The sequence below is a fragment of the Centroberyx affinis genome, unplaced genomic scaffold, assembly GCF_046629955.1.
Source record: "Centroberyx affinis isolate AG114_WGS23_722 - 3 ecotype Tasmania unplaced genomic scaffold, CSIRO-AGI_Caff_v1 ptg001095l_1, whole genome shotgun sequence".
NCBI lineage: Eukaryota > Metazoa > Chordata > Actinopteri > Beryciformes > Berycidae > Centroberyx > Centroberyx affinis.
Window position 1 is genome coordinate 747,300 of NW_027279640.1, and position 72,089 is coordinate 819,388.

Consider the following 72,089-nt stretch of genomic DNA (forward strand, 5'->3'; position numbering starts at 1 on the left):
GAGTTATAGAAAATATTGTGGAATGGTCGGCGTCTGTTCACCTTTATCCTGCGTAGTTAGGTTATACTGCCACCTACTGTCTAAATCTGATGCAGTGGACCCAAGAAATCTACTAAGTCATGTATAATAAGCTTGCAGACTCAAATTCAGTAAATCTTTTTTATTCACAGATTTGGCTTTTTTTTTTTTTTGCAGAGTACATTGTTGGAAGTTTGCTTTAACCATAACAACGGGTTTTTCTTATGACTTGAAAAGAAGTGTACTACTGGTATTCATTCTCATTCAGATTGTTTCATAATGTCCTAACATCAATGGGATATGGATGAATATATTACAGCATTAACATTCTCCAAATGCTTCCACATAGCACTGACATTCCCAGTTGTCTTTCACAAAACAATCGAGAGGATTTGATCGCCATTTTGTCAAACTGTATAATAGACAGTTACATTAGTCAGATATTTTCTATCAAGGTTAGGAGAGAGAGACACAGCCTCGAGGAAGCAAACGCATCCCCTACAGCAATATAATGACCTGCTTTCCTTGTGCTTTTTTGGCTTACTCCCTTCCAGTCACACAGTTAATTGCCATCACCAGATCCCAATCTTTTTGTGCCTGAAAGCCCTTTTAGGAAAGAATGTCAGTGGGGTGGGGAAGTTACATTTCTTTTAAAATACATATATACAATTCTCAACTCAGCTGTGGTATGACTAAAACTTGCCTTAATTGAATTGCATCCAACAAGACACCGACAATAGAAATGGTTTCAAAACTGACAGGTGTAAATCGAACGATAGAAGACCAGAATAACTGATTTAGGACGCATATTAACACACATGCAGGTTACAGCAGCTGACGGAGGGAAAAACACATTCGTATCTATGAGTAGTCGGAGTCTGGTGGACATTATTTCTGTGAGTAATACATGAACCAATACATGAAGTGGTCGGAGGACGTACATACAGTAAACAACTAAATTTCATCTTAGTCATTATTTTGTTTGATCTCATCGTTGCAAAAAAAAGTAGTCCAACAGAAGTAATGACCTAATGTCTATGAACAAGTATTATTGGATTTTACTGGAAGCACGTTTCTGTTGTTTACCATCATTTAACTGTTTTTTGTATTCAGTGTGAGGGAGAAAAATCCATGTTACTCAACAACTAATTAATCCAGTGAGATAATTGCCCCTGTCTAATAGAGATGTGTGTCAGTGAGCTGCCAATAATACTGGCAAGAGATCCATCCTCGCTCATTCTTACATTAAGGATGAAGTTTTTAATACTGTGCTCATTGGGCGTTACACCTAATTGCACTTAATCCACGTGTGCCAAGGCAAGGCTTCAAAACATGCACCTACTATCAACTACATAGCACTGACATTCATCTGTACCACCGCCGAGTAAAATCCACACTCTCACAAACACCTAAGAAAACCACTGTTCCACTAATCCTCCTTTCTGTCAGAACAGATATCAGTTAAGTGAGCTGCACCATCAACAGCCATACGTTAGACTCTCTTCACGAGGCAGGGCTATGGACAGACACAACCAGTGCTTACGGTACAGATAATGCTTATGGTACAATATAGCAGCATGTCTTGACAGTTTCTTAAGTGCTCTTTAACAGTTTGTGTAAGGTTTATACACCAGCACCAGAACCTCAGAACCTCAAGTACCACAGCACAGACTCAGCAGAAACGTGACTATCACTGTTAATATTGTTGTTTTTGAATGAGTTATTGTTGGCTGAAATTTACTTTACAAAACAAGCATGTGTGTGTTTAACTCTGTATGATCTAGTAATATGCACTGAACAAATCATATTATCAAACCAGAACGATTAACATTTTAAAAAGCTAAAGGTTTCACCGTTTTGCATTTCAACTGGCAGCTTTACACTTTCCATTAAACTTAGGTGAAGTGCCTCATGTAGCAGGTTGGGGCTCCTGCAGTATACAATATTCGCCACTAGAGGGCTCCAGTGTACTGCAATGGACCAGTGTTTGCTGTAAAGAAATAAGGCCTAAAACGTTTGGTGGCATCTTGAAAAAAACCCTGTATTATTATTATTTTTTTGCCTCAGCATGCTCTTAGAGTATATTCAGGTCAGCAGCACATAGCTGATCCACAACCTCGCCTGTCCCTTACTCAGATTAACTTATTCTGTCACCAAAATGAAAGCACTATGAATTTCCAACTCACTGCAGTGGTTACAGGGAAGTGTGCGGTCTGTCAACGTCCAAGTCATTTGACTGAACCCAGTGTTGGTTCTCAAGCCTTCTTTCCATTTTCCTCTCCCTCTTCTGCCCCACCACTCTTCCCTGGAGCGGTGGACGGCGCTGTGGCCTCATGTAGGCAGCTAGAAAGGGGAAGTGGGGGAGCGGACGGTCGAGCCCGGGGAATAGTCCTCAGACTCGGAGGTGAACTCAGCAGGGGAGAGGCCGGGGTTGGCGCTGTGGGCGGCGCTGGCACCGAGGCTCTGTGGGGCGCGGGGCGAGGACCTCACATCCTGGTGGCGTCTTCGTCGGAAAACCTGCTTCTCTTTATCAAGTGGGGTGTTCTGAGGGAGGGTGACACAGTAGCAACCGTTAGGTTCTCCACAAGGCCACAAAGATGAGGAGGGCTTTCAACTCACCGCTGAGGCACTTTGGTGAATATAATGTTAGATGAACATGCAGTTGAGGCGTCAGTCAGAAAAGCTGCATTTGCCCCACTACTCCTCTCCAGAATGGTTAACTTCTGCCTATGACACGGCAAACTAGTGCAGCGTACACAACAAAACCAGGAAAAGCAAAAACAAGAGGCAATAAAGGCTACACTAACTCAGGTGCATGACATCCAATGTCGGTAACGGCACAGATTATAAAGAAACAAAACACACCCAGCTGGTGGAGCTGTAAACAAAATCCTGTTTACTCAATACGCATCATGCATCCTAGAATGCAGTTAGCATCACAGATGCATTGCTTGTCTATGCACAATGAGTATACAGTACAGTGAACTGCACAACCAGATGAGAGAAGAGATGGCCACAGCGTTGGTGAGATGAACAAAGCGGGCAACGTGATTAAATGGTGGTTCTGCTAATGAGGTAGAGAAGGGTGAAGCATGAATGGACAGGGGTTCACTCAGGGGCGATGGGTCAGCCCTTTGCGGGATGGGGGATGGAGACTGCCAGCACGTTGCCATGGAAGCACCGCATGTTAGCACTACACTGTGTCATACCTTATCCAGTACAATCCTGGATGCTGGTAGTGGTCCAAAGACCCTGACCTCTGGATGGAAAAGTCCCGGTCCAGCTGAGCGGGGAGAGACGAGTGCAACTCAGTGGATCACCTTGAACTTAAAGCATCACTGACCTCATTTGCACCAAGGCATACAGCTCTAAACTTGAACTGTTAAACTGTTCTGATGGGAAGAAAAAAAAACTGGCAGATAAAAGAAGTCATTTCACTGTCAACTGAAGTTCTGTGAAATGTCAGAGAAATACTTCCGTTTGGCAAGTGACACTTTAATGCCTGCTTTTACCTGCAACGTAAATCAAGAAGCTAGCGATGAGCAATGTACAGGAATGTAACAGATTCTTCCCACGAATGGCAACCAGTAAAAGATAAATTATAGGGGGTGTGACCCTGAGTAGAAGTTAGTTGTCTTTCTGCAAAACTGTAAAAAGCTAGCCCAGTTCTGAAATGACCAAGAAATCATATTTACCTAAATCTATTAATTGTAGAACAACAATATATCATATGATCGATAAAGTGGGGCTCCTGACAACGGTGCTGACAGTCCTAAAGGAGAGGAGGATGAGGAGAGGCCAGAGCACACAGAGGAAGACCTGGCAGCAAGAAGCGGATGGGTGGACTGACAATGAGGGAGAGCTGACATGATAAAAGTCAATGGAAGACACAGAAATTTGAATCGGCTGCTAAGTGAGACCGCAGAAGATTAAAGAAAGAAAAGCGATGGATTCAAGATATTAATTTGCTGTAAAGCTGACCAAGCTAGCTTCAGCTTAAATCAAATGATTTTTAATGAAATTCAAAAGCATCATAACTGAATAGTCACAAGTAAGCACAGAATTTGTGATAAGCTGCGACAAGCTTGGTGCTTGGGAAAGCCAGCATGCATGAAAAAACAAAAAACAAAAAAAAAGGTACTGCTAAATCAACACATTCGAGAACCTGGGATCTCTGGCATGGCAAACCTATGATTTACCAACCGAGCTAAAATCACAGTGACACACTGATCAGGCTCAGAGACTCAGCTGAGTCCCACAATGGCACATGCACAGCAGAGTTTTACATTTTTTCAGGCCGACCGACAGAGTGACTCACACTAGCTGTTGGTCGCAGCTTAAAAGAGCCCAAATGTAATCCACTGACACAGAGTTACACGCAGCGCTAGTGTGTGGCGGGGTGCAGGTCAGTCCTTACTGTGATAACTGATACTCCTGCTGTGGTGTTGTTCAGCTTGGGCCTAGTGTTGAAGTGCTTCTTGATCTTCCCAGCCACAGGCAGCTGGTGCTCGTTCTCCGACACACCTTCATCCTGGAGAACACGCAGAACGAGGTCACAGCAACTCAACCCACTATGATCACACTGCATATCCTTTCATTCCGTTACTAGTATGCGCACAGGTAACTCTGGAAAGGACTGGCTTTGTAATGTTGAACTTACATTGACCCAGGGATGATCCAGCACCTGCAGAGCTGTGTACCTCTGATCCACCTCTACCTGCAGCATTCCAGTGATGAGTGCCTAGAGAGCAGACATAACATGTCAGCTGTGAGTAGACATTCAAATACTGCAGCAGGAGACAGATAACCAGCACATCAATGACAGATTCCCGACACGGCAGATAAAGACAGCGTTTCCAGCCACTGACCTTGGCAGTGTCAGACACATTGTCCCAGTACGGTAAGGGGAAATCAAGCTGGCCCAATAAAATCTGGTCGAAGAGCACCTCTTGATCTTCACCACTGCTGGAGAAATAAAGAACCAAAAAGGTATTTTATTATGGAGAATTATAATCATTATTCAAATAACCTTAACCCTTCTGCAAACCAACACAGCACAAGCTAAAAAAGTCTGGATATTGGATTTTAATGGTATACCATAAGCAGCCACAAGATTAAGCAAGGACTCCTTCATGATATAAAGGTACAACTATTCCAATGGAACATTTGGAGAAGAAATTAGACCCACACTGCAAAAAATTACAAGCTGTCCCAGTGATTTTATCTTGTTTCCAGACCTGTCAAGCTTATTTTGCGATATTTTAGTCAAATTATCTCACTGCAATGGCAGATAATCTTACTGGTTTCAATAAATTTCACTTGATACATGCCAATATGACTTCTTTCAAGAAATCACCATAAAACAGTGAAGAAAATCTTGAAACAAGAAACTTTCTCCAAGACAGTTTCACTTTTACCAAGTAAATGTCCTGAAACAAGTTACATTATCCTGAAAAAAAGTCAAATTTGTTGAAACCGGTACAATTATCTGCCAGTGCAGTAAGATGATTTCACAAAAAAAAAAATCCTAAAATAAGCTTGATAAGTCTGGATGCAAGATAAAATAACTTAACAAGTCTGTCAGTTTTTGCAGTGCAATACCTTAAAATAGACGCTACCTATGAAGCTCCCTATACTCATAACAACGGGCTGTCATTCCAAAATATAGCCTCGAATACAGGAACACGTACCCACGGAAAGGAGGGAAGCCACACAGCAGTATGTAAGTGATGACACCAGCTGCCCAAATGTCAACCTTGAGGCCATATCTGTAATTAAAGGGAAAACACATCAGGCAGGCAGAAGAAAGACATCAGCTAATAGCGCTCAATCACTGCAGCAGGCAATGTTTTATTTTGTTTTGGATTATGATAATGTTGACTCACCCTGTCTCAGCAATGATCTCTGGAGCCACATAGGTTGGGGTGCCACACACAGTGTAGAGGGGCCCGTTGACCACAGTAGCCAAGCCAAAGTCCCCCAGCTTCAGGGATTTACTGCCATCCTGGTGTTCATACACCTGTGTTACAGACACAATAAGGAGTTATGCGAAAGTAGGGCAAAGCAGTCGGCATTTCATATTCACATGTGGTAACGCTCCCATTAGTGGCCTGTTTACTCGACTGCAAAAGATGAGCTCTATGTGATGATAAATTTAGGATTACAGTGTCAGTCGGGAGACTTTGCAGAGTTCAAAAATAGCAGCACTTTAGAGACTGGGGGAAGGATTGTGCAACATCTGCATTATAGTGAAAGCAGACTATTATTCATTCGGTAACCTTCATATTTTGGAATGGACGCTTTAGGAAAAATCCAGGCCTCATACAGTTCTAACTCTCCTGTGTGGGAAAATACAGCAATTGCAAATACAGATGCTCTCTCCTGCTGTCTGTTACATAAGAGAGACAGGTAGTGATTTAAAGAAAGGTCTCAATAAACAATGTTATTATATATCTTACACTATATTTCAAAGAGTCAATCTTGTATGAAAAGACAATAGAACAAAAAGCTACAATTGTGTGTGAATGATTCATCCTTAGTTGCTCTGAATGAATGACTTCTTTCCACCCGCTGAATTCAGAAATCTTCACCATTCCCTTTCAAATGTTATATTACTAGATCCAAAGTATGCAAGATTTTGGTTAGAGCCTAAAGGCTTTTGTATGAGAAATATGTGAGTGCCAATGGACAATAATACCATACTGATAAATATCCATTTCATAAGCTAGACCTATCAATAACTTCCTGGTGTCCTTATATTCCTCTTTCATTTTGACATACGAAGACTGCAACAAGAAGCGAGCAGATTCACACGTACCAACAGGTTTTCTGGCTTGATGTCTCTGTGGACAATATTGAGGCTGTGCAGGTACTTGATGGCACTCGCCAGATTGAAGAGCATAGAGCTGCCGTCCCTCTCTGTGTATTTGTTGGAGGAGGTGATGGCGTCGAAGAGATCGCCACCCTGGGGACAGATGGGATGTGAAAGAACATCACTTTACACGCTAGCTTATAACTGCTGTGAAAGAGCCGCTGCCTGCTGAAAAGTTTTGGGGGCAATTTGGAATGTAAATTTTATCCCAGTTTTTAACAGGCATTCAGTAAAATCCTTTTAAGATTAAAAAAAAAGTAAGATAAAAAAAAGTTTAGGAGAGACTTGTGAACAGAACAAAGCTCATCGCTCAGAAATCCAAAATGTTTCAATGACCTATGAAATACCACTGTGAAATTTAACTGAGCCTAGAATGATGTCTAGAGTACCTTAACCAACTCCATGACTAGATACAGCTCACTGTAGGTGTCCATTTCCTCGATCAATAGCACGACGTTGGGATGTTTCACGCGCCGAAGGATCGACACTTCACTCTGGATCATGTGCTCCTGGGTGAAAAAGAAAAAACATCAACAAATATTCCAAAAAGAAGGATAAGTTATACACATATTTATCGGTGGAATGTGAGATTACAGGGCTTTCATTTCAATCAATTCAGGAAGATAACAAATACTGGAAACAAGTGAAAACTAACTTTGTGCTAGTTTCAAGCTGACCAATATAAACAGCTTAAAGTATCAAACCCAAGTTTATCAATTTTATATTTACAATTTACAATAATTTCCGGCATTTAGGCTTTAGCTCATGACAACATCACACAAACCCATCAAGACCCAAAATTTTTGTCACAGAGGAGATAGCGCCATCTCCTGACCAGTACAGGTAACTGCCACAGATTTAAGTGAATGAAACTGAATAAGCATCCAAAATGAATTCAAGTCTGAACATTCTCCCCCAAAAATGACAAACTAACATACAGAAGCTCTCCAGCTAGTGGCAAACCTAAAAAAAAAAAATAAAAAAATACATTTCCCCTGCAACTGCCGAATGCTCTATCATTAGTAAATTACTTGCAGTCCAAATGTATCTTTTGATCTTTAGATTGAAAAGAAAATGAATTGTCCCAAACTGGGTGGTGTGATAAGTAAAGTCGGCCTATGCACAAGCAGCCCTCACCTTTCCCCTGCATTTGCCTTTGTTGATGATCTTCAGAGCGTACTCTCTCCCAGTAGATCTCTCCACACACTCTCGGACCACAGCGAAGTTTCCGTCCCCTAATGTCCTCCCCACTTTGTACCTCTCTGCAATGGAGGCAGGAACTGACGGGTATTCATCCATGAGCTCCGCTGTAAAGCCAAACCAAAAGCCGATTCATGTTTTGTAGCAAAAAACAGTAACTTTCAAATACAAGGTCTTTCCAATACCTAGGTCTTGTGCTCGGTCTTACCTTCACTGCCGGCCCCATCTCCTTCATCCATTGAGCTGCATACCTTGGTAGAAGCTAGAGAGAGGGATGAGCCGCTGTGTTGAGATCCCTGGAAAGACGAGATAGTCATAGTGAGAGAGTGAATGACTATGTAGGGAAGAGGATTAGGGCCACGTGAAAAAATTATTTGCATTCTGAGATTAATCTTAGAATTCTGACTTTTATGACGGGTTTATTTCCTTACCCGACGTCTTCGGAGGCTCGCAGGACTGGTTGGAGACGGGCTAGGTGACTTTCCAGATCGAGGGGTGGAGAGTTGACTGCCTGCCGTCCCATTAGCTGCAAGTGCAGGAGAAATGGAGCCAAACAATCAGCAAATTGATGATGCAGGATGCACCAAATTGTATGTTTTACGTGTAGTGTATAATGTACAGATACAACAATCTTACAAGGACATTATGTGAAATTTTAGAGCAACAAATTCACGTTTTGTTCAATTAAGTGTCAAGATATCTCTCTCAGATATACAAACTAGTGTCTCCACACACACACACACCTGAACCAGTGGATGAGGGAGACTTGCTCCTGCGGGAAACCCCCCCACCTCTTGGGGAACAGCGGCCCTGCATGGAGGAGATCCGGCCGTAGGAAGTGGACTTCACCACCCTGCACTCTGTAGACAAAGTAAAAGCAAAACACAATCTGCTGCAGCAACTCTTCACCCGCATAATATACTATGCTATCTGTAATCCTGCCTTTATCAGTCAGCAACAGTAGTGTTAACTGTCTAATATGTCAACAATGTGAATGGATTACATGAAAACCCCACTCTATTCAACTGAGCTAACCAGGCCTGTATAACATGTAACACAGTGTAGTGTAAGTATTTAACATGTCTAGCCTATGGAGAGCTTGATGTTGTCTGACACGTATTATTATTGATTATTGACATAGCTCATAGCCAAAGAATCAGTTTGCAACTCTGTCAAAAGAACTGACCACTGTAAGTGAGGCAGCACTGGTATTAATCACAGCTGAATCTCAAAATGTTTGACATTCATAGTAACAGTTACTCTTTCTTTCTCACGTTTTTTGTTTTTCATCACATCCTGTCCAAAGAAACCATCCAATGAGAAGGAGTAATGAAGTCAAAACTGAGCCTAGTTATTGTCTGTAACCTGCCAGAAAACAAATACCAGTGGCAACTAAGGATGAATTCTAAAGAAGTTACATATTGCTGTCCACCAGTGGTGGAAGAAGTACTGAGATCTTTTACTTAAGTAAAAGTAGCAATTCAACAATGTAAAGATACTCAAGTACATAAGTATTGGCAGCAAAATGTACTTAGAGTATCAAAGTAAACGTACTAACGTACTTATGCAAACTGTCCCCATTTCAAGAGTTATATTTTTCATAAATTATTGGAATATTAATACTGATTCATTGACATACATGCACATGGAAGCAGCATTTTAAAGTTGTCAACATGAAGCTAATCTTAACAATTTAGCTATAATTTTGGGTAGTCTAATCTATAAAAATGCTATTTTATAGTTATTTTATAAAGATGATCAAATGTTTTAAATATAAAATATTGATCTGAAAAGTAACTAGTAACTATAGCTGTGAAATAAATGTAATGGAGTAAAAAGTACAATATTTCCCTCTAAAATGTAGTGGAGTATAAGTACAAACTAGCATAAAATGGAAATACTCAAGTAAAGTACAAGTACCTCAAAACTGTACTTAAGTACAGTACTTGAGTAAATGTATTTAGTTACTTTTCACCACTGCTGTGCACTAAACTATCCACCAGTGCCAAGAGTTGCATGTTATGTTTTAGAGTATTACTGGTAACATTATGCGTTTTTGAATTCTTTTTATCAGTTAGCTACTTACTTTTTAGATAATTAAGTCATCAGTTTTACAATTTTATTTCCCTTTTTATATTTCTTTTCAGTCATTTAACTTCATACTTTTCATTTGCATTGCATGTCTGCATGGACAAGAAGGAACATGTATCTGCACATGCATCTGCCAAAAGCTCTTTTGTTCTTGGCAACACATTTTGTTCTTGGCAACAAATTAGTGGAAGAAGGACGTTATAGTGTTACTTTAAAATGAAAAATTTGTTTTTATCTGCCTCACACACAATCATATATTTTGCTTGTGCTGAATTTTTAGCATGAATTTAGTTTTAGGAGCATTTAGTTTTAGTAAAAATGCAGCAGTGAACAGCGCTGCTCTGAGTTCCAAATACATGTTTACCTGAACGAGAAGAAGACCAAAAAAAAACCCCCAACAGGCCCACCACAAACTGTGAGTGATAATAGCATCGCTCTCCTGAGGGAGTCGTGTCACGGCAAATTTTTAGAGTGGGCTGACACTGAGGATTTACTGAGAGATGAAAGGAGACTTTACCGTGTGATGATGAGAGAGCAGGATGACACTGCACCTAAATTCTACTGTAACAATATTACATTTCCTGGAAAGAATGTGTGGGCTAGCTGTAAGTGAGATGTAGTAGTGCTAGTTGTAGTAGTAGTAGTAGTGCTAGTAGTAGTGCTAGTTGTAATAGTGCTAGTTGTAGTAGTGGCAGTAATAGCAGTAGTAGAAGTAGTAATATGGCACATAGGCCTGTGCCGATATGAAGATTTCTTAGTACGATTATCTTGGCCAAAATTATCTCGATATACAATGTAATCCCAATAATTGAAGATGAAAACCTTCAAATCTGTACTGTAATATGCTTCAATTACTTACAAACTAATTTATCATCATGTCAATAGCAAGACATTTCACTTTTTTAAACACGTTTTGATGTAAGACTGTAGAACATATGTAAAATATTTATGTAAAATAGTAACTTTTTGCGCTTGCTATTCAGCCTCCCAAGAAGTTGCTGGTTATTGTGGAGGTCACGGTAATAAAAATAAGGGGCGGTGTAATAACCATTATTGTTTTTTAACCACGATATATAGTAACACCAGTTATTGTCTCATCCCTATTGGCACACAGAGTACACACAGTAGTAGTTCCAGTACAATTGAGCTTTTAGTATGAGTGACCCAAGTGGGAAACCACCTCTAACCCTGACAGTGTTAGTGCTTTGCTGTACCCACTGAGCCACAAAGGCTCACATACAGTACAGCTGTGAACACACTCACCACTTTCATCCAGCAAGAAGTCGTCCTGGTAACGGAACTTCTCCGGGCCGCACGCAATGAATATATCATCTTCCCCAAAAAAGTCCATGAGGGATGACACCTGGTGACAGATGGAGATGTTTCTGTCAGTCATAGTACAAAAAAACATCCTGAAGATTTCGAATAGTATCTGGTGTCTCTGGACGATTCAGCCTGTTGTGTCTGACAGGGACAAGGAAATCTCTCTCTCTCTCTCTCTCTAAATCAAACTGCAGCAAACAGCTTTTTCCATTTGTTAGTTGGTCAAATATTACATAATTCTGTTGTCAGTTTATTGTATGAAATATACATGTGGCCCCCAATAACTGGCGAATTTTGATAGCTGTATTGACTTGAAATATCTGACACATACTGAGAAAGATTGAGAGAATATGGAAAGAGTAGGGATTATTTTTTTATAGTGAGCGCACAGACACGCTGCACTCAGTCATTGCTCTCAGTCTGCAGTCAGCTTTTATTGGGGCGTCTCGGAAGAGAAAGCATTCCTGTGAGACGGTGGGCAACACCCACAGTAACACAGAAACATCTCAGAGTCATGTCATTTCCAGACATTACATGACATTACCATGGCAACAACGACATCAATAGAAAATATATTGCATGAAATGTGCTGGTTCACACTGACGTGTTAAAATCATCAGGCAAGTGGTTCCTCCAACACACATCAGAGAGAGAGAGAGAGAGAGAGAGAGAGAGAGAGAGAGAGAGAGAGAGAGAGAGAGAGAGAGAGAGAGAGAGATTTCAATGTATTAATTAATTATAGAGCAACCCCAAACAACATTTTTGCTATGACCAATGAACTAGCATTTCTATAAATGGATGACTTACTGACCGCATGGTTTCCATGATCTGTCACATGCAGGAAGACACTTCAACTATCTAATTATCTAAATATCAACTAGTGTATGATGCTCTTTATAGATCAACAGTCAAAAACAGCCTGAATAACTGACCTCTGAAAGTCTGAAACACCAACAGGAAGAGAGAAAGCCATCAAAGGAATGCTGCTGCATTAAACATAGGGGGCTGCAGTTGAGCAGACACGCTGTATTTGCATATTCCAAGTGGCCAAAGTACAAAGGGAAAATTAATGCTACTGTGGGTACAGCATATGAATAATGGAATTAACATTTCTTTCTACTGGTGTATCAGCCTGGCTGCAAAGGGAAATGTCTCTAAGGTAACTACTAAGAAAAGGAAAGCCAATTTAAAACCTGTTGGATATTATTCAGTACTGTCTATGATAATAGTGTTGGGTAACGCGTTACTGTAATCACATTACTGAAATTGGAACAGTAATGCCTTACTTCACTTTTTTAAGTAATCACATTACAGTTACTGATCTAACTGATAGAGGTTAAAGGGGCAAGTATGTAACACAAGTAATAACCTATCTATATCTATATCTATATAACCTTTATTGGCATAATATCTATGAAGGTTCCCCTCCTCTTATCCTGCCTTCAAGTCATGTTGGAAATATCGAAATTACAAGTAGAATGCACATGAACGAGCCAACAAAGTGGTAAACACATCTCAGAACGTCAGAATTTAATGCTGTAGGCTCTATCTTTATTCTTTATTAAAAACCTTAAAAGAAAGATTTTGTGTCTCATTATTTAGATACTTCTGCTGGTAATGTGGTGACGCAAGTAAGCCTAGCACAATCATTCTAGGGTGTAAAGTAATGTAACAAGCAGTGTAACAAATTACTTTTTAGTAATAAGTGAAGTAATTCATTACTTTTAAGAAAAGCAAATGTGTAATTTATTACTTTTTCCAGCAACGACCCCAACACTGATGATAATACCATCTGCCTGTCATTGAATTGTTTTCACCCCCTGGTGGAGATTAAATAAATCACAAACCTGTCCTGCACCATTTCACATAAACTCATGTAAAGCATGTTTTGAAGCCCAGTTATCCATTCAGGGAACCAATCACAACAACAGTCTGTTGTTCCCATCTGGTAGTTTTGAAAAACTACCAGATCCTCAATCCATGATAACTGTTATGTAACCCAAAAATCAAAAGAGTGAATGCTGAGTGATAGCATAAATAACATTCATGTGATGTCCCATGAATGGTTATTAAAAACTGAACCCGTTAATAAAAACTGAAATTGTTTTACATGATTGTTGAATGGTAGGAGGGAGGATGTTACCATTATCAGCCAGAGGATGGCAGTTGTGGGCTGCTACAAATTAACTACAGCTACTACAAATTAAAGTTTTCTTAACATTACATGGTCATTACATATGCCTTTATCATTATAACAGAAAAGACACAGAAATGACAAAGGTTGCCCCTCACATCTTTCCTACAAAGAGAGACAAGAGGGCTGAGCTGCTGCATCGGCAGCTATCACTAATGAGGAAGCCCATCTCCATGGATGCAGTGTCATAAATAAATGAAGATGCTGATGGAGTCCTGACCTTCTCCTCAAAAGGCTTATTGATGAGCTTAACTACAGCAGCGTGCCAGGAGAGATGATGTAGAGCTCCTATGTCTCTACTGTGGGAACGGCTCAGACACTCTCAGGAAGAGCGACACTGTCAATCAAGCAGTGATGTTATATTGACATTAGTTATTGATGAGACATTTTGTTTTGTCGTGAACAAATTGTTGCATTAGATATGACTGATTATGAATTATAGATTATCACCTTTAATGCTTTAACAGTAAAAGGTACTGCTCACCAGGTTACTGTCAGAAGGAATATTATTCCCCACACAGTTGCAGATAAACAATGTGTAGACACCTCATGAACATCATATCTGATGAGAAATGTAAAGACAGTCAATTGAAAACATTCAACATCTACATTCATTTCTAATTGTCTCATCATTCAGAACCATGAAAAGTTCAGCACAGGAGTTTAACAAGACGGCTTAAGTGCTGCTGAGGCATGGAGCAAAGTAGAGCAGGAGATCTAGAGCAGGCCAGAAAAGCAAACAACCACAGGCCAGAAAAGCAAACAACCACAGTCTGTCTGCCAACCACACTCCCCACTAACTATATATTAAGTGAAATATTATCATCTCCCTCCTTTAGTTATGATATACAAATATCCTTTTTTTTCTCTGTATAAATCTTATAATTTTTAGAAGAAATGAACACAGTGAATTTGAGAAATTTGTCATCTGCCTGGATATATTTAGATAGTCAATAATGTAATTATGTCTAAGGAAATAAGAAAATATTGAGCTTCATCTAAAGCCTTTTCCAAATATGTGAAATGTTGGACTATCTACTGAACAAAAAGGGATTGTTTTATGGGGAGCCAGCAGCATATGCACCTCACAACAACCAGAGGTCATTGTGATTTCAGCCATAAAATTTAAAAACAATGAGCACCAAGGGAGGCTTAAAATATCCCTTTCCCCCTGCAGACCCCCCACCCCCAACTGCCCCTGCCCCCACTGCCCCTCCCAAAGACTGTGATCCCAAAGGGAACAGAGCTGCACAGCCGTCGCCAAGGAGACCAGATAGAATCACAGCTGAGTTTGAGACAATAACTCATCATTATTGTCTCTCAGAGACAGGGCTGCCTTAAATCCACTGTCAGATCCTATTCAAAGTACTGGACAAACTGCAGAGGATAGAAAGATTTCACCATCAGTCTCGGTAAGAATTTGCACACAAACATGACACAAACCATACCACTAAATATGTGATGTCCTGGGTTCAAATCCAGCCTTGAAGCCCTCTCTCTCTGCTGTTTAATAAAAGGCAAAAATGACCCCAAAATAATACTTTAAAAAAAGTACTCCACAAAAAGGCAGACAATGGATACTGAGGGGAAAAAGCCATTAACAGGGACAGGCTGCATTGGACCGAGACTCTAATCAAAGATAGAGTTCTTCATTTAACAACAACAGGGTCTGCTCAAAACATATTACATCTGCTAAAATATTGTTCCAGCAAGAGCTCATTTATTTCAGAGCCACTCCCCATTAATTCTGAATTGCAACAACCATCATTTAATGTTCAAAGTAAGCGTCACACATGCTATCCATCTTGGAGATAAGACACCAAATTCATGCAAGAACAGCATAACTAGCAGCATCATGAATGTGCTGTGGAGCGACTGCATCTGGCCTGCTCTATATTGATCACTTATGCCTGCTGGCTCAGTGACACAGCAGCTCCATCAGGCCCACCCTCCCCCTAACGCACGCACACACACACACACACACACACACACACAAACACACTCCCTCCCAGGAGCATCCCATGCAAATATTGATCGTCGGGGTTTTATCTGTGATTTCTGCAAGCACAAGCATGGCTGTTGAAACTCAGTAAAAGGGAAACACAGGAGGAGGTATACACACTATAGAGACTAATCAATCTGAGCCATACACGAAACACACAAGCTGGTGTTATTGAGTTCAGAAAAAAAATAACACCACCGGTAGACAGGTGGAGCTGTCCGGGGTGCTGAATCTTCCCCTTCAAGAGCAAGACAGTCACTCAGCATGTCAGGGACAAACAATGACTCATCTTCACATGTCATTTCCAAATGGTTCTAATTCATTTTATATATGAGCTGCCATTGTCTAGTTTCAGGACATGCCTCACTGTGTGTACATTGCAGTCATTCATTATTAAGACAGAGATCATTTTCAGCAGTCCATTATTTGTGGAAATTACCTTTTTTTTTTAACCATATTTCTATGTGAGCATGCTCAGAAGAATGTCCAGTAGAAAGAGGAAGGGCTCGTCTCTCAATGTGACTAATGCTATGGTATATATTTCTTTGGTAAGGCAGACATAAACAAACACATTCATCAAAATATCAGCGTACATGGAGTATTAGCCAAATATGAAAGATGTCTGATACAGGAAGCCACAACATAACTGCAGCTGCTGCAACGCCATGAGTAATGGTCGGCTTCACAAGTGCAAGTCAGCACTGAACTGATGTACAGCTCCATAAAGACACACCTACAGCTCAAGCCCTCATTAAAACACATTCTAGTCTGTATAGCCCACACATTTCCAGCGCTCATAATTACACTGCTCGTCTGTGAGGTGTTATATTTAGCCTACAGCGATTCCAACAACAACTGACCTTACACAATGTTTGACTTTCCAAAACAAAGGAAACACCAGCTTCCAACCACTTTCCAATATGGTTGGGTGATATGACCAAAATTAATATCACAATAATCCTAAAAATCATTTTGATAGATATAACATCTGCCAACATATCATTGATGTCAAATTGATCATTGTCAAATTGATGTTTATAAAGTATGATAAAACTATTCATCTTCAAATAATATCCCCTTATTTGTCTCAGATCTCGTTTCATGAGAGATTTTACTTACTTGTTTTTTTTTTAATCATTAACAGCAGAATTCTGTAAACAGCAAAATTGCGTATCACGATAATTCAATATCATCATTTTAATCACAATATGGTTCCACTGAAAGACAATAAACGATTATATTCAATTATTGCCCAGCCCTTTCCAACAAACATACTGTAGCTCAAACTACTCAGTTGACATTGACAATACCGTAAAATTTCTGTAACAATGCAAAGAAAATTAAACCAGTATTCAGTATTAACAGCAACTTCCCCTTAAGCTCTAACATAACGATTCGTCTTTCAGAGAGGAGAATTTCTTCTCTAAACCAAGTGCAGCAGAACACTGAGCAAGTCACTGCTCAATATTTAACAGCCATGCAGCAGCAGGTGAGAGGGAAGCCAGACATCCTCCCCGTCTCCTTCATCCTTCTCCATTCCTTTCCTTACAGTGAGGGGTTTCAAAACAAGCTTTTACCATGATATATCAACAGCAAATACAGCACATAATCAACTTCGCTCCATTAAATAGCATTCTTTTTAGTAAGGATAAAGAAAGGCTGCATTACATGTAATACAAGATGTGCCATAGGTACAAATAGGTAGTTAAAGCCTTTCCATTGTGAAAGAAAAAGCTTTGAATGCAGTATCAGTTACAGTATGTCATTACAGGCTTTGTGTTACAGTTTTACAGAGTTAGAGGTTAAGAGGTTTCTTAAAACAGGGCGCCTACCTTTGTGTTAATAAGGTTAGGGTTAGGGTTACTGGATTACAGGAGAAATAAAAAAAAAATGAAGTGTTATACCTTTTTATGGAAGGTAAGTGATTTTCTAAGCAGCCAAACAGCCAGCATGCATCAATGACATCTGTGGTATGAGTGTAAACCGATAGAGATTCATTGTGGGCACGCTCAGGCCAAAGCAGCAAATGGCACAGTCAAGGTCAACAAGAAGGATTTGATTGGAAACCATAAGTTAGGCGCTGCCGTCTGACACACGGGGCAACATCAATCTCATAACCGCTTCCCCTCTGCATCTCATTTCTAAAGCATGAATGGGGGTATTTATCACATCTAGTGATGCATAATTGTACCGTGGAGAATGAAGCCCCCGCTCCCGTGCATTGATGTCAAGCCAGAGCCTGTCCTCGGGTGAATGCTGACATCTATTTCAACAAGAAGCATTGACTCTCATACACAGGGAAGTTAGCGGTGTGCATAATACAATTACAGCACCGAGCCATATCCATTACAGTGGGGATTGGAATGCCATGGGCTAAGTCTCCTCAGACCTACTCAGTCATGTAAATACTCTCAGCTCCATCCCACACACAACAGGAGGATCACACCAGGCCATGGCATGTTTCCTCGCCTCAAAGGGCTTTTCCTGCAGGGTGTCTGTTTCGCTCTGTCTCTCTCCAAGCTTATGTTTCTTTCTTTAATGTAGATAACAGACAATGGAGCAATACAGTCTTAATAATACAACAAATTTGAGGTTTAACATAGTGCAGACTGAATTTTGTCTCCTGAACCAGCACAACAGACTGTATCCTCTCCATTAGGCCAGGCTGATCCTATCCCTCTGACTCTCTCTCTCTCTCTTATGGCTGAGCACCATTACAGAGTGACTCGGCAGTATGGAGGAGCCCCAGCCATCCAGCAGGGCTACTGAACAGCCGTCCTCTAACATGGCACAGAATCATGGCACAGTACAGCCCAAAATACATATAAATGAGCAAACGTCACAGATATGACATAGTAGCTATTGTTATTGTAGCACAATCAGAGAAAAAAGTGTGACTGAATAAGAATATAATCAGGAATCATGGTAAATTAATGCAGCCAGTTGACGAAATAGGATAATGAGTAACATGCAACAACAAAGCATTTATACTTTTTTCAGTAAAACATTTATGCTAATCAGATGGTTCCGTTTTGAAATGTTAATAAGAGATTAAATCATAGTTATAAACCAAAGTTGCTAGAATTAATTAGTTTCCAAACAGACAGTACATTTCTTTGTCTCTGGACCAAAAGTGCAGGCAGGTTGCAAAGGGTAAAGACCCATGAAAGCAGGACCTCTTGATGCCAAAGGATCGTTTTTATTTGGCCATCTGGAGTCACAGCATGACCACAAAAAGCATGAAAAGTAGAGCACAGAACTGCACTGCCAGGCACCCAGTTCAACAGCTTATTAGGAAAGCACACAACATTAAAAGCATCTAATTGAAGAAGCAATGATATTGTACAGTTACTGCATGACAGACAAATGCTGTGCAATACCTATAGATACTATGAGTATTTTAATATTCCACTTTCACACAGTAGCCCTACTGTATCGAGATCCACGTTTGATCTATTTCAACTTAATATCTGTTTATGCTTTATTGAACAATCTGTATTCCTAAAAAATGTGTATTAGATGATATGTAAAAACAGATTTTGAAGTGTTGGGTGTGAAAAGCACCAACTGTTCCCCCTACACAGCAAAAATTATTGGCGTTATGGGCGAGTACCATCCTGGGATTATAGCTCGGCCATGTGCTCCATCTTGCCGCCATGTGTATAATAAAGCTGACAGACCGAGCGCTGCATCTATGAGCCCTCTCACAGTACACCTACAGTCCTGACATCACTACTGCACCGCTCTGCCGCAGAGGCTGTTCCTTAGCAACCGGCTCAGGAAACCATGTCACCATAGAAACCATCAGAGGAAAAAAAAAAACTCATTATATTTTGCGATAAGGATACCAATATAGAGGGGAGGTGAGACTTAGGTGTAGTTAAAGAGCTGAATACTTTTTTTTTACTAATACAAATTTTTTGTAACTTAATTGCTCTGACAATTGGCAGCGTTGTCACTCAGTTATTACACAACCTTATCAGTCCCTGCATAAAGGAAAGACCTCATAAACCCTATCCCATATACAGTAACGGCAATAATATCCAAAAAGGATGTTAATTAATGTAATTATGACACAAGAATGTGGTGGGAAATGCGGTGGTGATCATTGACGTCACCACAGTATTGAAAGTATAGAACACTGATTCCACAATGGTTACTGTCTGAAAAGTTCTCTTCAATGCCAAGTAGATAAATGTATATATAAAGAAAAAGAGAAAGAGAGATAGTTGTTAGGTACCTAGGTAATACTAGTTAGGTAAGCAGATAAACACAGATCATAGGTAACTGTGCTTAGGATAGGCTCATAAAACACCTTTGGAATATGTGTGTCAGGCCGGTCTGACTGCTTGCCTGGTACTAACTCACTTATGTGTGAAACCATGGGAGTGAACATCCATTTAATACTGTGCTGCTGTTTGGGAGGAATATGAGATGGAGTCCTAGAAACCCATTTCTCTTAACACATTTAGCAAACATTCCCAATTGACTTTAAGCCGATTGGGCTGAGTCTCCCTGGGCAAGGAAGCGATCCACAGAGACGTGAGGCGAAAAATAGAACAGATTCCTTCATATTTCAGAGAGAAAGTTGTATTTTTTCTAAAAATCAAAGCATCATTCAGTCACTTTGCTAAATCCATGTGGTTCCTTATTCTGTGTTGACTGCAAATGCTGTATATTTAGGCTCTCTCCTGTGCCTTGTGCTGTGCTTCCTATTGTAGAAACAATACAACAATGGGAAGACAGGTGTGAAGGGAACATCAAAACCAAAATAGCAGAATACCCCTGTCTTCACAACCAACAACATCTAGAAAACTGCACCCAGCCAAGCCACGAATAGATGCACACAAATGTCATGCAGCTTTTTCACTTTCATCCTACGACAGCATTCCTCCCTCTTCTACTTCTCTGAGCCATAAAAATAAGAGCAGTGGAGAATGGGTAATAACGGCACACTCTCACAAGTAAAGCACTTTGAAGTTCTCCTGGACCCTTTCTCCTTTGACTTTCAAGTCCAAAAATCCAGTCTCAGTGCTTTAGTTTGGAATATGCACACTGTAAATGAGCAAATTAAAGCAGAAATGGGTTGTATAAGTGGATTAATGTCTCTTAAATTTATGGCAAAGAGGAGAAGACTCTTGAAGGTTACTTTTTGAAATTTAAAGTGGAACTTATTTCAGTTTAACACACTGTTCCCAACCAATTGAACAGGGAGAAGATTACCAAGCATGTAAAATATAACTTCAATCTATGTCCTGTGTTTTCCACATTGCCTTGCTCTGAATGCCACGGTTGAGTGCAGTGTGCAGCTGGCAGGAAGCATGTTTAATGTTTCCTCTCCGAGAGCGAGGGGAGGAGAAAGATCTGTGGAAAGTTATGAGCAGCCAGAGGAAGGACACACATCAATGGGACTATTTCAGGCTAAAGTATATCTGAGTCATCAATTCACCTGCATATAAAAAACATGGGGAAACACCTATTATGGACACAGTAGCTATAGATCTGTAAGACTTAAATGTATATGGGTTGTGTACTTAATAATGCATAATACCATAGTATATGCAACACCTAGTTATCTGTCAGAATGCCAAATTGCCATAATGTATTACACACTTATTTTCAGAAGAGTAACACTAGAAAGGCCAAGTGTGGTCAATTGACGTCTGTTTTGCATTTTTAAACTGAAATATCCATGATTTTTCCTTTTGATCCACCTTCTGCACAAACCAGTGTTGTTGGACTTTAAAAATCACACAGGAAACAGTACTTATAATTGTATTTATCCCATTCAATTGAGAGCTTTTTGGTTTTATCTTAGACTCATGGCCTTTCCAGTGTCAAAGAAGAATGTTTCCAGTGTAGAGAATGTATAGGAGAAAATTCATAAGTCTAAATAATGGGAATGACAGGAGTGGAGTTCCTAGAATCCACCATCAAGAATAATCACTTAACACTTACCATCTTGCCATCCAGAGTATACAGCCTTTTCACCACTCCAGAGTCCAGCTTGATGGCGTCTGTGATGTCAGTCATGACTTGCTCAAAGGAGTGGGCTGTCTTCTTGTTGAGCAAGATCCGTACGGCCTTGCGAGGCTTTACCCCGCTGCGGACAATGGTCACCAGTTTGGGTCTAATGAAGTCCTTGCTCTCCCTAGTTTCTGGGGCTCCGGCCTTGCCACTGCCAAGGGACGTAGGGGCGCGGGCCGTCGCAGCCGCATTCCTCGCGCCAACCGCCCAGTTGGGATTTACATTCTTTGTGTAGTCCAGCTTCTTGTACGGCTCTATGGATCCACAAACATAGCTCTCTCCTGCAGACAAGCAAGACACATTAACAGGGTTCATACTGACCCACAAATATGAGTTATGTCACTCTTGCTTGGAGATAAAAGGACAGATTACAGAATAGTATGACAGACTAAATCTATCCTACAGCAGTGGTTCTAAATGTGGAGTCTGGGGACCACCAGGGGTCCTTGAGGGGGTTCCAGGGGGTCCCCAACAAACTGATGAATTGTTAAACTTCAGCATTAATTCATTTACAAGAAGTTAACAATTAAAGAATGTAGAAGAATGACTATTTTGACCATAGTTTCACTGTTATCTCTCTACCTACAATACAGATAGTCATGGAATTCTGGGCAAAATTATATCCAACACTAAAAATATTCTCAGATTTGGGTCCGAGAGACAAATTCTCATCAAGTTAGGGGTCTGTGGCTCTAATGTGTACTAAATAAGGGGTCCTTGATATGAAAAAGGTTGAGATTCACTGTCCTATAGCATACATACAGGCTTGGGGAAGTCCTGCACTGTTTAGATCTGAAGGGGTTGGATAGGTTTGGTGGAGTTTGTGACTTATTTGACCTTACATTACTCGATATAAACAAAATCCAAGGCAACCCTACACCCACTCAGGAGCATTGCTTACCTTCCACCAACTGATCCATGTCGGTGATCTTCGTCATCCCATCAACAGAATATATGGTCCGCACCCCCTGGGGCAAGTTGACATTGTCTGACAGACATCTTGTGAGGTCGGCCAGGAGGGCATCTATGGACCTAAACCTCTCCTGAGAAATGGCATACACAATCCCTTTGAAGTAGCGGTCCCCGTTGCGGTAGAAGCGAACCTTCTTGGCCTTTTTCTCTGAGCTCAGTGCTTGCAGCGTCTTGGTTCTGTACAGGCTACAGTGAGCGCTGTGAGTGGGACTGGGGAGCCCGTTCCCTCTGGAGCCCCTCCGGGTGTATCTCTGAGCCTTGTCCCGCTCATCAAAGTGCTCCAGCTCCATGACTGTGCAATGCTATTACACCCTAAATAATAAAAGGAGAGAGATTGCTATTTGAATAAGCTCTTTAACTGGAACTTGCAGAGTACATTTAGCACAATTAGGCTCTCTGTCAGTCTAGTTGCTTACATGTCTTATACAGACTGATGCACACTTTGATGCTGCTGCTGCTGGTATAGCTACTGGCACACAGATTATGAAGTAACATGTCACACCCATTTCATGCTCCCTAGTGTGACACAATTCAATCCTTACAGCCTATACATTTCACATGCATTTACAAGGGATTATACAACATTATAATTGCACAAGCCATGCGAGGCTCTTGGCTAAAGGTTGGTTATAATAGGTAAATAACAGGACTAATAAAATATGGCATAGAACATGGTGTGGAGCCTATGAATTTTCTTATTATGGTGCAGTTTTTCTTACCTTTGAGGTGAAGACAGATGCAATCAAACGTGTAACTGAACGCGCAACTTATGCCAATGTATCATTTATTCATTTGATGCCTTAGATGAACCATGCGTCCCTTTGTTGCCCCTGTGATGCTGCGCCTGCCTGGCCGTGTGCTTTACTCTGTGTGTTCAGGCAGAGAGGAGGCTGGGCTGGTGCTGCTCTCTCTCTCCCCCTCCTCTCCACTCGCTTTGCAGTGATTTACATTGGACCGTTCTGGGTGTCAGCCCTCCTCGAGCACGTTTCTACCGGTGCGCGCACCCGCCGTTTTCCTCGGTGCGCGCAAGGTAGAAGTGTTCCTCGGATGCGCGTTCGTGTTGAGGTGCATCTCCTTGAATATCCGCCAGGTTTGATTCAGTAGACGACGTTCCAGTTTTAAAAGCGACAGTTCAATCCGGTCTTCGGTTCTGACTGGCGGAGTCATTTTAGAAGCTTAACGCACACCTGCGACCGCTTGACAGTTAATTTACATATTAATGTAGCCTACTAACCGAAAATCACTCACCGGTACGCAAACACTTTAGCCTATGTTTGCTGGAAGAATATAGCGTTTAACTACTATTACTGTACCTTTGATCAATTTCAATTAAAAGATACAGGCCTATTCAATATTTGTCTTCCTGTCTTTTTAACTACAATGGGCCTCATTCACAGATTTGATGAACGTTCCACGAACACTTCACATTCATCATCAGATACACCTGGGATACGCAAAAATCGTGAATCCCACGTTGGTTTTTCGTAGGGATGCAAGAAGAAAAGTAAGAAATGTTTCATGAAATAGGCCTAAATGGCAGATGCTTCCCATAACGTACCTACCTACTGGGCCTGTCTGGCGACTACCTGCACAGGTGTTCAGGATGTAACTGATTGGTCCAATCACAAAGGGAGAGTTTGGATGAGTGTGGGTGAACTCCAGAGCGGCGCATTCCCCACGGGAGCTAATAAACACTACTTAAATATGACCAGAAGACCACGTAATGGGTAATTTGCACGTGTTTTGATACTCAGATGTTCATAGTAGAATTGCATCCTTCCATACAGCTCATAAGTCTCTAACACACACGAATAGAGTTACGACGACACATCCTAACCGATGTGGCTATCACAGTCTTTACACCTGAATCTATTAAACTCTAGGAAAACAATCACTATAAGTTATTATAGGGCTTTTGTCCAGCTGGCCGGCTGAAGGCACAATCCATTTACCTTCAAGGTTGAGGAGGTTACTTTCAAAATGATGACTAAACCTGACTACAGTTGGAGCCACTTACCTAATGCAGCTGATTTCGAAAAATCAGAAACTTTCTCTGACTTAAATTTGAATTGCTTTGCTTGCAAAGTAAAGTATGAAAGTAGCCTACAGAAGAATATGAAAGGCTCAGGGGAAAAATGTAGTCTACTTTGCAGAATTTGAAATTAGGCTAAATGCAAAATATACCGACTGTAATTTGAATAGTATTGTTATGGCATTCATAATTTCACAGTCGACGACTTTTACCTATACCTTCAAGCATATTTATGATAAATTTAATATCTGTATTCCTATTTTTCATAAAGATTCTTAATTGTTTTTTCTCAAACTAATGAATTGCAGCTACCATTTGTTTTAATTAGATTCGTGTAATCCCATTAGCCTACATGTAACTTTTCTTACCATTGTTCAACCTGTAAGCTTACAGTCTGCATGTCAGGATGCATGGAGAATGACAGTAGGAGGAAGTAGCCTAATGTATTATGTAACATATTAGGAGTCAGCAGATTCAGCTACTGAGCTACAATATCAAATACAACGAGTTTAGTAGATCACATGACTGGCATCTACTGTGCATTCAAATGTGCAGATAAACTAGATTTAAAATCCACCCAAGAGAGGAAATTAATCTTTGATCTTATCCATCAATTTTTTGAACTTGTGATGTCAAAAGAAAAAAACTGCTTTGTTGAAAATGAATTGGAGACTGACTTTATGGGCTCATAGTGTCATTAGTTGAAATTATTTTTTACATCTAAATGTGCTTACTTTACTTTTAACAGTTTCAAAGCAGAAAATGAGCTGTATCCTCACGCAATCTCTCTGTCAACGTGACTGAAAAATCAATCTCACACTCACTGACAGTAAAGTAGGTCCAAGAGTCCATCAGCTCCATCAATTTGTCTGTTAATGGCATCATTACAAGAGCTTTGGCTCTCATTTCTAGTTTTGGCAGAGATTTATTCATCTTCACACATCCAGAATAAACAATCCAATATCACAGTGAAATTCTCTTTTAAACTAAATTTTTCCTTTTAATGGTTTGTGAACACATGGTCACAGAGCTAAGCCAGTCTCCACCATGCAAAGACCAATCCTCCAAGCTTTCAGTGAATATTTGGGCCGTGTAGCAATATCTGAAAGGCTCAGGAGCTATGGAGAATGATATGGAGTTTAACCACATTTCTTTTTAGACAAACCTGGGAGCAAGATACATCTAAATCATCCTACAATCAAATCATTTGAGGCATCAGCACCTGAACAGTAAGAGAAGATCTACATTGATTGATTTAACCCTAGATAAGGAAATCAACTGTCTAGATTATAAAGGAGATATTCCAGTGTGCTATAGGCTTATTCAGGTCTCTGTTTCCCTTCAGGTCTGGGCTAGAGCATGAAGATGGACCTAGTGAACCTTCACATGAAACAGCCGGTGGGCTCCAGGCTGCTCTTCATTCTCGCAAGGAACAGAAACGGAGGTCGGCACTGCCTGAATTCAATCAATTCAAATCATTAACTTATTTGTTAGTTAGTTTGAAAAAAGGAAGCACATTGATGGTATCTGAAGTAATGTGAAAAGTGACTTGGCCTTAAAGCCTCTGGAAACTTGGCCTCAAATATTAAAAATATAAAACATTTATATATAATATCACAATAATATTAAGTATCCTCCCAAATGTGAGTTTCAAACAAAATGTTAATAACTATTATATTATTATATTATGGCTTTGTTGCTCATTCTATCCTCACTGTACATATTATTCACCAGCTTTAGTAGACTTGCATTCAGATATTGAACCTGTGTTTTAGAAGAGTCTGTGGTTTGTTTTCCCAGGCTTCAAATTCGAACATCTTGTCGGCGCTTGTGTGACCTCCTGCCCTTCGTCAGCGGTCAGTTAGACACAGCGACCACACTGGAGCTCACTGCCAAGTACATGAGCTACCTGAAGCAGACTCTGCCTCCGGACACTCTGTCTAAAGTAGGTCTCCTGCATGGTTTTCGTTTTAATTGCATGCAGAGCCAAACTTTTGCTGTGACAGTTTTCATCACTTTGAATTTTGTTCACTGTTGTTGTTTTTGCTGCAGGTTCATAAAGCAGTAGAGGAGAATATGAAGGGCTCATGGAAAAAAACAAGCAAACCATCAAAGAAACGGTATCGTATCTATAGAATTAGACTCACTGATGGAGTCAATTCTTAGGTTTTTATATGAAGTGCAGAGTATAATATTTCTTGCCTCAGATACAGTGCTAATGAATTACATTTATGTTTTTCATTCATCTATAGGCCTAGGCGGACAGTGAGGCTAAAGAGGAACATCTCACAGAGAGCAAAGCCAGCTGCTAAGAAGTCAACTAAGGGTATTATTATTTTCTACTCTAGATACTGTATTTCCTATGATAACTATTTCCAAAGTATGTGAGTATTTTAACAAATTTAATTCCAGCTCATGTTTCGAGGAGATGTACTCGGCACAAGGGCTCTGAACAAGTAAATCAGCCGTCCGTCACAGTAAGCAATCCTCTGATGATGGACCAAGCTCCTCCTCCAGTTGAAGGCCTGACCGCAGTCCATGCCCTGCCGATACTTTTGGACAAATCGTCCGTTCCCCGGGGACAGATGCTGCCAGTGTGCCAGGATCAATCCCTAGCTGCCTCATTTCAGTCAGTGGAAAATAACTGGATGAACCCGTCCTCAGCGTTTCCGTGCCTCTCCTCCACGGCCTTTATATCGGCAGTGATCAGCCAGACTGTCCTACCAGAGGCGGGACTGGACCCATCCTCAAGCCGTGTTGCAACACTAGAGATATGGGATGCCGCTCCAGGCCTGGAAAACCCTGTTGCTCTCCCACCAGTGAATTTTCCTGACCAGACTGCTGTAATGAATGTCATCATAGCCCCAGTAGAGCAAAGCCAGGTTCATTCTCCTCTAGCTGGCCTAAATGAAAATATCCCACCAGTAGATGTTATAAATCAACCGCTTGTTCCATCGTTGATGTTTCAGGGTACAACTATAAGTTTTAATGCAACATCTGAGAGGTTTGGTCAGTCGGTGTCAGACGCTGTGTGTGTCTCAGGGCCCCTCCAGGAGAGCAGCCTCTGCAGTAGTAGCCCCTGGACTAACAGTCTGCAGGACACAGTCAGCCCCTTTTGGCTGGATTTGCTTTTAGATACGAATGACAACTTGTGCTTCCCTGATGCTGCTGTTGAAAACACTGTTCCTTCTCCTTACGCAAAGTCCAAGCAGTTTTGATCGGCCAAATATTGTCACAAATATTAAAGAAACAGAATGTTTACGGATATTGATTTATTTGATTTGTTTTGATATAATTTGATCTTGGTCTATAAGGCATTTTGAGAGATGGATATAGGAGGGTGGTACAGTTTTCTTTGTTGACATTCTCTCACATACATTATTGAAGTGGAGCCCTATTGATTTTGTGATTTGGTTAGGGAAGTCTACATAGAGTACCATGCCATTAGTTTAAATGGGTACAATCTAAATGATGCAAGGAGATGACGGTATATGGTATGGTATCTTCTCGGTTATGGCTGACAGAGTAATTCAAATGTATAGAGAATTCCTGATGACATAGCCTGTTAAATCTGATTTGCAGTGTAGCTGCAGTTAGTAAGACCAGTTAATAAATATTGTACATGCATTTATCTTTGTTGTGTTATTTTTTCCTGCTTTTCTCAGTAATTTACAAAAGTATGTATACTGTTGTCTCTAAAAAGTTGATGATGGCATTTCCAATAGCATGACTTGTTTTTTTTTTTACTCAGCTTCTTTGATTGTGATAAGTGTCATGTGAGCACATCTTTAATCTCTAGCCAATAATAGGCAAGAGTTCTGGTTGTTCTGCATCTCTATAATTTCCTAGGGTAAGTCATCATAGGTCATATTTTATTGTATTTTCCATGAGTCTGTTTTAAAAATAGCCAATCCATAAAGGGTATTACATAATAGGGTAGTGTTAGTCATGTCAGTGATTGGAGAACTGTTCTTTATTTGGTCGGAATACCATGTCATTTTTGTTCTTTAATACGATTATCTGCCAAAAATTATGAATAATGGACTTATGGAAAGTAGCAGATAACAGGCAGCAGATAAGGCCTCCATTTGTTCAAATAAACATGTATGTTGGTGTAAATAAGTTTTGATAGTATGTATGGTGGCTGCTTCAATGCTTCAAATAAATATTTTCAGAATTTATTTCTAGATAAAAACATTTCCTCAAAGCTGATGGGAGTTTGTGATAATAAACATGTCATCTATTTGTACATCACACTATGGCCACTAGGTGGCGGTATGAAGCTGATAGATCCACGATAAATGCATTGATATTGTGTTTACTGTATTCATTTCATTTGAACAGCTGCTCTAGCAGACTAAAGCTGCAGATGGGCAAGTTGTCCAGATCAAATCCATCCGATCCACACTTCATTAAAACAGACGCCTCATCCCCTATTCATCTGTTCAAAAATACTGCCATTTCTTCAAGTTTTATTTTGTCAGAATTCCTTTTAATATGTCAGTTGTGAAAGTAATCGTCTACATACAACTACAGAAGTACATAAGCAAAATTACAATCATCTGCTGAGAGTTTAAAGCTGGTGTTTAAAAACAGTTAAAGACAAACCAGAACCACCTCACTCAAAAACACTTACAAAGTAAGATTAGCTGGCTTGGAAACTTTTTTTTTGTGTTTGCATCACATCTCAAAAAAATATTGTCCATACATCACAATGTTAAAAACTACATTTTTATATATTTTATAAGATTACAAACATCAACAAAGCAGAACATATTTAAACACCACAATGGGAATTAATGTTGCATCTTGAAAATATGTGGCTACAACAGATATTAAAATGTACAACAGGGCAGCACTGCAGATTGTAGCAGGTAGACATTAATTAATATGTTAGAAAAAAGCACTTTTGGACTCCTCAGACTTGCAGTCAAGAGGGATTAACTCTTTGGTAACCCTCATTGAGAAAAGCTGTCCATAATAATTACATCTTTTGCAAGCTGTTACAGTGTCACAATCCCACATCATAATGAAGGTTAAAAGAAAATGCAAAATAGGCTACAAATTGTCCAGCTTCAGTTTTACAAAACATTTCACTTTTGCATATCATTTGACAGTTGCAGGCACAGTGAGCAGCAGTGAGTGATTTATTTTCCTGTTAAATATCATAGGGCAAAAACGGATCTGTTCTGTCTGAAACAATTATATCTTCAGATGGTGATATACAGGTCTTATTTTTTTTCCCAACATTCTTTCAAAGTAGATGAATTGCACTTACCCTAAAAGGGATAAAGAAAACCAGAACTTAGATAAATGCTTTTTTGGAGTATTAGTAAGGTTTTCAGGGTCCAGTCAAAAAACGTCCGATGCTTTCTTACTATAAACAGCATAGGGAAATCGTGACCTTGGTATTATAAGGTTCTATCTGATCTTTTTGTCAAAACTGAGTTAGTCGCATGAACCTATTCTATGAGTGCCTGTTGACATATGTGTGGTGTTATTTTTTGAAAATAATTTAAATAATTTTTGAGTCTGTAATTTCTAAAACAAAAAGGACCCATCTCCATTTAACTCAATGGATGCTGAAAACTTTGAAGCTCAATATCTCAGAACTATCCTGAAGGCAGAGAGAACCTTATAATTCTAAGATCACAAAATTACAGTCTTCTTCAATACCGATGATACAAAATCATAGGTCAAACAATCAATATACACAATCATTTTATAATATCTGTATCAATATATAACCCAAGTGAATGTACATAATGATTCCACTGCAGTTCCTCTACATCTAGGTTCATCTTATGTACCACTCCTTGAAAAGATTAAAGTGCGTAAGAGCTGTATCAAACTATGAGATATGCAAATAACAGTAGTCGTCTTGTAAATATAAAACATGTATCATAAATAAAGCATATTAAATATAGATTTATTTGATATAAGAATACAAATTATGTGTTAAGGCGCTGCTGAGGGAGGGAGGGAGGGAGGGCACCACAGGCTACTTCTCATATTTCTCCACTTGGTTCCCCTTCTCTGGTTTTTCCTGAAGCTTGTAATCTTCCAAAATGGCCTGCGCCGTTTGCCTGCCGGTCCTTTTCACCACAGCTTTGAGCCCCAGGTTGTCGATATTGAAAGCGGTGACGCCCACGTTAATGGCGGAGTTGACAGCGTGGTCTGTGGCTTGGCCCACCGCCGCCCCATACCTTCATCAAGAGTTCAGATTGGGTGAGAGGGCAGAGCAAGAGACGAGAGACAGAGGAGGTTGGGACAGTTATCACGGAGTGCTAGGATTGGCGAAGATGACATGCTGAACGTGAATTTCATTGCGAGGATCAAACCCATGCAGTGTACGTTGAAATTAAGAATTTTCTGACTGCCAGAAATAGATCTGTAATCAACGCTTTTGTCCACAGCAATTTAGAAATATGTAGTTAATTGCATTGTGGGGGTAATTTACTCCTCATTGGAACGCTTAGCACAAATTCATTGGATATGATAAGGCTTTAAGTTCAGGCAGGACAGAAATATTGTTAAGTGTGAAACACTGGGAGAAAACAGTAAAAGCAACATAAGCATCTGTGTTGCAAGAAAGGGTAAGGAGGTGAATTGACACAGCAGAAATTACTCTACAGTGCAAGAGCCTATTCATCCCAACAAAGAGGCTAAGGTCATGCTATTGATTAGTAGTGTAAAGGGTTAATTAAGTGTGTTTAATTAAGAAAAAATACATGTCTTCTCATTAGGCGGGTCTAAGGCTTTTTGTAGACCCCTAAATCTGTAAAGTAAGTGGAAGAGGAAAATGTTAAGTGCATGTTTGTTTTTGCTTGTATAATGCAAGTAAGCATTTGCAAGATACACAACAAAAACCTGTCTAGCAAGCAGTGTTTAATTAACATTTAAGCAAGTGACACATTGAGTTCAAAGAAAAAACAACTTACTTATGTTTTACGGTGGTGACCGTCTCTGATGCTACACTTGTAGTTATGTTCTTTGCTGCTACTTCCAAGCCAGTCCACATGGTTGCAAATCCTGTGCATCAAAATACATAGCTTAAGCACATTTTAGTACTTTTCTTATAGCCAACTTACTCTTAATGAATGAAATATGAAAGTGTACCTTGTACTCCACTGGCAGCCACCACCATGGCTCCATCTATGTTGGAGCGCCCATCCTTGTCCTTCTTCAGAGATTCTGGGATCAGCTTGCCTCCATGTTTTTTCACGTGTGGCGCTAACTCCCGACCCACACAGCCAGCAACAGTACACACCCCGTCCACTGCAGTGACACAGGGTTATTCAGTTAGAGATTTACTGCCAGATATCCACTAAAAGGTCACTAAAACAAGCAGACTGGGGATGACTTCTTCACCTAGAATCTGGCTGACTTTGACAGCTCCTCCGGTGGCTTGCTTGGCCACATGGAGGCCTTTGGTGACGGTGGGGCTGACATGGGTGGGCTTGTCCTCTGGGGTTATGTGGTCCCTGAGTTTAGACGCCCCCTTGTGAATGGCCTTGCCTGTGAACTCGGCTCCCTTCACCAGGCCCCAGCTGAGCCAGGACGCACCTGTGAGGACAACACAGTTACACAAGAACAGTCACACCTTGGCTTTTTATAGCCTTGTAAATCCAGTAATTCTGATACTGACCAAAGACTGATCACAAATATTCTCAACTATCTCCTAACTCAGTGGTTCTCAACCTGGGGGTCAGGACCGCCAGGAGGTAGCAAGATCATTTTGGGGGAGGGGGTCATGAGATGATTTATGGGATATGAAAAATGCATATTTCTACTATACAAATTTATTATCATGTCTATTTTTTTCAGATTTTTCTGTAATTTTTGTTCTTGTGAAATACTGAATAGATTGTAGCCTCTAGGCCTCCACTGACAGTGAATCAAATTAATTCTTCAGTTGAACTTTGGTTGAACACGCTTGTGACGAGGGGTCGAGTGCTTCGTTTTAAGGGGTCACAAGCCAAAAACCAACCACTGTCCATACTGACACCACCACAAACTCCACAAGGATTTCCAAGGTTAATGATGTGGGCTCACCTGTCAGGATGCCATTTGCCACCTTTTCACTCCACTCAGGCAGTTTCTCCTCCTCCTCCCCCTCGGCTGTAGCTGGAGCGGTCTCCTCGGTCGGGGCGATGGGCACCTTCTGACTGAGATTAATGGTGTCTGCCGCTTCATCTGGGGCCTGATCATATAGGCACATTGGTTAGCTAGTGTGAGACGCAGACAGACAGTGTGGGCTGATGATAAGGAAAACAGCTTTTCAGTCACAAATGGGCAAAGTCTTTGTACAGCTTGTCAGCCACTTTCTGCAGGGTGTACAGATCCCCATTCAGATGCTTGCCTCCAAGTAACCCCCTGGTCACACAATACCTCCTCTCATTATTTTGTGCCGCTCATTAAAATGCAAGATTTGTTGGTCACAAAGAGAATGCTATTATCCATTTTAAAATGTCTCCGTGCCATCAGAAAACAGTCTCCCTTTGTACTGAAAACCCCTACTATTCTAAAATCATTTGTTAAGCCCATACAAATCAGTTAATCCCAGATATGAAAGCAATACAAAAGTGCGTACTTGCTTACAGTCAGTGGGTGCTCCATGAGAGAAGATGACTAGCCTGGCAATAGGACTACATATATTAGAGAGGACCTTGTTTGGTATCGATCGGAGTCAGTGTCTCTACCACCATCATGGCCGGAATTGGCACTTGTCTTTGAGTCGGAGCTCTGACATTCTGTTCTAACTGCTGAGGATAAGAGCATTAGGACTCATTAATTCTCCTCACCTGCCTATTTCAAATCCCTGCAATGCTGAGGCAGGGGTTACTTTGAGAGGCGTGCCAGCTTGGAAGTAAGCAGGTACAAGAGTTTTATGCCAGACCAAAACACTGAAAAGTCCTTCAAATCCACTGAGTTCAAGGCCTATAAGAGTTGACTAAGCAACAACTGTAACCACTTTTTTTCTAGAGGGACAGGATTAATAATTGTGTAGTCTACATAAACAGTTGATGACTAGATATTGTAGCATTGCATTAATATTATTATGAACCAATCAGACTAATGAATTGAGATTATCAGCTTTCAAAGAATAAACTCTGATTATCAGTGCTATTCCACTTTAACAAGTGACAGGTTCATCAAAAACAAAGATGAGGTCATTATCACATGCCTGAAACTACCAATAGGGGCAGAGCTGGGCCACTTCACAGTCTCACTCCCCTAGAATAGCTATATGCCCCCCCCAAAGGCACAAGCGGATTTGTGAAAAGGTATTTTCTAACAATGCTTTGTGAAAAAACAATTTGGTCCTCAATAGAAATCTATTTGACAACGCAATTTTTCTGAGCATCCTGCAATCATGAGGTGGTCAGTGAGAAAACTAGTACAAAAAATATGTAGCATTAAGTTACAAGTAACTGCTACAAACAAAACCTCAGAAGCCACGCTAGCATTTATTCCCACAAGTATGTCAGATACGTGTCTCAGGCTGTCACAGCAGTGATTGCACAGCGCTCACCTGAACCCTGAGGTCTGTCATCTGGGACAGCAGGTCCTGGAACAGCTCTCTGTCTGCAGCAGGCAGCTCGGAGGACAGAACCACTCCCACATAGTAGCCTGGAGCCGGAGCCATCATGTCGGGGAACATAAACACCCCGGTGTTACACAGCAACACCGGAGAGTCCATGGCCATGAGAGGGTACAACCAGTCACACACCTGTCAGTAGGAAAAGTAAAAAGAAAAACATAGAAAATAAAATGCATAACTAGAAATATGTCATAATGAGTAGTATACAGCTGCGACTAACAACTATTTTTGTTATCGATTAATGTATTGATTATTTTTTTAGATGAATGAATGATTATTCAATTAGTCTATAAAATGTCAAAAATAATGACAAATGGCCATCACAAGTCACCAGAGCCAAAAGTGATGTCTGACAATTGCTTACTTACACCCAAAGTATTCATTTTATAATGATATGAACCTGAGAAAAGGAAGCACTGTGAAGCTGTAACTAGCAAATGTTTGGTATTTTTACTTGATAAATGACTAAAACAATTCGATATATATAATCAATTAATTTTATGTTGATCACCTAATTGATTGACTAATCATTTCAGCACTAATGAGAAGGCAGATGTATGACACAAGTAAACCAATTGCTAAATACTTCCTGACTCAACTGTAAATATTTTTTATTCCTAAAACATATGCCCTGCCATTCAGTGATGTATGATGATGGCTGCATTTGCAGGGAAGTCACATGCATTAGAGGAGGAGAGCTCTGCAGAGAGAACTTGCTAAGGTCTAGGGCCATTTCAAAGATAACCTTGAAAATGACTAGTCTGACATTTCTAATGATAGCTCTGGTTAATGCAACACAGTGAACTGTCTGAGGGAAGCCAAACCAGAGGACACTTTCTCTCCCTCTGACTGCTGCACGTCTAACAGGATTATGGAGCATGACGAGCTAAGAAAGGTTAAGATAATTACTTGCATTGTGGATGTGAATCGTTGATATCACCCACTGGCAACGGGGCAATCCTAGGTTTGTTTGGTACATGGAAAATTTCCCAAGGAGGGATCAGATTTCAAACTCATGATCCACTAGTTTCAGTGGATTGGCTGTTTAATTAACAGAACAAGACAGTGGCTACCTCCAAAACACAACTTTGCTGACTGGGAAGACCTCAAAATAGCTCAAAATGACCTGGATAACTCATTGAATTGGTCTAAAAACAAAACCTAATCTGCTGAGCTTACATAGCCTCATATAATTCCTTATCTTAACACTTGTTTTAGTTAGTGTTTACACATCACCTCCACATCTACAAAGCATGCCAGTGGATCAAACGCCTATTGGTTTGTACACTGCCTGAGGAGAAACCTAGCTCTGTGCAGGCTAATTTGTCTTGGTGTTTTTTATAGACTAAAGGACATCAGGGGTTGGGAGAACAGAGACATCCGATGTGCCTCTCAGACTAATCCTTGCTGACTGGAAGAGTCAATGGTGTGTTATCTGTAGCGTCGATCAAAGAGGAGTGCCAAGTTGTGTAAAATGTAATATCCATGGCAAGAGACAAAAGCAGGCAAGGGTAAGGCTTTCCTGGTGACACAGATGCATGGTACATAATTTACCTGAACTGCAACAATTTCAGAAACATTACTAGTTGACAATTTTAGTCTTCAAAAATGTCGTCACACAACCCTAGCTGCCAGCCTGCCCATAACGAATGCCATTTGGGTTTTTCCCAGGATGACATCATGACCAGAAATCCCTAGGGATTAGGGCCAATGAGTCAACGCTCACATGATCCAGTCCACAGGGCAATGGATAGAGATCATTAACAAGCCTATCTCTTCCCTCTGAAGACTCGCAGTGGAAGGGGTCTGATGAGCCAAGCAAACATCTTACAAAATCAGGTTAAAGGGCACAGGAGAGACTGAGGAGGTCTGGTGATAGTGCAGTGATGACATTCCCCTAGCACTGATTGCATCAGCTAGGCTATTACATTCCTGTGTATGAGGGTGGCTTGTCTAGCCCTTTCAAGCAATATAAACTGTACCAGAGGACATTTTAGTGTGCTGAAATACCATCATTCTGTTGCATTTTTAAAGCACTTCTCGTTGTTCTCTTACCTGCAGAAATGCTGGCGGTCGGTTGGGCATTGTCTCCGAACGCTCGCTAGTAAACTTCACCAGCCGCAGGTAGCCTGGGTAAGAGGGAGCGCTCACTTGACCGTCAGGCATGACAAAGAATATCTGCACCCCATGTGGGAGAAGCAGCAGCTCCTCTCCCTCTTCGCCCAAGCTCTGAGGAGACGGTGAAGAGTTGGACGTATGGCTGTAGAACTCATCGCCTACCAACGATAGCTCCCCTGCATCCGTTCCATAGGAGATAGACAGGTGGCCATCAGCTGCCTGAGCAGAGTACGCAGGAGGCTGCTCGCTCACAACCGCAGGCTGTCTTGTAGGTGAAAGAGGTAGAGCCAGAGTGTTGAGGGCAGGCATGCCTCCTACAGCTCCTGCTGAGTGGCCATTAGTAGAAAGCAACTTTGGTGGAGCTGGCCTCCCTGGCTTCTCTTTGGTGGGGAGCATGGGGTAAAGGGTTTCTGAGGACATGCCTGCATCGCTAGGCCCGGACGCCCCGCTGGAGCGTAACGCAGGTCCAGATCCAAGGTCCGAGCTGGTCTCTAGTATAGCTAGACGAGTGGTGATGTTGTTAAGGGTCTCCTGCATCTTCTGCTGCATCTGTCTGGCTGATTGCCAGGAGCTGCCGACGCACTCCTCTCCCTGTGACGGCACACTGATGGCCCTGAGAAGGTGCTGTCGCCCTTGTTTGTAATGCTCTAGGGCCTGTGCCTTGTCTCCAGCTTCATCTGCAGTCAGTGCCTTATTGATGCAGTCAAAGGCCCTCTCATAGCCATCTTTGATCACTTGAAGTCTTGCTTTGTCGAATGCATCTTGTTTGGCTTTCTCCATTCCTTCGAAAACAAAAGAGTTACAATTAGCTTAAGTTACACTATGATACCCTGTCTAAACAAGGACTGATCTTGGCACATCACATGCACAGCACAATTTAGGCATATAACTTTACATCTTGGTGGTAATGTTATACATATCAGCATCATTAGCTAAGCCAGCACTTTGAGATATTTCAAAATATTTTATTTGTGACACAAAACGGATTTGAGGGCTACTGTAATTGCCTGATATAGACTGAATTGTCATTTCAACAACAGTTTTCAACTTCGCGAGAGCAGTTCAGGAGCTGGTATTCTCCCAAATGTGCTTTATTTTAAAGCTAACTTTATCAATTTCGCCCTCAGTATTCAGCCTAGAAAGAGTCTTCAAAAGATAAATTCTGACAAAATAGTAATATGTAGCCAATACTTAACTTCAAAATAGGAATTGGCAAGTTAAAAGCCCACTTTTCCACCGATAATTTGGGGACTTGACTTTATTAAATGTAACCCAGGAATTGAAAGACAATGGCCTGTTAAAACGGGTTCATCAATCTCTCCGACTGATGACGAGAGTCTGGCTCTCGTAAGTTAACGTAACGTTAGCTAAAATAGGTTAACTGACGTTACGTTTACTCTATCGCTTGTTAGGAGTTGACTAGAGATAATGTTACTGACTGTAAACGACTGAGCTGACGTTAGTGTTCCCATTATTTAAGTTGCTCCGTCACGACGTTACATCAAAAAAAATTACATCTAACGGTTAACGGTAACAACTAACATTAGCTGAGGTTAGGTAACTTAGCTGGCTGTTACTAGTTAGGTAACTGCACCATCACTTACCGTAGCCCAGTGAGCGAAAAACTCCCCAGAACAGGTGAATTAGCTAGTTAGCTAGCTAGCTATGTGATCTTGTGAGCCAGGTATCTTAACGTTAGCTATCAAATGTCAGATGGCGTTAACTTTGATCAGCAGTCGTCCTCCTGTGTGTTTGTGGTCTAAACGGAACGAAAACTCTCTTCTGTTGGTGTTGTAGCTGACGAGCCCAGTCTATCACGTGTTTCCAAGGCTTGTAAAACAAAGATATTATAATGACCAAGAGCGTCACTGTAATTTACTTTCGCCTTCTGTCGGAATGAATCCACTCTGCTAGTAACTGGGGCACGAGTCGCTGAATGTGTTTCTACGGTCTGCTGCAAGGGACAAAATAATGGAGTACTCGTCATATCTGATAGAGCGAAAGTTACAGTCGCCCTCTTCTGGTTGTTGCGTTCAAATACCAGAGGGCCAGGCTGTTTGGAAAAGACTGTTTTCTCTGTAGGGATTTTCCCCAATAAAATTATATTAGCGTACACAGAGTTAGGCATGCCAGGTATGGTCGGAGGCATAGTTCCCCCAGTTTCCATATAAAACAAGCTTGCTTTATTAACAGTAATTACTTGTGCACTGCTAAAGACGAATTTAAAGACGATCAACAAAATTTAAAGACTTCTCATAATAGTCTCATTCTGTTCATGAGAAATACTTTGGCACGTATTTGTCAGTGGGATAGTGGGAATGTGGATGTAATGTCAGGGATGAGAGCGACCTGCAGGGGCAATAGGTGTCACTTTCCTTCCTCATCAAGAGCCAAAACATGGTGCTGCTTCACTTAAATGAATGGAAGACTGACTTTATGTAGCCTACTCACAATATGTTTATTTGAGGGATTACATCCAAATGAGTTTTATCCACAGCAATGCTAACATATATGAACCAACAAGTGTGTCAATATCCCTGTAAAATCACCCTGGGTGCTATGACAGTCACCATGTATTCAGTTTTCTATTGATTGTAGCTCTGTCATCGATATGACATCAAAGGTTAGTCTTTGGGTCTCTGGTTCCCAATTTTTTATGAGAGTTGTTCACACATACTTATTGGACTGTTCTGAAACATTACTGTAATAAAATATCAATTCTTCAAGCTGCTGCACTCCAGTGAGATGCAAAAATGCAGTGTGAAAATGTCATGTCCCATAAACAGACCACAACTACAAAACACTATTTAGTTATTTATTTATTTATTCAAATATAATAAACATGATTATAGGCCTACTATATGGTGTTTTGGTTTTATACTACCAAACGACAGAATCTAATCACAAATAGAGATAACAGTTCAACCTTTTATTTGTTAGGCATGTTAGAGTTAATCAAACATAATGAACATCATTTTTAGGGTTTCATTTGTGTTAAAATGAATTGGGTTGGCACAAGGTTGAAATACTGAACAAAGATTAGTGCTACCACCATCTGGTTATATGGGTCATTGCAAATCACAGACATTTTACCATTCCCTTTCCTAGTATCTACATTGTTGGGAAGTGTGATAAATTCTGAAACCCTCATTGGCATTTTAGTCTAAGGGATAGTGTCTCAAGAACTAATGGGGCAAATATAAAATTAGTTGGGAGCAGCTGACTGCTATTCATGTCTGCTATCCATCTTTCCACTGTAAAAAGAAAGCCCAAAAGCTATTATCAAATCAAGATGGCCAAAACTCACTCATCTCTGTTATAATCATACTAAAATAGCAGATGTATTTGACCTGCCAATGACTTCATGGCTAAGGTCTGAAGCCTGTCTTTTTATTCTTCAAACTCTAAATCGTCATATGACACTTCAGTTTTCAGTAGTAGTAGTAGTGGCTATATATTCTGCTACTGAGAGGAGTTAATCCAGTCTCTGATCCCTGACTCAAAGAAGCTGAGTTTTGAGAATCACCATAAATATTCAGGCTGATTTTATTTGGGCCTTTAAGCCATGCTGGGTCAGTTTGGGAAGACACAGGGGCTGCAGTCGAGTTTGTCCAGGATACAAAGATGACTCATCAAATACCTCTTAACGGCTTAGAGTGGATGTTGATCTTTTGAAGCTTGGCAGTCCATATAGAACCTCCTTGGTCCATGCAAGTCAGGCGGCGGCCATTTTAAAGCATCATGTGACCTTATCATGCCTATCGCTTCTAAATAGCGCAAACAAAAATTTCTAAATAGGAGTTGTGTCTTATAGTTTAAGCTTTTGGTCAGGCCAACTTTTGGTCAAAGTGGGACAAAGTGATCATGCTGCTCAGAAATTTGACAACTATGATTGGTTGATGAGGTTTCCACTTTAGATGGTGCATTAGATAGATAGATAGATACTGTAGATAGATAGATAGATAGATAGATAGATAGATAGATAGATAGATAGATATACAGACAGACAGACAGACAGACAGATGCTGAACAATCTGACCCAGAAGAAAAGCCTGCCCTGGTCTGTCCTTTCTTCTCTAAAGCATCAGTATTCCTGGACCAGTCCGGTTTGTCGTCCAAGTCGACCCCCATGTACTTATTGGACTGGACCGTCTCCATGTCAAATGTCTGGGTGATGAAAGGACTCAGGGAGCTTCTTATTCCGTCAGAAGTCCACCAGCAGCTCCTCTTTCATCTGGCTGAGGTGAGCTGCTGAGCTGCAGGTGGTTCTCCTTGCAGCACAAGACAAAGCGCTCCTCCTTCCCCTCACTGATGCCCCCCGCTGTTCAGAAGTCATCCCTGAACTAGCTTTTAAGTCCGGGGGGGTGGGGGGTGGTGGTGGAGGGCGAGCAAGAAAGAGAAAGAGAACCGTTCGTTACAGTGCTCCTGTGCTCCTTTCAAGCTTTGTACAGCAAATGTCAATGTCAGTGAAAATCTCGACTTCTGTGAACATAAAGTACTGCCATTTCAAATAAAAAGTTGCCAGGCTTTATTGAGAGACTGACTGGAAAGTAAATTTTTCAGTGCTTTTATCTGCAATAAAACAACTCTCCACCTCTCCTAGAGTTTTCATATAAGAACACTGCTATGGTTACAGTATTAGTTAACTCAGTAGATGAACATCTGAACGCCTTCAGATCACCAACATAAAACCTTGTTAGGGTCTATAAGTATGGCACCTATAGAGTAGTAAACATTTGTGTTGAAAACATGATAACTATGCACACTAAATTACGCCACTATAAAGTGCTATTGCACCCTTTCTGCCTTGATCAAGCCAAAGAGAAGATCTGATTAAGATTTGGCAAAGCTAGCAGGTCATGATGAACTTGCAGGCATGGCATTTTAGGCTATTAATCCTATTGCTTCTATAGTAAACAAATCCAAAACTTGCACTTCACAACTTTGCAAAATTAGACAAGATAAGAAATTGTTGAGATGGCAAAGCAGCTCTTAAGGATATGTGCCTATTTAACATTCATGTTTTAGTTGGAGGTTTTTAATTTAACTTTTATCTTTTTAATTATTATAAACACAGAATAATATCAACAACACCAGCAACTATGCATTCATTTATACATTTATTTTTTTATTTGTAGTTTGAACTGAAGTTTTCCCTTAAACCAAATTTTCCAGTATATATGGAACTGAAATCACTATGATTATTATGATAAGGCCTGATATTATGACAGTGAAGAAAATAATGCTTCTATATCAGAACATGCTAAATAAGAATATCAACATTGCTTGCTGTTGGAGAGACTTCAGCACCTGACCATCGAATCATTCCCTTGTTTAACAGTTGATGGTATAAAACATGTAGGCTAATACAGCAGATAGAAAAAGTATCATCTGAATTTGCCATGAAGCCTGAATTGTGTGTACCATAAACTAAAAGATGAAGACTTTTCCGTTGGGCACTAATCTTGATGGCTTCCATGGTTGGTTAGTGTGAACCTGCTTTGGGTAAACTGAATTGGTTAATCACATCAGAAGAAAAACTGCATGATATTGTATTGTGAACTGTTGTTGTAGACCAAAGACTTTTTGAACACTACAGTGATGGAAAGACTAGAGATGGAGACAAACCGGTTGTTAAAGGCAAGATGCCACAAAATGTCCTTTTTTCATAATCGTCTATATTTTACATACCTCCTGAAGAAGAGAGTTTCATAACAACTGCACAGAACATTCATGAAAACCAATTAAATTAATTCTCTACATCAGCTTCCAGTATTGTGTACTAATATCTTTTGAATGGTTAGTACCAAATTTCCAAAACTGACCAGTAACAACAAGTCACAAAGCACTGGTATCAGTATTACAAATACTGTAAATGGATAGAAGTACTATAATGTAAAATGATCTAAATACTGCAGAGGGCGCCAACTCCTATCTCAAGTGGAAAAATAAAACAAGCCATGGAACTGGAGGAAAACAGAGTGGTGCTTAAACTGCTGTGAGTTCAAGTTCATCACATGTCAAATAAATATTTTTTTTTATCTTATAATTGAAGTGTTTAGTAGAAGCATGGAGATGATTAGGCCTAGAACTATATAAAGGAACCAGTGATGGCCAGTATCAGGGCATGATAAAATAAAAAGCAGGGGATAAAAAGTCAGTAAACACAAATCAATGAACTAATAAGTTACTTTTTCATAATCTTTCATGTCCCTGTTTTATCATTCAGCCTGCTGCCAGTTTCTCCATTATTCCAGATATTCAGTGTGAGCCAGACAAAGGCATGTGCTGAACATCAGTTTCATCAGCACTCTGACAGATTCCCAGCATGCATCTTTCACAGGCAGCGCAGCGCAGGGAGCAGACCGGACGGGCCAATCAAACATGTGCAGAAGTAATGCAGCATATCTCCTGTGTATCATGCCCAGTGAAATTCTCTTGTTCCATCACATTTTTAACATAAGCTTTTGTCTGTTCAATGTGTTAATTGTTAATCGTCATATTTTGTATTCGGCATATTCAACCAATTTATCATATTTTGAGTCAAAGTGAGTGAGGAAGAGTTAGGCGAGGATTCTCCTTTGAATCTATTTAAAAAAATAAAAAAAAATGTTTGCCTCTGTGCACTCTATGCACTCTATGCATTGCCTCATAGCATTGCCTTGTAGCACCTATGTCCTGTTGGACCAGAACTTAGCTTTATAGCACTTACTCTCGTTGTTCTCTCCTAACTAGAACCTTGCTTGTGTTGTATGAAAATCTCATGTGTAAGTCGCTTTGGATAAAAGCGTCTGCCAAATGTGAAATTGTAAATTGTAAATTCTTTACCTTTCTCTATCTGGTAATTTCAACTACACATATACTGTTTACTATTACTATTATCTCAGTCTCTTGTATGGATATAATGTTTCTCTGCATGTGCCTTAATTCTTGTCATACATAAATGTGTCTGCACCAGAGTGTCTCGCATCACATTTTGTCAATGAGTCTATTGCATGGCTCCATAATGTATTTTGTTTACATTCTGCCAGCAAATGCTCCATTAGGAAATTGGCGTCTCACTGTTTCATTATTGTGAATTCAACAACACCAAATGTCTATAAATGAAACAAGCTGGTGATATTCAGGCCGTCTGTCTTTCATGTTGGCCTGCACATGTGCATCATATTTGCAGCTCGTCATTTTGGAAGACTGAAGACAGTTTAATAATCTTAATGGACTGGTATCATAGACTTTACTCTATGGGTTACATAGTCATATGAATTATTAGTTTGTCAAAATAAAAGTCTTTCAGAACAATGGACCAAGCGGATACCTATTGCTGTCTTCTCCAGTTCATGTAAAGCCAACTTGTGTCCACTATACTTGTTCACTTCACTGCTCATGCTCTATATTGCATTGAACTGCAAGGTGTTCAACTGCAACTAATAATTCTGCTGGCAGCACAGTTCAATGTTAAAAGGATACAGTGACATTTTCATCTTTTATTTTTCCTCATTAGACACTTGCCACAAATATTTAATTTAACACAAAGCAGCTTACTGGCATTCTCTGTGCACAATGAGCTAGCTTGAGTCTTCCAGTGCCCATTGGTTAAAATGAGGAATGCTAACAAGGCCAACATTCAAATGATCTAATATAGAGATACAGTATATTCCTCACACTATGGCATGTGCTAAGTGAAGAAAACATAATCTTTAAACATCTTTAAAATACATAAAATGCACTCAGTGAATTTTCATTTTGATATCTACTCCATAATCTTGTTGCGAAAATGTTACATAAATATGTAATAAAAAACGTATAAGTTAAAAAAAAAAGTATAAAACTAAAGTAGAGTGCAAACTGGCTGAGAGGAACCTTGCCTCAGCTTGGTCTGGCATGAAAACAATCGCAGGCATACAGCAAAGCAAGAACAGAACCAACATTACTATGGATGACTTTAGGTCAAATAGCGAATTTGCCAACGCTCTTAATAAATTCTACCTGAGATTTGATCAGTTTGACTTTAGAGATGAAGTCGAGGGACTTAGACGTAAACTTAAAGATAATCAGCACTTCGTCCTGGAGCAGAGAGAAGTTGAAAAGTCCTTCCTTTCTCTAAACAAGAGCCCTGGTCCTGACAATATCAGTGGCAATTTACTGAAGTCTTGTGCAAGGCAATTAAGTTCTATCTTCTATGATATTTTCAATATGTCTCTTAACCTACAACGTGTACCTAACCTGTGGAAGCAGGCTGTGATTACCCCTGTTCCTAAAGGCAGCAGCCCCAAAGCTTTAAATGACTTCTGGCCGGTCACCCTCACTTCTCTTGTAATGAAAACCTTTGAAAAGCTTGTGAAGACAGAGCTTGCAAAGGAGACCGAGCATGCACTCGACCCTATGCAATTTGCCTATAGGGCACACAGAGGAGTCGAGGATGCTACAATCACTCTACTTAACCTTTTGTTTAAACACCTAGAGGGGAATAAAACCCATGCTCGATTGTTATTTATTGACTTTTCCTCAACCTTTAACACCATCCAACCCCACAATGTAGCCATGAGGCTGACAGAGCATTTTGAGTTGAGTCACAATCTGGTGGGTTGGATATTGGATTTTTTGATAAACAGAACACAAAGAGTGAAGGTAAACGACATTTTATCAGATTCATTATGTTCTTCTACTGGCTCACCCCAGGGCTGTGTTCTCTCACCTTTACTTTATATTCTGTACACAAACATGTGCCAAAGTAAGCATGAGAACAGGACCATATTGAAATGTGCAGATGATACAGTCATCGTGAGTCTGTTACACGATAATGAGACCAGCCATGGCCCAGTCATTGATCAGTTTGTCACTTGGTGTGATGAATCTTTCTTGGAGCTAAACATATCCAAAACAAAGGATATGATTATAGATTTCATAACTCATGCTTCAATTTATGAGACTACGATCATTAAAGACCAGGCTGTGGACTGTGTAGAAAGCTACAAGTATCTTGGGACAGTCATAGACTCTAAATTGACCTTCGAGAAGAATTGTGAGGCAGTGTGTAAAAAGGGACATCAGCGTTTGTTTTGTCTCAGAAAACTGTCCCGTTTTCACATCGATAAAACCATGATGACCCTCTTTTATCGGGCTTTTATTGAATCAATCTTGTCTTTTTCCCTTGTGTCATTGTTTGGTAACCTGTCTCTGCAAAACAAAAATTCTCTAAACCAAATTGTCAAGTGGGCTAGTAAGCTTATAGGTGAGTCTCAACTCAACCTATCAGTTCTTTACTCCACACAGCTGCAGCGTAAGGCGAGCTCTATTCTTCAAGACTGTTCCCATCCTTTACATAGCAAATTCCAGCTCCTTTGCTCTGGCTGTTGGTTTGTGGCTCCTAGGTGGAGAACAAAACGATACAGAAATACTTTTGTACCTGCAGCCATTGCACTACTAAACAAAGCTAGCACGAGATGATGCACTTCGCCCATGCATGGCACTTTAGAGCATGCTGTAGGCTTTTCAGAGACACTGACTAATGCCTGATAACTGCCAGTATTAGCTTTTAAAATACTAATTTCACTCTATTTTGTGAAAAGCTCATAAATTGTTTTGCCCCAGTGTCCCCAGCCTGACCCATATTTCCTGGACTGTTGGCATTCAACTTGTTCAGCTGCGACCGCCACTGCCAACATAACAAAACACACCACTGCCTGTAATGATTATGCAATTATGTTCCACAGATTGGCTGTGTCCTTATTTTTTTGTCCTTTGCGCTGGTCTTCATTATGTCAGCAATGGAAAATAAACTAAGTGCTTTCTTTTATATAGCGTTGTTTTACATACAGTAGTGCACTGTACTATGAATATGTCATAAACCGTGTTCCCAGTTGATTGGAAAAGTGGTTAAATAAGGATGAGTCTATATGTGCTTAGTATGCCTTTGGCAATTAGGATAGAAGTATAGCCCGGAAAACTTTTTAAAACTCTGTGTTTGGGAACTGCAGAAACATGTATGAATCTGAAAGCTGTCAAAACAGTATCCTCAGGTGGTCGGACTCCTCCCAGCTGTGCAGATCAGCTATTGCCTCCTGCTGGGATGAAACATTTTCTGTCCTCCACTTGTCTGCACATGCACACAGTAGGATACATGGTAACAAACATGGTAACAAATTTGTGTTGTACATTTGATACAAATCGAGCATTTTATGGAATGCTGTATGGGACTTAATAGTAAATTGTTTTGAATCTTGTTTGTTTAATTGTTTAACAGCAAGCGTATGGCATCACACAATTTACATAGTTTATAACACATCAATAGTTCCTGAACAAATACTTTGCAGCGTCCATACAACACATTCATGAATGCTCTGTCAGCCTTCATAAGGTATTTGTGTAATATCCATGTAATTTGTGCAATAGCTGACATTTTTTCTTACTGAACATATTTAACGTGACTCTGGCATTATCTTTCTAATTAAATCATACTTTCTTTATGTGGTTTGCCTTAGCTGCAGTGCTTACATTAAGATGCCTATCTGTGTATCTGACCACAAGGCCATTACTTTCAATGTGCCCCTTCCTTACCCCATCTCTAATATCTGTCACCCAGTCCGCTACTCTCGCATAATAACCCTAACCCTAACTCCAAGACTGCCAGTAATTTTGCTGAGGTCTTTCAGACTTCTGCACTGCATTCAAAATTGGGTCCTTTTCAAAACCCTGCTGAGCTCATTGAAACTTTTAACAATACCTGATCAGCCATTCTTGATTCGATAGCACCACTTAAAGCTGTAAAATCTCTCAAAAAATTTGCACCATGGCTAAATGATCATATTTGGCTCATAAAGAGACTGTGTAGAAAAGCTGAGCGGAAATGGAAAGCTGACAAACTACAAATCTCATTAGATATCCTAAAAACTCACATGGCAGATTATCAGTGCGCAGTTAAGGATGCGAGATAGGAGTATTTTTCCAACATTGTTACAAAGAATAGCCATAACCCCAGGACGTTGTTAAAGGTAATAGATTCAGTCATTAATCCCTCCCCTTCCCATAATATCGAACTTTCCCAGGAAAAATGTGAAGAATTTCTTAATTACTTTGTGAATAAGGTTGAGAATATCAGGACTCAGATCACGCCTGACACCCGTGATCTCTCTATCTCCTCAAACATCTTAGTTTCACTAACACATTTTGAACCTATTACCTCTCTGACTTTAGAAAAAACTATACTTTCATTGAAATCGTCTACCTGCCAATTGGATGCTATTCCGACAAAAGTCCTAAAGGAAGTGCTTAGTACAGTTTGCCCATACATTTAATCTATTATAAATGTTTCCTTAGCCACTGGTAGTTTCCCCTCTGTCTTTAAGCATGCCATAGTCCAGCCCTTGCTAAAGAAACCAAACCTGGACCCCTCTGTCCTTACTAATTACAGGTCCATTTCTAAATTATCATTTTTGTCCGAGGTTCTAGAAACAGTTATATCCTCACAGCTGACTACTTTCATGAACAATAATGGTATCTTTGAACATTTTCAATCAGGTTTTAGAGCCCTCCACAGCACAGAGACCGCCCTTATAAAGGTCACAAATGATTTACTCCTTGCAACTAATGCCGGTGACTGTGCAATGCTGGCTCTTTTAGATTTAAGCGCTGCATTTGACACTGTTGACCATTCCATCCTGTTGAATCGCTTGGAGAAATGTGTTGGCTAACAGGGAACTGCCCTGGAACTGTTGCGTTCCTACCTTGTAAATAGAACCTTCTCTGTTGTTGCTGGAGATGCCTCCTCCTCTTCAGCTCCTCTTACGTGTGGTGTTCCTCAAGGGTCTATTCTGGGACCCTTACTGTTTTCAATATATATGCTCCCTCTGGGCCATGTGATCTGCAATCATAACATCCATTTTCACTGTTATGCAGATGATTCACAACTGTATGTCCTGATCAAATCCCCAATTTCTGGTAGTCTGGATTGCTTAAAGTCCTGTCTTACTGATATAAATTCCTGGATGTCAAAAATTTTCTCCAGCTAAATACAGACAAAACGGAGATTGTCCTCTTTGGCCCACCAACGTCCACTAGCTTACTCAAAGATGATCTGGGCGGTTTGTTCGCTAATGTGAAACTAGTAGCCATTTTCTTTGACTCAGATCTTAGTTTTAATGAACAAGTTAAAAGAGTTGTTCAGACTTGTTTCTACCAACTTAGAAACATTTCAAAAATTAGGTCCTTTCTATCCGTTGCTGATCTAGAGAAGGTCATCCATGCATTTGTCTCATCTCGTCTGGACTACTGCAATGCTCTCTACACATGTTTAAACCAGAAATCCATTTCCCGCTTGTAACTAGTCCAAAATGCTGCTGCTAGGCTTCTGACCAACTCCAAGAGACATGCCCATATTACCCCTGTCCTGGCCTCTCTTCACTGGTTGCATATTGTTTTTAGAATTGATTTTAAGATTCTATTATTAACTTTTAAGGCTCAAAGGGGTCTTGCACCTCAATATATTACAGAGCTTCTGTCTCCTTATGAGCCTGTGCACAGCCTGAGGTCCTCAGGTGGGGCCCTCCTGGATGTCCCAAGGTCACGACTAGTGACTAAAGGCGATCGGGCTTTCGCTGTCTGAGCTCCAAGACTCTGGAATGCCCCACCTGAGGCTATCCAGCGAGCTGATTCTGTATCATCTTTTAAATCGCTTTTAAAAACACACTTGTTAAAAAAGCCTTTCCTTAATCCTGTGGCTGTTTCTTTACTCACCTTATCTGTGTTGCGTTATCTTTTAAATCTCTCTTGATTACACACTTGTTTATAATATTGCTTTAGATTTTTTGCCTTTCCGTTGTAAATCCTCTGTGTGCTGTGCTCTTTTAAATTGTGTTGATTCTTTTATTTTTTATTTTAATGGTTTTACTTCGTTAACCCTCTGTTACTGTGCTCTTTTAAATTGTGTGGTTTCTCTTTTACTCTCATTTCATTTTTATTGTAATTTGTCTTAATCTTGTAAAGCACTTTGTAACTTGTGTTAAAAAAGTGCTCTATAAATAAAGTTTATTATTATTATTATTATTATTATTATTATTATTATTATTATTATAGCAATCCTGCACTCTAGCTGACTAACATTGCCAGTAGCTCCATTAAATAAGCTATCAAGCTAACAAGGAAGCTGCATCACTGCCATGTGTTGGCAATTATTTCTATACTGCAATCTATTATATCCACACATCCATATAGATCAAAGTGTATGCTGTTCAAATATCCCATCAACAAATGTATCAAACTGATTTACAAAATGCTGATGATATGAAATGTGTTTAATGTACTGAATTACATGCATTTTGTATTTTTGAAATGAAGAAATGGGTTCATTAAAAGAAGTGATAGCTGAATGTTCATGAATAAACTTTATCATGCCTATAGATAGAAACAGAGAGGAAGTACAAAAGCGGGAAGAAGGGGAAGGTAGACGCTTTATAGGGAAACTCCCCATTAACGCTACTGTCAAATTCATGTTTTCTGTTCCTTCCTACTGAAGCTGTCAACATTTTTCTGAGGTTTTCTGAGTTTTCTGAAAATAAACATGACATAGTTGTCTTGTCCTCTGTCACAGTTTTTGTTATTTTTGAGAACAATTGCATTCCCCCTACTGAGAACTCTTTCCTCCAATAAAAAGTAGGTGAATACGCATAAACACAGTCTAATGAACTACAGAACCACATAACAAGTTCCACTTTCCCCTATCCTGCCTCAAAGTCCATTACACACGATGTTGTTTATATTTTGATGCAGTTTTTGCTGATTGTTTCTCTGCCTCCTCACCGTCCTCCAACAGGCCTGTACTAACATGGGAAAAATCACGCAAGGCAAAGACATCGCCTTGTCTCTAATTTTCTCAAAGTTTGCATGTAAGGATCTCATCTTGCACCCACAGTGACACAGCAGAGGGTCTGCAGGATGATTAGCAAGACATAATTTGCTTTTAATTTGATCAGTTGATATAAACACGAGGGGAGTTCAAAGTGGCGGGTGGCCTCATTAGGTTTTGAGTGGGATGAAATGGCATCAGAGTGATCAGCGTTGGCGTCGGCAAAACCACAAGTAAGAAGGGTGATGGGACTTTGAACAAATTTACAAAGGTTCTGTTAGAATCATGAATGTGCCATAAAGCTGCTATGAGTCTCTAATTCAGGCGCTGTGAGTGTGTCTTGGTTTCAAGTAAAGTGTTACCCAGTATACTTAATTCTTGTTTAGTTAACTGCTTTCACAAGTTCACTTCATGAGCAAGAATGAAAGAGAATGCTTGAAAATACAGAGATTAGCTGAAGTGGATTAATCTAATTCATCTTCATTAAAAGTAAATTCCTCAAACAGTGGTTTAAAACTCTGTTATTGAGATGATTGACAACTACAGAACAACTGCAGAAACTAATGAGAGATTGTAGTTGTTGAAATGATTTGTAATAATTCTTAGTGACACATTAAAGCTTAAGGATGTTTTAAGGAATTTGAACAATGTCAGAAATGCTGATATTGACTTTTAAGGGTAATAGACAGTTGCAATATAGTACCGTTCTGGTTCAGCTATTGCCTGGGGAAAACACCTTTGACCCTTGTAATTTCTTACATTTTAAAAAGGTCTTTCACAAAACAATTGAGGACACAATAATCACATGGAGGTCTACATAGTAGTTTCTGTTTTTAAAAACAAATGAGAGTATTTAATTACATCAGTAATGTAGGTTAGTCTCATCAGTCTGGTTCATAAATGATTAAGTTTATTAAAAGTTGATATATTATAGTTTCAGCAAGTGTAATATACATAAATGTTCCTATTCTATTCTCTTTTTTCACAAATGTTTATTGTTCTCCATTGATATCCCTATCAATTAGAGGAGGCTGATGTTATTTTCTAACTGGATGAAGTAAAAGCGTCTGGATCGCATTCCCTTGTAAACCTTTCTCTGCTCTATGATTAATGGGCTGAGAGATCCTGTCTTCTCTTCTGGATCCAAGAAATTGCAGAATCCTGAACTGTTTTTCCTGAGGCAAAACAAGGCTCTAATATTTGGAAAAAAAAAACATTCTGTCCCCAATTTAACCACTGTGTCTGGTTGAAAATACACTAAATTTGGAGTGGAGTACAGCTAATGTGAAACAGTCTTACAGCAGGAGTGATACAGTATAACATGGAGGTATACTTTTAAGTGCTCATGCATAATAAAATATCTACTCCAATAAATCAGTCAACTGTTACAAGTTTTTAGGTTCACCGGAGGCTATAGTAAGTCCTTCCTTCAGGAGGGATGAATGAGATAATTGATGTCAGTCTTACTAAGCTATGTTTCCCATAAACCTGAACCTAGGGAGGTTGCTGTGCCTGGACATGGTTTAAGTTTAAGATCCTTGCCTCTGTAAAAATCCTTTGCCCTTGCTGGCCAAGAGTCCAATTCACTCTGGACCTTATCTCCTATATGTCTCCCTAATCTGTTTCAGCTTACTTATATACAGTTTCAAACTAATAAATGTTTAGTGGAGTAGCAATTTCAGCTTTGGCAGTGGCTCTTCTGGTGAACTGAATTAATCTGGTTGTGGACGATTCTCAGGCTAAAGAACCAGTTGAACATCACATGAAAAAAGGGATTTATCCTTTAAATGCATTGAATATAGAATGTTTCCCTACACTTGAACACAATAATGTTATATTGTTATATTGTTATATTGTTATAATGTTATATTGACAATGTGCTTTTAGTTTTGATTTATTTAAAGCATATGAAATACTTCAATAGTTTTACTGAAGCACAACTATAATCAAAGCAAAGAGTTTATGTTTGTCTTCCTCTGATGTGCAGTGTGACCATTTCCCATTGGAACCTGAGGAGGTGTCTGCAGTAATTTACTATAATTACATAATACAGTATGGGTTACTGAGTACGTATGAGTGTTTATCGTTTTTAGAAGTGAAGCTCTCCCTTATCAGGACACACTTGATGGTCATAGCTGAGTTCCTAATCATGAACCAGATTCAGGAATATGAGTCAGCTCCAACACATCTCACCACATGACCTTGGAGTCACTGCCTATATATGGAGTGTATTAAGGGAACAGTAATGACAAAGACAGTCATGGAAAATTCACAAACATATGCAAACATCATTGGTGATGTTTCCCAAGGTAGTAAAATGATAATAGCAGGACAGTGTGGTCAGAAGGCCAAAACATATTATAAACAGTCTGCTACTGAGTGCACAACATCAAGATAGCCATGCCAACAACTTATGTTGTTACAGATTGGAAAAAATCAGGAACAGTATAACACAGAATAGATTTTATTTCTTTTGTGCTTGATATGGGATTGCGCTTGAGGTTAGCATTCGACTTTGATACGCTATAGTACTATGCTTAGGATCCACAGCATCATGGCGAACCTTCATTAAGATGTAAAGATCTTTTTACAATCACTGTACTCCCTGAATAAAATGTGGAAAACAGAGGGAACCATGTACTGGAATAAATCCTTGAAATTGCAGGAATCAGTCCAAGCATTCCTAAGAGGCAAACATCCCTAACAGCTCAAAGATAACTGTAACCACTACTGACAACAGTCATGGTACAGTACATCTCTTTCTTAAGGTGGGGAGTGTCTTCCAGGATGTGTACATGTCAACAAAGCGTGATTAGTGATCCAGTGGTTTGAAATGCATAATAATAATGCCTTGCATAACATCACAAATGCCATTTTATGCCACCTTCATATACAATATAGGGTCCAGAATGCAAAACTACTAAACTACAGTATGATAGAAGTGATTAGCAGTGACTTTTACCTCTAGGAGGTAGGTGGACCAAAACCACGCCAGAAAAAAGTGTCTCATATCATTATAGAGCCAACCATCACCGAGGGAAACCTTCCTGCTGGTGGTTTCCTTATTTTGACCATATCCTATTATTGACACTGGAAGGATATCAAAATAGCTAAACTCAAATGAACTTACTTGGCTCATAAAGCATGACACACAATGAAGGCAAGAGGCCAACGAAAGCCTCGCTGTACAGTAACAATGTCATCACTTGCCTCAACAGCGCTGCTTACCAAGTGAGAACATACTGGAGATGAGTTCAGCATGCCAGCACACATAGAGGAATTCATCAATTGCATGTAGGTGCGGCTCTATTAGTTTGTCTCATCACAGCACTGAGACTCAGATCTGATAGCAGGATCATGAAAACTTGAGGTTGAGAAATTAAATAACATGCCTGAGGCGATGAGTAACCTGATATGACTGGGTGTCACAGCACTGTAAAATGTATCCTACAGTACATTAGTCTCCAGTTTCTCACTTGAGTTTTAGGTTTTATACTTCCTCAAAATTTTTTCCTCACAGTAATTGTTCGTTTTATTAAAAAAATCAGACAACATTACGTTTTTTTTCGCTGTTTAATCCTGTTCAGGGCCACAGGCAGCTGGAGCCTATCCCATGATGCATTGAGCAGAAGACAGAGAAACACCCATACTGACAGATTGCCGGTCCATCACAGGGCGAACACAAACAGAAAGACAATCAGTCACAGTTACATTCATACCTATGGGCAATTTAGAGTGTCCAGTCCACCTGACCTGTATGTCTTTGGAATGTGGGAGGAAACTCACGGCAACACCGGGACAACATGCAAATACACCTTGCTGGTTACATGGGATTTTGCATTATCAGTAGCTGGAAAATGTATTAATTGCACACACAGGTCAGTCTAAGTTAGTTTGTCAGTGTCATTTTGCATGGTGAAGAATGGCGTCTGACCCAAAATGTCCATGTGGGAAATAAATATACATAAAGGAATGCTGTCCTGCAGTCTCTATTAGAACATGCAAACTCCACATGGAAAAGATCAATAATTGAAAGGATTGAAAGGAATAAAAGCAACAGGCGACTGAGTCATAATACAACCCTAAATTCAGGTACGATTTACAACAATCAATCAATGAGTCAATCAGTCAATGAATCAGTGAATCAATGAATCAATCAATTATCTATCTATCTATCTATCTATCTATCTATCTATCTATCTATCTATCTATCTATCTCAGCTGTGTGTAAAATTCTTAAAAACAATGTCACACTCACATGACACTGTTATCATTTTATTATCATTATCATATCATTATGCAAGGGGGTCTAGTATGTAGTTAAGGCACACAACACTCAGATGACACCTTATTAACTTTGTGGCAAATTTATGTTGCACCTATTCGAACCATCTACTCTTAGTTGGCTTCCCTGGAGCATTACATCGTTTGCATGTTAGAGCCAGACTGAGCGGTGCGTGATTCTGAGCCCAGTCTGCCTGCGCTGACACCGGGCCAAGCCTTGGACCGTTACTACTACATCGGCTGGCCAGGGAGGAAGCGAAAGAGTGGAAAACTGGACCATGAAAGCACAGGGAATCCCATCTACGTGGCTCAACCCAGAAACCTCTGGAAGAGCTGGTGGGGAGTGTTCTTGGCCATCAGTAAGGTGGTCATGAAGGAAAAGAGTTTGTGAAATACTGTCTTCCTAATCCTCTGACCAGCAGCACAAACAAAAGAATATAATGAAGCAGTGATTTCATTTTGAATCTGCATGCAATAGAATCATGTAATTATGAAGTCACTTACAATGGAGCCATTTCAATAAAGCATGTCAGTCCCATAGGTAACATCATTCAGACTGCTCCGGCTCCAAAGTGCTCATGTTCATAAATCCATTCTGATGCTCCATTAAAAAAGTGAACACTTGAGTTCCACTGAAAATGAGTGGAAAAAACTGGGAGAGGTATTTTTGAACTGGCAGTTATGTAAAACGCGGAAAAGAGGAGAGTAGCCGCACACTCATAGCTCTGATGCAAAGATTATTTAATACAGTAGAGGTAAATCAACCAACGGTTCGACTGACTACCTCTACAATAATAAATTATCTTTTCATCAGAGCTATGAGTGTGTTGCTACTCTCCTCTTCTCTTACAAAATACGTCTCTCCCTTTTTTTCACTCATTTCCAGTGTGAGTTTGACTACTACTATAGGTAAAAGGCAAAAAAAGGAGTTACGTTAAGTAGTGTTATTTTCAGTAACAACGTAATTCTTATAAATTTACTGGCCATTATGAAAATGTAAAGTCTGAGGAAGAGTTAAGGTCATTGAGTGGTGTGACAGATAACTTTATACCATTTGGATACCGTTGTAAACATTTGATCAATATTCTGCACCTCCTTCTTTGCCAGAGTACTCAAAGTGTGCTCCGAGAACTCAGGAAAGGTAATTCTCTGAATATGTGAACAGGAATTCAGACAGAGCTTATCAACACTTCAGTTTGGTGCCAAAATATCACCCGCAGTGCCAGTTTGTGATCATACTAAACACTTGGATGCTTCCCACAAGGGGTGCGTATGAAAAAAGCAATGACACCTGCATATGGTCTACTGATTGTACTGTCTAGTTAAAACTAATGTTGCACTTGCTTGATCTTACCAGATTATGGCCTCAAGTGTCATGTTAGCCAAGAGCACTCAAGTAAATATGCAGTAAAGTGTGTCATAGCTCTATAGTCCAATATCTGTATAAGAGTTCAATGATACTCTGGAGGAAAGCTGAATGTTCCTTTTAACATCACACTAGACTCTCTTAAACTCAAAGCAAAAACAAGTGACCAAATTATTCTAGGAAGCACTGAGGTTACACTGAAAAACATTGCCAGGGCCCTAGAACTTGTGTTTTTTTTTTTTTTTAAGTGAAACAAGCAAATGAAACAGTACAAATGGCAGTTAATGTCATGACCATGCTACCACAGGTTGGCATGTAATCTTGCATACCCAGACCTCTCTCTCTCTCCCCACACTTCGTTTCGCTTTGTTTCACTTCGTTATAGCGCTAACTGGCATGCAGCAACTGACCAATTTGGCTCACCAATCCCATACCTCTTTCATATTGTTGCAAAGGTCTTCAGGAGTTAAAAACCTCTTTGGCAGCGGAATGGAAACTTCCCTCCAAGACCGGGCTTGTGAAAAGTAATGCATTTCACAGTATTTGGGTTGGCCCAGGTTAATGAAAGGAGTTGAACCTGAGGCTGATGAATTGCACTGAACAAGAACAATTTGAACCTCTGAAGATTTGACCCTTTGACTCAAACGTCCTTTCATCACCACGCAGGTGCTGTCTCCTGTCGGGCAATAATTCAAAATCAGTCACTAGGTCAACTGTACAACTGCCCAGTGTACAGTGCCCAGTACAAATACTGTACAAAAATATATTGACCTTCTATTACTGGTGTAACTGCATGTGTGTTGTCTCATATTTGTCATTCAAATGCTGGATCGTAGATTCTTACCATCTGAGAGATTGCATGTATTTTCCATAGATATCTAACATATTACCAAATCTTTTCTATCCACCTGCCTCTAACAGATAAACTGTTCAGGATGTTGTTGAATGTTGTTGATCCCCTTGTGCGCTGAGTCTGCCATGGAATCTGGGAAAAATGTGGAGCTGCAGCTGCCGGTGGTCAAACCGCCTATAATGTGTCTCTATGCTAAGAAATGCTAAGAGAATGCATCTATGTGAGAAAGTAATACACAGCAGGAAATCTCATAGTGACGTTCTCGAGAGAAATTTAAGACAGGGACGATCTGAGTTGGGAAGCACGGTTTGAGGAAAAAGATCGGGGGAAAGTATGAGTTATGATTTATGATGAATGGATCCATTTCAGGAATAACATATCTCTGCCACAGTTTCCCCTTAAAGGTGCAGTCAGAAAGCACTCATCATGGGTACTGCACTGGAAACACATTAAAATGTCATGAAGTACCATGTCTGAATTTATGATATGATGTAACATACTGTACAAATCATTGACGCACGAACAGGTTTTTGCAATTTTTTATAATAGAGTGAAAAACAACTTGATTACGTGCATAAAATAACATGAATATCACAAATATCAGGACTAATTAGTGGTGATTGAGCAATGAAGAACACACTGTATATATCAGCATGTGTGACCATGCAGAAGCAGTGATGTAAAGGGTGATTGTGAGAGACAATGTCAGCTATTATTTACAGTAAAAAAAAAAAAAAAGCAAACTAGCAGATGCAAGATTTTTGACACAATTTCCAGACCCTCCACTGTGATTCAAACATAAAGATTTACCTCCTAACTATTATTCACTACCAGACAAGAATAGGAAGGACTAGTTCTTGAAGTACTGCCATTCAGTCAGAGTATCTATGTGGCAATAGTCCACTAAATTCCCCATGTACTGTATCACAGACAATTTTGATATTATTTGCCACCTGATCCCCACTGAATGTTTAAGGATTAGTGGATTTAGCAATAATGGAGGTACTGTGTTCCTTAAATTAAATTTTGCCAGGTGGACTCCCTAGAAAAAGAGAACACAGAGATTTCTTGGTAAATAAAGGTCTCATGTTGTTGTTTATTTATTATACTCAAGATATTATTTCATCCACATGTGCTTATTTTATTGCCTTTTACGCAATCATCTGCATTAGAGCCAAACGATTGGTATTTGGATTTGCATGGAGTGATAAAATATAACGATGTTTCTCACAGGAGAAGCATATTGAATCCATCTGAAGACCGAACAAATGTTTAAATCAAAGAGAACTTCTCAATACTAATCTATTGAGTATAGGCATGACATCTTCTATCACTGAGACACTTGAGTTTGTGGTGATAATGCTCAGAATTATGTTTTTGTGTTATAAAAATGCAGCTAATAAATTTTACATCAAAGTATTTTGAGTTTCTTTGCAAAGCTTTAATTAACAGTGTGTAATAGACAAACAGTTATTCTAACTTCCTGCAAACATTTAGAACTTTTTGCTCTTGGAAGCTTTTCTTTAAAAATTTACAATGTCCTCTAACCTTTATTGACAATTGTCAACAGCGACAAAGACTAAGGCTGACAGCTGCTTATTAAAAGATCAAAATGAGATCTATTCCTCTTTCATAATATATTCATCAAAGGGACAAAAACATCATCTTTTTCTCATGTGTCCTTTAAGCAAACCAAATATTATGTAACATCTTGGTATTCATTAGTGGGAACTGTCAGAGTGAATTAAAGAAATCTGCATCTTTTGGACACAACCCTGAGTTGAATTGTCTGGGATATAATGGGCTTTAATCACCATTATGATTGATTATTTTGATGTCACTTGTAATTATGGCAGGTGTTTTGAATTAGCATTGAAATAAAAGTTAAAATATAGTGGCAACTGAAGACATTTTGATGAGGAAAAACACATAGTCACAGTCTGGAAACATACACATTTAGAAAAGAAAGAAAGAACGATGGACACATTTTAAGCCACGTAGTGTCATAACCTCTTGGCTGAAGACACACAATAAATTGCCTGACTTGAGCTTAGAGAGGATTATTTATTGGGTTCCATTTATATCGGTCTGGCAATTATTCCTGGCAGTCTGACAGAGCGTGATAGATTGTGCAACTCTTGAATCGGCTCCTCTGTGTGACATATACCGCAAAGATGGAAAACTAAAGTTGCTATACTCTATTAATCCTTGTGATTCATTGTCATTCCTCCATTGTGAAAATACCTTATTTAGTAGTCAGTGGTCATATGATACCAAACTGACCAGAGACTTAGAATTATTCAAGAGTCTGCCACTCACTCTTCAAACCATCAAAGCTGGTTTTGTAACTGCAGTGAAAAATGACTTGACCTGTTAACACAGCAGGAATGATGCAGTCCTATGGAGAACAAAGATCTTGTTAATGTTTTTCTAAGGTTGGGATGTAACTGATTACAAGTAATTGGATTACTGCAACCTGATTATAAGAAAAAGGCACCTGTTCCGCTACAGCAACTGAAAAAAATGATCAGCTTACTTGGTCAAAAACCACATTTATTTTGAAATATATCTCATTTTACACACCTGGAAATAATGATTAACCATTGGTATCAGATGGTGACAATAAAGATAATTTAATTACAGTTTGTACGCAACTCAATTGATTTGATTCCACAATGTGTTTGTGTCGCTGATCCAAATTTTAAAAGGACATTAAATCATTTCTGACTTTTATTGACCTCTATCAGTGATCAAGGAATTGCAACAACATTGACAATTTTCTGGAACAGCTTACAGTAGCCAGTAATGGACAGTAACATAACAGTCACATTTTCACAATAGAACAAGTAAGCTCGCTACTTAGAGCAGAGATCCAACAGAAACATCTAGTAAAGAATTAATGAATCACGATGAGGGTTATTTTGAAAACAGAGAGTACAGACCAGAAAGTTTTTAAGTGTTTTTGAGTTTTTGAATGCCAGACATCTAAGTGCCTGGTGAAGCAATCACTGAGTCACTGGTCAACAAGCCTATCAAACCCCTGCAGATATACAGTATTATGGTAATTTTGTGCAATGAGGCAGTAAATCTTACTTAATCCACTTTTAAGCAAGTAATCAGTAATCTGTAATAAACTACCTTTTGAAAGTAGCCCACACAGCACCGGTGACTTGTGATGTTTTTGCAATGATAAAGTAAATGAACACTCTTGTCTGTAGATCTGTGTCCGCCCCCATCTGCCTGACGACATCACAGGTTAGACTTAGCAGTGTCTTTACCCAGTGGGAGTGTATTCACTCATGTTCGCCTCCAGCAGGAGTGGTACTCTCATTATTCGCTGCAATTCGCTCCAGTGCTCGCATACATAACATCCTAACGGCTACTCCTCATCTCAGTGCTACTACATGCATATGGATGGATTTTATTTGAGTGTAACTGAACTTATACAAGATGGTATTGCATTGGAAGCTCAGGCCACACTTTATTTGGATAGTCCAATTTTGAAGTCAACTTCTATAGATATTCAATGTCTGGGTTAGGGTTCATCTTAGGGTTGGGGTTAATGTTAGAAATAGCCTTTCCTTATATTTATCCTATATTATTCTGGTCTATGGTTGCTTGTTGATCAATTAGATCTGTTAAGCTCATTCTCTTTAAAATCCTTTGAGACATGCTTGTGATAAAGGGCTGTATAAATAAAATTGAACTTTAACTTGTTAGGGTTAGGTTTAGGTTTAAAACATATTATCAGGGTTGGGGTTAGGGTTAGGCTAAAGTCAGGGTTAGGGTTATATAATCTGTATAGATGCACCAAATAAGCAAGTGAAACTTTGTCAAACATCTACATTTCATCACCTGACAGTTAGTTGAGTATCAACATTTCACTATCCAAATAAATGTTACCGAAACTCCTAAAAGACTGAGAGCGCAGCCGGTGTACCAGCAACTCAGAGTCAGCGCTGCAGCCAGATGACGAGTCACATTCACACAGCTGCTTCCAAGATATTCGGAGAGGCACCTCCCGGAGACATCTATATAAATGGATACACACCATTTCTTGAGCCAGACAGTTCTTCTGGTATGCTGACATGGTGGATGTGGGACCAATTAGAAACAGACTGAGGCCCTCCCTGAGCCCCTGTATTTGTAGGTCAGAAGAGGGTATACTTGGAAGCAGCAGGGAACACAGTAAAAACATCAGGAGCATCACTATGCTATCCTAAATGCGTATGTAAGTTTGCCTGTATTATTGAGTGTGATAATTAAAATTCATCATTTGCACCAGTGACACCTGAAGTATTCAGTGAAATCAACAGGGTAGCAATAGAAACACAAAGGCTTTTTTTTCTTTGGCTTCCTTTTTTCAAGTGTCCGTTTTTTCAAGTTTTAACAGCACTTGAATTTATGTGCTTATTATTTATGTGAGAGAGGAAGCAGTGGAAACCAGATGCATTCAAAAAGCTTTTGGGATCTGACACGGAAATAAGAGGCGCAGTTAGCCCTGATCCTTATTCCTATCTTTTTCTAAATATATTTCCTTAATATGGAAATCATTGTCTTATCAAGTCCTATTGTGTTGTTGCTTTGGCCTTTGCTCTCCTCATATATTTGCTGATGTCTGCTTTGTGATACAGGAATTTATGTTTATTCTACTAGCACTTGGGCTACAGTAAGTCGTTAAGTGGATAAGGGGATAATCTGTTAAAGTCCGACATTAAAATGTAATCAAAATGAACTGACAAAAGCCACAAGAGACACAATTTTATTTAGAATGTTAGATGCTAATTTAATTTTTTTTTATATAGTCTTTATAATAGTCTATGTGTTTTGTAGAATTTATATTTGCAAGCCGCAGCCTGCTGCAGTTTCTGATTGCTGATCTATTACGAGCCTTGAAAATTAAAGTCCAGTATCTTTAAGGCATTATACGTTTTTGTGTGGGTGAATTGGAGAACGCAAGCCTGAAAGACAAGTTGCAGTTTATATGGCTAAAAGATTTAAAGATATGTGAATTTAGCCTCCAGCGTGGTTTCACTTAAGGATGAGCAGACAGCGGCCTGTTGGTGTGGAGATGAGCAATGGAAATGGTCAAGCCAAGTCATATGCTCAAGATGAAATTCGAATCCGATGTTGGTGATATCAGCAGTCTCATAAATGACTTAATGAGTGATTGGGAGATCACTGCTGAGTACAGTTTGGAAAATCCAAAACCAAATGGAAAAGCAATAGGATCCTCCAGCAGATGTTTTCTCAATTCTCTGAGAATGTTGTAAATGTGTAAAATATTGCCTGCTGTACTTCTGAGTGGAAATTGCATTCACTCTCTTTGTGGCAGGATTTCCATGTTATTTTAGCCGTTTACTTAAGTAAACTCTGCCGGTAAACACAATATAACATTAAATGGGACCGTGTCAGTCTCTTGAATGGATGAGTAAAAATATTGCCTGAGGGTTTTCCTTTAAGGGGGATATAACAAAATTTAGTTTATTGAGTTTAGTGAGTTTTTTTTTCTTATGGTTTTGGACAGTGTAATCCCAACCTTTTCTGGTTAAAATGAAAAGCCTTCCCATAAAGATACAAAGCAGAACAATCTGTCATAATCATACTCTATGTAGTTGAGGCCGCTCCATTGATGACAAATGGGAGAGAGGAGAGTGAAAAAAAACAAACAGAAAAGACTGCATGATGAGTATAGATAGGCTGCATAATGGTGCCAATCCAGTAAAAGTCATGGGCTAACTGCATACAATGATATGGCATGACAAGACAAACATGACCTAATGGTACAAAACATTAAATTGCACAGGACAGGACACTAAATGATCTAACCTCTGCTGCAGATGTTGGAAGAACGAAAAAACATACAAAGAAATAAATAAATGACGGGAAAGTTCTCCTAGTCGCAGACATTGAATTAAAAACATGGTTTTATCTAACCAATTACAGTCAACATTCACAATTGAGTTGACTTGTAAATTATGTAAATTAACTCGTTAAACTGACTAGATAATTTGTACCTCTGCATTTTGCCACTTCAAGTCACATCTAAACTCTCCCTCACCCTTTCTTTCTCTCTCTTTGCCCTTCTGTGTCTGCCTCTCTCTCCTCATTAAAAAAAAAAAGAAAAACTAGAATTGGCTACACAATATGATTATTTAATTTATTTTTTGCATGATGTGGATGCTTGAAGAAAATTATGGCACGCAGGTTTATTTTAACTGACAGGATAACAAATTGAGTAGCTGATATTTTTGCCATGACATGCAGAAAGACAATAATGCAGGCTGCCAGCTTGTGATGCCTCCACACGCTTTGGCCAGATTTGCATACAGTTTAACTGGCATCAGTTGAAACTATCCCAAACACTACCTGCTGCAAAAACAAACTTGCAGCGTTGATGATGCGAATATGTACACTTATGCAATAAGGTACAGTACAAAAAACAATTCTGGTTCAGTGGGTATCAGGATATGTGGATATAGATTTGTGCAGTAACTTTTTTGCATATGTTACATATTCTTTTGTATTGTTTATCAGAATTTATGAATTTTTGTTTAGTGTAATTTAGTAGAATTGATTATTAGATTTTGGTAGAGTTAGTATTAGTAGCATATCTATTGTTTATTGTTATTGCTTACTGTGTCAAATGTTGATTTGTATTGGGGGTGGGGGAGGGCACAGTGCTTATTCTTATTACTGAGTCATGTATTGATATGTTAAAATCTATCTATCTATCTATTTATCTATGTTTTTCTGATAGAATAGGTGTTCTCCTGCATATCCATGCTCTGTTTCTGTTTTCTCAGAGGTCCATTAGGTTTATAGGAAGTACTAAAGTGAGATATTTGTGTGCTTCTTGTTTGACTGGCAGGCAGGATGCTTCTGCCTCACCGCCTCTCGTCCCTTGATTTTCCGCAGGCCGCTGATTGAGTGAACAGACAGATCTCTTCACATATGGAAAACTGCAATCTGCAACACTGCTGCAGCAAAGCATTAGTGGAGCAAAGATAGTAACACTTTGATAATAACCGAGTAATGATGGTTTCAGTTTGGAGTGGTGAATTTTCTGCCTGACTCAGTATAAAAACCCCATTGAATACTGTGAAAAAATCCATCAATAAACCCTAACTCTAACCCTTTTATCTTTTTTTTTACTATAAAATTAACCCTAACCCTAACCCTAGAAAATAGGTGATTATATTTTGCTAGCGTTGTTGTTTTCTTATGTTGCAAGGCTCTGTTTGTATCTTGGCAGTGGCTCTGATTTTTACCCCCTTTTATCCCAACCAAGAAGCCATAAACTCAGCAATATAGAGTTCTGCACATGGGCCAAATAACAGAAGAGTTGGGGCCAGACTTCAGTAAGTCCCTCCCAGTGTCTGCACACACAGTTTCCCTGCAACCTTTGGACAAACTTTTTGACTGGTTGAATTCTTATAAACTAAAACTAAAAACTCTTGCTTAAAAAACCCCTCTAAAACTCATGCTAAAACCATTTACATATTCTGCTCTTCCTTCACCACAACATACAGTATTTCTAATGGAGAAAATATAATTGCTGTTAATTTCACATGATACTCACTGTAACTACAATTATCTTCACTGATCCTAATCAATATGAAAGTGATGGTTTCTTTTCCTTTCTATGATCTCATTCTCTAGCATCGCTGTGAATATTCTCTCTGAAAATCTGAAAAGGTTTCTTTTTAAGTTTCATATGCCACCATATGGAGACACTTTGCACCCAAAATAGAAAAGAGAGTTCTTTATGAGTATTAAACCAAATTAATACATTTGTTTTAGATTTTGCATAATTTCCACTTCCAAAAGCTGTCAACTTTCTGTGGTCCAGGACAGAATAATGACTGGGCCATTGAAAAGGAGGATTGATGAATTATGCAGTCCGGACATTTTATAGCCCTGGTACTCAGAAATACAAGACGCAGACTCCTTATCTTTTAGACTCTGTTTACTGAACCAGTGTTGACTAGTTAAGAGCCTTACAATGACATTAGAAATGACTCCATCCCTTAAGTGGTCCTCCTGAAATTGACATTCATATCAAAGAATACGCTTTATTGGAAAATGTTTAGAAAATACAAAGAAGAAAATCTGCATTTGGATAAATTGTTCCAAATGTTACAAGCAGAGACAAGATTAACATTAAAGTTTAAACAACATACAGTCAGAGAAATTAAAAGAATGTTACAGTCTGAAAACAACATTCTAATAAAACGTTTTTTTTTTCCCCAATGTGTGCACCGCAAAATCTTTATCATGCTGAGATAAATTATAAAGTCTTTCCAAACATCTAGTAAAAATCTCCTTGCATCAACCTTCACCTCTAGCAAAGGCATAGCATAGTTTAGGATTTAAACGTTTTTATAGCTACCCTAATAGCTTGGATTTGAAAGATTTTACTGCTACCCTGACTTGCTCCATGTCTTTAAAGTCATGCCAAAAACCTCATTTAAACACTATTTACATACACTGAACCAATAGTTTATAAAACTCTTCTCAGACATTGCACCCTCACATTAGGTATACATTGGAAGCACCATTGAATTGTTTATGAAAATGGTTTTATTTCTGTCAGTTATACCACTTACAGTATATTTAAAAACACTGACATTCAGAGTGTAGACCCAGTATGAACGACCATTAGCATCCTCTGGGTTGCGTCTCCCTCTTTGTCTTTACAACTTCGGCGTTCTGATCTATCCATTCTTACTCCACTTTCTTGTCATGAGCAAGTCTTGTCCTCCTCCTTCCAGCTGGTAATAAAGGAAATAGATAAAAGATAGAAAGGTAAACAAATGTAATTTCCAATCAGAGTAATGTTGTGATACTGACAGAACTATTCTTTACCGACAACTCTTCGGCCAGGGACTTTTCTTGGATTTCCTTCTGCGGAGGCAAACATATAAGTCATATTTATAAGTCACTCTTGCCCAGTCAGTGAGATGTGCATACTGCATTAGATAACGCTCTCACCCTGAATGAACTTGGTAATTCTTTCAGAGTCAAGGTCAAGCAGCTGTGGGTTCCCTTCAATGGTAGCAATTTGGGAAAGGTCAGCTCCTGAGGAGGGAGGAAAACACCCTTAAAGTGATACTGTAACATTTTCCTAGCTGCACTGTACAAGCAAGTGCAGCTACAGGATAATTCCAATTACCTTCAACCTGGGCCTTATTCTCTTAGTTTTTGCCACCCTGATGATTATGTTAAAAATTATGTCACTTACTTGACTATATAGCTTTATCCACCTCAAGTTCGCAGGAAGCAGGGAGTAGGGAATCCAACACCCGCAGGGTAACGTACATTTTTTTTTTCCAGTCGGCAGTTCATGTATCCGATATGACGTCATATCCAATATGACATGAATGCAGCATCACAGTACCTGAATGATCTACTTGCCTACTAGCTCATTCTAGTTAAAATAACATATATAGGGCATGGATAATCAGAAAATTGGCGGTAGGCGGGTCCCATTGCAGTGTGAGTGTTATTGTGTTGAAACAAACTGTTTTAATCACTTTGGGTTCAACTGTTGGAGCTTGCTCTGGCCCTTTGGGTGTGTATTGGAGAGCAGCGCTCCCTGCAAACTAGAATCACATAAAGTTCCACAGTGAATTCAGTGACTACATTTTGAACACAATCGATCATCATGATGGCAAAAGCTAGGAAAAGATGGCTTGGGTTGAAAATAACTGGAATTATCCTTGAATTTCTGTGTCCAAATTTAGAAATTTCTTTTACAGACCTTCCAGCTCTATGTTGGTGGTGCCACTGCTGACTGAGTACTGAGGACCTGCAGACGACAGCATTCACAAGTCGTTCAGATGGTAAGTGGTGTAAGTCATATAGTGTCGTATAGATTGAAGTATAAAAGGATTTACCTGAGATAACCCTGGTGACTTTGGTGAAGGTGGGGTCACCATCGATGACCCTCGTCACCTTAGTGATGGTGGGTTTAGTCTCGATGACCCTCGTCACCTTGGTGATGGAGGGATCACCCTCGATGACTCTGGTCACCTTGGTGATAGTAGGATCTGTTTGGATAACCCGAGTCACTTTGGTCACATCGGGAACTGAAAAAATAAAAAATAAATACATAACCTTTCACAGGATCTGAAAGGATTTATATGGCAAGAATGTGATTCGTAATCAAAGTAATTCTGCCCTACATTTTTTCAGGATTTCTTTGTTTTTGTTTTTGAGGATTAGGGCCACAATAATTCTGAGATTAAAGTCATAATTCTAAGAATAAAGTCAGAATTCCGAGTTTAAAGTCAGAATTCACAATCACTCACAATTCTGACTCAAATAAAATTTTCACATGTGGCCCTAATCCTCGTCCGTACCTTTTGGGATTGTAAAAGTATATACTTTAGGGTTAGGGTTAGGGTCACATGTCTCTCAAAATGACAATTGGTTTTATATTTATTATAAGTATTATTATAGTGCACTGCAGGTTATTCCAGTTCATTTGTGATATGTGCAGGAATTAGCCCGTACAATACTTTTCTCTGGTACTTCAGCTGTCTGTTACGAAGTGTCCTACCAGTGTTTGTTTGTGTGTGCATGTTCTTGCATGTGTGTGTAATTATCTGAATTAACAAAAAGGGCGTCAGTAATCAGTACCTGTTTCAACTCAATAGCCAGTATGCTCCCTATTTTATGCTTGGCAAACTTTTATTAACTTGACACAATCTGTCAAACTATTTGATTAGGAATCACATGATGATGATACTTAGTAATCATCATTTACTGTACCTTCCTGGACGACACGAGTGATGATCCTCTCTAATAACAACAGGAGATGTAAAGCAATTAATGATCATACAGAATGTCAAATAGGAGATGAAGATGCTGTATTGCAAAGACATAAAAAAGTATTATAATATTGTCACTTACTCATAAATGTAAGGGGAATTTCCTGATATCTGAATCCTGCAATGTACTGTAAATAAAAAGGTAAGGATCCATTATAGCAGAATTTGTTAGAGCTCATATGGTACACATACATAAAAACTTGCATGATCATATGCCTGGGTAGAAGACTTTTACATATAAATGTTGCAGGACAAGGCCCATACTACATGAATCTGCAGAAAATATTCATAATTATAAGCCAAGCAAACAGCCCAAATCACTCAGGCAAACCAATGTGTTATGACACACAAAACCACTAGCTTAAGGCCCTACAAAGGTGATCTTTTAACAGATTCAAGTGTGATCTTGTCCGATACTTTACGTGAAATGACATAAATTATATCTTAGCAGAACTGTCAAGAAGTATAATGAAGAATAATGAAAAAAGCACCTGTACACGCATAAGTGCCAAACCCTGTCCTTAAGCTAATCAACCTTGCAGCTTCAATGATAAGAAGCCAATTTTTTTAATACAACACCTTGATCTGGATGTAAGTGATGAGCCTCCTCAACAGCCCAAGGAGATCCTGGCTTCCAACGGGCATATCTAGATTAAAGCAAAGGGCGTTAACCACACCAGGCCTTTTACAACAGCTATGGCAATAAAAACAATACTCAGAGTGCATCTCATGACAGTTTTACAAAAGGGATGGAACATGACCAAAGTTTACAGAGTGAAATCATACCTCCAGGATACAAGAGACTGTCGATGAAGTGAACGACTCCGTTCGTGGCCATGATATCAGGTTCAGGGACTTGGACAGAATTCACTTGCACACTGCTGTTTGCCTGAGGGGGATAGTTAAAACTATTACAGACAAGAACACTGCAAAATGAATTACTTGATCGAGCCTGCATCTGAAAATATGAGGCGTGCACACTGTTCTACAGTAACATTAATGGTTAGTAAGTATTAGTGTTAGTAAGTAACATTAAAGGCCGGCTGAGGACATCGAGTTTCAAAATCAAGACTTCACACTGCTGACAAAAAAACGAAGAAAACAAAAAACAATGTAGTGATATTTTTTCAGTCAGATTCTAATATTATCATATACATATAGAGGATGGATTCGACTCTGGGTTACTGAGAATGCAGTGAAAACAACTTGGCCACTTAATAATTGCACTTGATTTACACTTGTTTTTTTTTTACACCTTACTATTTGAACATTACAAAGGGCAAGATAGGGGGTTTTCAGTGTACAGTATGTTGATTTAAGATTACAAGAAAAATCAGTATTTCTACAGTAAGTACTTACAAACAACACTCTGAGGTTGCTGCCCTGGAGAGACTTGAGGAGGTTTGTCACCCCAGTCTCCAAACCTCCACCAATGAAGACGCCATTATTGAAGTGATACAGAAGGATGGTTCTAAGGGCATTTATGTCACCTGAAACACAGGATGGCAAACGCAAAATGTATTACAGTAAACTTATTCATTTAGTGTGTGTAATTTTGATTTTCACACTGCAACATAAGAGATGATGGAAGAGGATTAGGGCCACATGTGGAAATGTTATTTGAGTTCTGAGTTTAAAGTCAGAATTTTGAGATTTGGTGAACTCACTCTGGTCCTGTTCCTCTTCTGTAAAAAGCATTGATTATTGTAAACCCATTAAAAGATGGAGGGAGTGTGGGACACTTACCCTTCAACAAGTCCAAATCACGTTCGCCCACACTAGCGAAAGCTTTATCGCTCGGAGCAAACAGAGTAAAATCTCCTTCCTGTTTCAGCAGGTCAGTCAAGCCAGCAGCTTCTACCAGGGACAAAAAGATCCTACAGCACAGAGAAGAAAACAGTTACTTGGCTGTTACAGAAACCACTAAGGGCTGATATAATGCAAGGCCAGCAGTTTCTCATTCCCATACTGTATGTGCCGTGTTGATTTAACGGAAAGATACAGAAATATGTGGTTAGAGTATTATACTACATTTTAAATCTCCAGTCCACTTTCATCAACATCTCGCCGCACTTACTTGAACCCTCCATTTTCTGTCAGGATCTCGAACATGCTTTTCTCTGCTGGTTTCAGCAGCACCCTCATGAGATGAAGGGCTCCGTTGCTTCCTTCTTTACTGCCTCTTATCAAGCAAGAATTCTCAATGCACACCGCCTGCAGAAATCATCCACAGGTCACAGACAGGGCATGGACATTATATTTCCTCTTAAGGAAAAGGTTGATTGATAGCCAAATGTCAGGGTTAATGCATGTAGCGTGTGTTTAGTGGCACTCGGCCACTATTTTTGGGCACAGCTTCAGACAAGAGAAGAGAAGAGGACTTACTGTGCGATAGATGAAGACCCTCAGAAACTTTCCTCCAATGGTCTCCAGCCGCTGGCCATTGTACAACTCGCCCAGAACAATCTTTCTCTTCAAGATGTGGCTCTCCAGGATAATCTGGAGCAACCTCTGATCCATGGACATCACCTCATCTGTAGAAGAAAGAAAAGATTTTACATCTCCCATTCAGCATAACTATGTAAACATACCAACAACATAGTACTGGATTTTCTTTTGTTCCAGCTTTAACAACAGCAACAACAACAGCAATTTTTATTATTCATATTCTTGCACAATTCTGAAAGTGGACCATGTACAAGTCTATACAATATGTTTTGGGGTACAGAAGGATTTACTGGGAGTGTATTTGAGGTTCCCTTTACATTCAGCTGTTGCTATCTTGTGCATTCCTTCCACCCTTTTAAAAGTGTATGCCTCTAATGATGAAAGTATTCTGCTTCAATTAATTGCAAATTCTTGTTTGAGGAACAAGACATTCTCTCTCTCTCTCTCTCTCTCTCTCTCTCTCTCTCTCTCCTCCCCTCTTGTGAAGTGCAGGAATGTTCCCTGGGGGAGTGGGTGCTCGTCTATTCTTTGGTCTTACATGGCATTAAGCTTCAACAATGCCCCAATCCACCAGTCATTCCCCTGGAGCTCCATATATGTGCATATATCTACTGACTTGTGAGTCAGCATGACAGAAAAATAAAGAAAAAAAAAATCCCCTATTTTCCAGACTATGGCTGAGTTTGGAAGCAGAGTGGATATTTACCAACCTGCTGAGAGAGAGAGAGAGAGAGAGAGAGAGAGGAGAGGGATTTTCAGGATGGAGTTGTATGTAACTCACCAGTGAAGGCAGCGTTGAGGGGAGCCAGCAAAGTGTACTCAGCCTCTGGTCTCATGGCAGCAGACAGGCCCAACTCGGACAGCATGTCACCGAAAGTTGACTGGGAACTGCCGACCAGTTCCATCACCTGCTTAGCTTAGAGGGCACAGGGAATCCCGACACAATTAGAATTTGGATTACACAAAAAAATCCCACACCTCAAGCAATGTATTCATGCAGTGATCCTGTCACACTGGAATCTGCTAAAGGAAAAGAGGAGATGGGAGTCTAACCTGAGTCAGGAATGAGCACTTGGTCAATGAGGTGGACGACGCCGTTGGTGGTGACGATGTCCTTCTTCAACACCATCTTGACGCCGTTGACTGTGATGCTGTCGCCGTCGCAGCCGATCTCGATGTTGTCGCCCTCCAGGGTCTCATAGGAGGTGCCGGTCATGATGGCCTCAGAACACTGGACCGTCTTCAGGAGGTGGAAATTCAGCAGAGCTGCAAAAGCGAAGTTTGGTCTGGTTTACACTACCAGTCAAAAGTTTGGACATATGCGTTTTTCTGTATTTTTACTATTTTCCACATTTTCGAATAATAGTAAAGACATCAGAGCTATGAAATAACACAAATGGAATTATGCAGTGACCAAAAAAGTGTTAAACAAATCAAAACTATCTTATATTTTAGATTCTTTAAAGTAGCCGCCCTTTGCCTTGATGGAAAGGCAAAGGCTTAGGAAAGAAATTCATACCTAGGCTTCAACTTCACTATTTATATTTGTCTAAAAAACACGTTTCAAGCATTTAAGCATAAGCCGTTCGATCAAAATGGCTTTAAGAGAATGAAAAACACAGTACATTCAATCAGGTGGGTCCAGGCTTTTGACTGGTAGTGTAAAGTTTTCATGCTTTGATGCCGCTCACTGTAAAGATTTAGATACTGTAGAGAAAGGTTGTGGTCATTTGGAAGAAATAGATTTATATTTGAGTAGGTCAGTTGGCTGCCTGGACTGTGTTATGTTCTTTTCTAGTGTTTCAATGCAGCTGAGGATATAAAGCACTGGCAACCCGAAGACCCTTTGGATCCCTTGGGTCCTTAAGTGAGGAGACTCATGATTTCCTCACTATTCTGTTTGACTCTGTGTGAAATGGTCTGATCTCACATCATAGGGCAAGCTGCGGCCTAATAAAAGGGTTTGGGATGAACCACTGCCAATTTGCCCAGCTTGCTCAATGAAGCAGCT

General features: G+C 39.7%; 3 protein-coding genes across 8 annotated transcripts in view; all 3 read right to left on the reverse strand.

Annotated features, from left to right (window-relative positions):
• Window positions 1–2,361: 2,361 nt before the first annotated feature.
• dclk1b (doublecortin-like kinase 1b) lies at window positions 2,362–22,988 on the reverse strand. 5 transcript variants are annotated; one of them, XM_071523600.1, is made up of 16 exons: window positions 22,628–22,988; window positions 21,658–22,007; window positions 11,444–11,543; window positions 8,839–8,949; window positions 8,521–8,615; window positions 8,298–8,385; window positions 8,027–8,196; window positions 7,279–7,398; window positions 6,836–6,982; window positions 5,904–6,037; window positions 5,709–5,786; window positions 4,887–4,983; window positions 4,679–4,759; window positions 4,436–4,549; window positions 3,228–3,301; window positions 2,505–2,562 (listed from the first exon to the last, which is right to left on the reverse strand). In XM_071523600.1, exons 1-16 carry the CDS (start codon window positions 22,986–22,988, stop codon window positions 2,505–2,507), a joined length of 2,178 nt encoding a protein of 725 aa, XP_071379701.1. The 5 variants fall into 5 exon arrangements, with proteins under 5 accessions (XP_071379700.1, XP_071379699.1, XP_071379698.1 ...); XM_071523601.1 differs by having other exon boundaries at window positions 8,304–8,385; window positions 8,833–8,949; XM_071523599.1 differs by lacking the exon at window positions 3,228–3,301 and having other exon boundaries at window positions 2,362–2,562; window positions 8,304–8,385; window positions 8,833–8,949.
• A 6,237-nt stretch (window positions 22,989–29,225) lies between these two features.
• spartb (spartin b) lies at window positions 29,226–38,335 on the reverse strand. 2 transcript variants are annotated; one of them, XM_071523606.1, is made up of 8 exons: window positions 38,057–38,335; window positions 36,390–37,234; window positions 34,266–34,463; window positions 32,786–32,933; window positions 32,102–32,296; window positions 31,850–32,008; window positions 31,672–31,762; window positions 29,226–30,936 (listed from the first exon to the last, which is right to left on the reverse strand). In XM_071523606.1, exons 2-8 carry the CDS (start codon window positions 37,230–37,232, stop codon window positions 30,732–30,734), a joined length of 1,839 nt encoding a protein of 612 aa, XP_071379707.1. In that variant the 5' UTR covers window positions 37,233–37,234; window positions 38,057–38,335; the 3' UTR covers window positions 29,226–30,731. The 2 variants fall into 2 exon arrangements, with proteins under 2 accessions (XP_071379707.1, XP_071379708.1); XM_071523607.1 differs by having other exon boundaries at window positions 30,827–31,508.
• Window positions 38,336–65,360: 27,025 nt separating this feature from the next.
• Window positions 65,361–72,089, reverse strand: part of postnb (periostin, osteoblast specific factor b) — a 14,646-nt gene continuing 7,917 nt past the window's right edge. The window contains exons 8-22 of the mRNA XM_071523602.1: window positions 71,132–71,344; window positions 70,860–70,994; window positions 70,016–70,164; window positions 69,708–69,844; window positions 69,377–69,507; window positions 68,990–69,120; window positions 68,417–68,519; window positions 68,210–68,277; window positions 67,713–67,758; window positions 67,572–67,601; window positions 66,695–66,886; window positions 66,559–66,606; window positions 65,790–65,876; window positions 65,664–65,702; window positions 65,361–65,569 (exon numbers count right to left, since the gene is read on the reverse strand). Of these exons, the coding sequence (XP_071379703.1) occupies window positions 65,523–65,569; window positions 65,664–65,702; window positions 65,790–65,876; window positions 66,559–66,606; window positions 66,695–66,886; window positions 67,572–67,601; window positions 67,713–67,758; window positions 68,210–68,277; window positions 68,417–68,519; window positions 68,990–69,120; window positions 69,377–69,507; window positions 69,708–69,844; window positions 70,016–70,164; window positions 70,860–70,994; window positions 71,132–71,344 (1,556 nt within the window). The 3' untranslated portion in view covers window positions 65,361–65,522. The remainder of the gene's footprint in view (window positions 65,570–65,663; window positions 65,703–65,789; window positions 65,877–66,558; window positions 66,607–66,694; window positions 66,887–67,571; window positions 67,602–67,712; window positions 67,759–68,209; window positions 68,278–68,416; window positions 68,520–68,989; window positions 69,121–69,376; window positions 69,508–69,707; window positions 69,845–70,015; window positions 70,165–70,859; window positions 70,995–71,131; window positions 71,345–72,089) is intronic.

Excerpts from the sequence above, each read along its gene's own strand:
- spartb (XM_071523606.1), bottom strand. The coding sequence starts at position 37,232 with ATGGAGAAAGCCAAACAAGATGCATTCGACAAAGCAAGACTTCAAGTG. Across the intron at positions 34,464-36,389 it reads GACCGCCAGCATTTCTGCAG|GTGTGTGACTGGTTGTACCC; the intron begins GTAAGAGAACAA and ends TCCTACTGACAG. Across the intron at positions 32,297-32,785 it reads GGCAAATGGCATCCTGACAG|GTGCGTCCTGGCTCAGCTGG; the intron begins GTGAGCCCACAT and ends TTGTCCTCACAG.
- dclk1b (XM_071523597.1), bottom strand. The coding sequence starts at position 22,988 with ATGGAGCTGGAGCACTTTGATGAGCGGGACAAGGCTCAGAGATACACC. Across the intron at positions 5,787-5,903 it reads GAGATCATTGCTGAGACAGG|ATATGGCCTCAAGGTTGACA; the intron begins GTGAGTCAACAT and ends CTTTAATTACAG. Across the intron at positions 4,760-4,886 it reads ATGTGTCTGACACTGCCAAG|GCACTCATCACTGGAATGCT; the intron begins GTCAGTGGCTGG and ends TCTGCTCTCTAG.